The sequence below is a fragment of the Maylandia zebra genome, linkage group LG5 (genome assembly GCF_041146795.1).
Source record: "Maylandia zebra isolate NMK-2024a linkage group LG5, Mzebra_GT3a, whole genome shotgun sequence".
In the NCBI taxonomy this organism is placed as follows: domain Eukaryota; kingdom Metazoa; phylum Chordata; class Actinopteri; order Cichliformes; family Cichlidae; genus Maylandia; species Maylandia zebra.
Genome location: NC_135171.1, coordinates 9,500,927 through 9,572,112, shown reverse-complemented (window position 1 = coordinate 9,572,112; position 71,186 = coordinate 9,500,927). Strand labels below are relative to the sequence as shown.

The 71,186-nt window shown below is 42.7% G+C and overlaps 3 protein-coding genes and 1 non-coding gene across 8 annotated transcripts; 2 read left to right on the top strand and 2 right to left on the bottom strand.

The window, feature by feature from the left end:
* The first annotated feature begins 18,837 nt into the window (after positions 1-18,837).
* LOC112434864 (bactericidal permeability-increasing protein) lies at positions 18,838-21,609 on the top strand. 2 transcript variants are annotated; one of them, XM_024802601.2, is made up of 6 exons: positions 18,840-19,421; positions 19,514-19,628; positions 19,723-19,854; positions 19,928-20,083; positions 20,175-20,238; positions 20,918-21,609. In XM_024802601.2, exons 1-6 carry the CDS (start codon positions 19,331-19,333, stop codon positions 20,942-20,944), a joined length of 585 nt encoding a protein of 194 aa, XP_024658369.2. In that variant the 5' UTR covers positions 18,840-19,330; the 3' UTR covers positions 20,945-21,609. The 2 variants fall into 2 exon arrangements, with proteins under 2 accessions (XP_076739822.1, XP_024658369.2); XM_076883707.1 differs by having other exon boundaries at positions 18,838-19,421; positions 20,175-21,609.
* Positions 21,610-21,676: 67 nt separating this feature from the next.
* LOC112434865 (uncharacterized) lies at positions 21,677-23,016 on the bottom strand. The gene is made up of 2 exons (XR_013098583.1): positions 22,365-23,016; positions 21,677-21,994 (listed from the first exon to the last, which is right to left on the bottom strand). It is a non-coding gene; the product is annotated as an uncharacterized LOC112434865 (transcript).
* Positions 23,017-28,497: 5,481 nt separating this feature from the next.
* On the top strand, positions 28,498-67,570 carry LOC143418580 (bactericidal permeability-increasing protein-like). 4 transcript variants are annotated; one of them, XR_013098582.1, is made up of 19 exons: positions 61,457-61,577; positions 61,651-61,740; positions 61,819-61,907; positions 62,967-63,077; positions 63,171-63,285; positions 63,387-63,518; positions 63,592-63,747; positions 63,861-63,924; positions 64,254-64,314; positions 64,393-64,484; positions 64,590-64,766; positions 64,847-64,906; positions 64,979-65,146; positions 65,231-65,298; positions 65,383-65,425; positions 65,500-65,563; positions 66,684-66,760; positions 66,921-67,034; positions 67,189-67,570. XR_013098582.1 is itself a non-coding variant. In XM_076883704.1 (18 exons), exons 4-18 carry the CDS (start codon positions 62,975-62,977, stop codon positions 66,957-66,959), a joined length of 1,419 nt encoding a protein of 472 aa, XP_076739819.1. In that variant the 5' UTR covers positions 61,457-61,577; positions 61,651-61,740; positions 61,819-61,907; positions 62,967-62,974; the 3' UTR covers positions 66,960-67,570. The 4 variants fall into 4 exon arrangements, 3 of the variants coding, with proteins under 3 accessions (XP_076739821.1, XP_076739819.1, XP_076739820.1); XM_076883704.1 differs by having other exon boundaries at positions 66,921-67,570; XM_076883705.1 differs by lacking the exon at positions 61,819-61,907 and having other exon boundaries at positions 66,921-67,570.
* LOC143418706 (paraneoplastic antigen Ma2-like) lies at positions 34,397-35,197 on the bottom strand. Its single transcript, XM_076884425.1, has one exon. It carries the CDS (start codon positions 35,195-35,197, stop codon positions 34,397-34,399), a length of 801 nt encoding a protein of 266 aa, XP_076740540.1.
* Positions 67,571-71,186: the final 3,616 nt, after the last annotated feature.

Genomic DNA, 71,186 nt, shown 5'->3' with positions numbered 1-71,186 from the left:
AGTACTTTTTCCTTTGGGAAGGTACCATCTGTGCAGTCTGCAATTCTGTAGAAGAAAGATGTTGAATCTATTTAATATTTCAAGCATCCCCGCACTAATATTTAAGGTTGATTACGTTGATTAAGCATCATGAGGTGGAGCGTGAGGGCTGGTTCCCTATTTTTTATTTATTTATTTTTGTTGTTGCTGGGAGTTGGAACCCTATTAGTTAGGTTGCTTAATATTTACGTTAAGTACTCTTTAAAATACCAGAATAGGGAGGATGGTGTAGGTTTAAGTTTATTAGATTGATCAGTATTGCTGAACTATGAAATTTTTTTTTTGCATACAGGTATAACAGAATAGCTTTAGTGTAGTTGTTGTTTTAAACTTGAGTATGAACTTATACAAAATGCAGCAAGTTGTTTAAAAAAACAGTTTTGTTGATTAAAAAACACTATATCGGGTTCATATCGGTATCGGCAGATATCCAAATTTATGATATCGGTATCGGACATAAAAAAGTGGTATCGTGCCATCTCTAGCAGCTGCTATCACATCCAAGAATGCTTGCAATGATTGATGAGAGGCCAAAGCCATGCAAGGATGGCTTTCTTCATGATTTCATTGATGGAGACATTTTTAAGTGGCACCCACTGTTTATTAAAGTCCCTACAGCATTACAGTTGATTTTATATACAGGTGAAATTGAACTATGCAATCCTCTTGGATCTCGGGCAAACAAGAACAAGCTGTTATTGATTTATTACACCTTAGGTAACATCAGCCCTAAGTACAGATCAAGACTTCCTGCTATTCGTCTGCTTGCCATGGTAAAATCAAAAGATCTTTCCCGTTGTGGTATAGATGAGATATTTGAGAGGATTAATCGTGACTTAATTGAGCTGTGTGATGGTGTCCAAGTTGTCACTGCAAGTGGTGAGAGGACAATTCATGGGGCACTCATATCTGTGTGTGGAGACACTCTAGCTCAGCATGAAGTGGCTGGATTTCAGGAAGGAGTGGGTTTTGCCTACAGTAAATGCAGGCACTGCGAATGCCACTTTGAAGACATGCAGGAAAAATTTAATGAAGATTTTTTAGTTAAAAGGACCATGGCCAGTCATAACAGGCAATGTAATGACATTGAGAAGTACGGACTTTCTGAAAGACAAACTAAAAATAACGTATGGTATAAACAGGAGAAGCAAGTTAACAGAATCTCCTCACGTTGATATAATCAATCAAACCCCACAAGACATCATGCATGTTATTCTTGAAGGCGTTGCCCCATATGAAATCAAATGTGTTTTAAAGAATCTTGTGCTTTCAGTGCAAATGAACTTAGATTCATTCAATAGTGCAATTTTGTGTTTCCCTTATTCTCCTGTTGATGTGAGGGATAAGCCTTGCCCCTATCTGTCAGTACACTGTCATCAAATGACAATAAATTGAAACAGTCAGCTGGGCAGATGCTGGTTTTGTTGAAGATTCTTCCATTTCTTGTGGACAAAATTGGAGAAAATCATTACACACAAATGCTACGTAACATGTTAGAGATCATAAAAATTCTGTTTTCACCTATTATTGCTGTCTCAACTCTCTCCAGATTGAAGCTTTTAATAGAGCAGCATTTAAAACATTTCAAACAACTGTTTCCAGATGAAAATATACCTAAACAGCATTATTTACTGCATCTTCCTTCTCAGATTAAGGCTCTTGGTCCTACAGTGAGGCATATGTGTATGCGTTTTGAGTCAAAACATTGTTTCTTCAAGCAGTGGGCTCTGAAAAGTAGTTTTAAGAATATTTGTAAATCTCTTGTGAAGCACAACCAACTTTATGAATGTAGTCAGAACGTGCATGAGAAACATCCCATTTTTTTCAAGTGAAGTCGACATGGGTCCAGCCAAAGAGGTGAAAAATGTTCATTATGTAGAAGGCAAGATTAAAGACTTCATTGAGCAAGTTGAACATGTAGTTTCTGTACAGTGGATTATGCTACATGGAAATATACATTCATGTGAAAAATCTTTGGTTATTTCTGATGTCATAAATGATGCTCCAGAGTTTGCACTTGTTAAAAACATCTATATTGTAAATGCATCTGTGTATTGTTTTGAATGCCAGCCTCTCTCTACAGTTGGGTGGAATGATCAATATTTAGCTTATGAGGTAGAAGTTCCCTGTCTAGCTCAGGCAAATATTTTTGTGGATGCTGGAAATCTTGTTGATTATACAGCATACCACTATGTAAACTTTAATAACAGCAAGTACATTCCAGTGAAGTATGATCTAACTGACATCATCAAACATTATTCTTGAGTCTTTTGTGAATATGTGGGCTGAAATAAGGTTTTTAAAGACTGGCAAAAAAATTGTTCTATTTACTTTTTATTTTACTTTTGGCGCAATCTGTTCGGTGCAACACAACTGAGAGGGAAACAATTTCAGTGTTTTGCCTCTTTGTCAATGTCACATTGATATGGTTTGACTGGTATGTAAGAAAAATAAATACACTGTGCTTAAGATACTAAGACTCATAATAATGCAATGTTGGGCATGATATTAACCTGCAGTTCTCAATAAAGTAGATTTGATGTCCTGATTCAAGTTAGGTCTATTTCTTGAAACAAGATGATACATCTTTTACAAATAACACAGCAGCTTAAAACGTTTATGAAATGCCAAAAAAGCTTGTTTCGTGTGAGATATGACTCAAAACAATATGTTTTCAAGAGTTTTTCACTTAACAAGATATCCAAGATGCACTGTCTAAAAACAAGTTCCTATATCTCACTGAAATGTTACTCTTTAGCTGATTATGGCTTATTTTAAGTGTGATTAGATATTTTGACTTGAAATAAGACAAATATACTTGGTAAGATTTTGAGTTTTTGCAGTGTGAGAGTGAGGGGCTTGTCGGAGGGATTCACCACTTTAACAGGGACCCAACCATCCCCAAACGAGGAAGTGACAACTCGCCCCACTAGGATCTGTGCAGGTTTGGATCGAGACTGAGTGGGTTCAATAATGACAGCACTTCCCACCGCTGAGGCATCAGGAGCAGGGAGCTTAGCCCACACAAAATGTTCAGACAAGGGCTGCAAGGTGACGCGTCTCTTAAGCTTTGCAGTGCCAAAACTTGGAGGCATTGCTCTGCCATCACAGTCATTAGAATAGGACAGCAAAGTTGCCAAATGAGGAAAAGCATCGTCCTGGGTACCAACAGTCATTTTTAACTGTGAAATAAGCTACTTTATCGCATTGCTGGCCAGAATCATGTCCCCTACTCTGACTGCTGTGTCAGCATCCACTCTTGGTGGTGCTGTCACTTGGTGTTCGCTCGCTCTGCGGTAGAGTATCACTTCCTGTTCCTGCTGAAACACAGTGGTGTTTCTGAGTAGCTTATTTGCTTAGCAATTTAATTAACAACTTTTAAATACATTCTTCTTTCATAGTATAATCTTCACGTGCTTCTTCCGAAGCACACTTTCTGAGTACTCACTACCTAATTTATAGCCAAAGTATTCACTCACTGTCTCTGTACTGTTTCGCTAGCTTAGCTTAGCTCGTAGCCGACTCGTTAGCACCATGGCTACTTCACCTGTCCGTCCTGCACTTTGTTGCTCATTGTGTCAGATGTTTAGTTACTCCTCGGCCTCCTTTAGCAGCAGAGGCGGAGCCAGACATTTGAAACACCCGGGGCTTAGCCCTAAAGTGCAGTATGCATGTGGGATTTTTTCTTTTGGGGGGGGGGGGTTAGAAATGACTGAAAGATTAATTGGCTCTGTTTGGAGTTTTGTTCAAAAAAGAATGACTTCATATAGGGAAAAATATATATCACATGTGCAGGACACCTTAAACTAGTTTTTTCATTAAGACCCGACCCGAAACTGATCCGGAATTAAAACAGGACTACAACAGTTCCAAATCAGGACTACTGAGGACTTCACCAAGACAGACCCAGAATCAGAACTAGATGATAGTAGCACTAAAAATCATCATAGACCTGCACTACACTTATTTTTTTTAATTCTACCAAAGTACACTATTTAGATTTAGAAAAGTTTATATAATTATTTAGCCTTGTTGTGCAAACAAGCCTGCATAACTTAATAAATATAGAATTTGAAAAATAACAAACCTAAAAAGAAACACTAGGTACGAGATACATGAGGACCTGTGATACGGTGATACTTTTGGTAAACAACCATTTGACTAACATGTGTGTCTCACCTGCTCTTGTTCATCTCTGTTCTGTCCTCATTCTCCATCTCCCTTTCTGTTCCTCTTTGTGCTGACAATCATCAAATATACAGTTGAAACCAGATATTTACAAACTCTTTAGATCAAAACACAAACACTTTTTTAATTGTAACATCAAAGCAGACTAAATGTTTATTTTTTAAGTTGATAAATATAAAAAACATATTTGTTAACTTTAAGAGTAAAGAGAGAAACTATCTGTATTTCTTAATTGCAAATGGCACCAAATTGTATTCAAAATTGAGCCACACTTATGGAGCTCCACAGTTCTTTTCCTGGTGTTTTGGTTGACATCTCTTGATGTTCCCATGTCACAGAAACAGGCTCTGTGTTTTGCCTTATATGCATCCACAGGTGTGCCACCAATTTACTCACATGGACTCTACTAACCTATCAGAAGCTTCTTCAGCTCAGAATGGAATTGTCTGGAGTTTTCTTATTAATTAACAATAAACTTAGTGTATATGTACTCCTAAATTTGATGAAAGTGATAATAAATAGACAGCTCTGTCTCTCTTTATTCTGACATTTAACTAATTCAAAATATATTTCAATATTTATCTAAAACAAAAGTTTACTCTAAATTGATGTTGTACAGTGAAAATGTTTTATGTTTTCTCCCTGAAATGTATGTAAATATCTGGTTACAAATGTGAATATCCTGCTGTGTACTGAAATCCCTCTTGTTTTGCATAGAAATATACTGAACAACATACAAAGCATAATATATAAAATAACATTTACCTGAGTTTTTTCTTTGAAAGAAGCCTCTAATGTCCATTCTTATGTTTCAGTACATAACTGAAATCGATTTAGTTGGGGAGGGTAAGAGCTGAAAATATGAAATAAACACAGGTAAGCTAAGACTCTCTAAAAAAATAGCATTTGTTCGGCTTTTCAGTTCGCCATTTGTTGATTCACTTGAAGAGCAAGTAACGTAATATTGGTCAAGTGATCAGTTTGACATCAATCTTTCGTGATGCACCGTCATATTTACATTATTTGTACGGTACGAATGATTTTCTTTGGTACCTGGTCAAACTTCAGCTCTCCTTAGTATGGCTGGCTCCGTTTCTCCAACAGCGCACTCACAGGCAGCAGCTGCCCCGCCCCCTCGCTCAGTTGCCTAGTGCCTGAGCTCGGATCATACCAATATCAGGGGGGATTCACGCACAGTCGTAAATTCCCACAGTGTGCACTATGTGCTTCGAATATTGTGTGTACTTTTGTTTTATACAGTTGTCAGCCAGGCATCTAACTATGAAAAAATTACACTCCAAAAGACCCCGGGCTTCTGACAAAGCAACCCAGGCTTAAGCCCAGTAAGCCACCCCCACGCTCCGCCCCTGTTTAGCAGTAATGATATCTGTAACAAATGTAGCATATTTGTTACAGATTGTTATATTTGGAGGCCACGATTACTGAATTGGAGACTCGGCTTTGCACCGTTCATTCACCCGTAGCTAGCCAGGCCCCTGTAGCTGGTGCAGCCGAAGATAGCATAGGCCCCGCTAGCTGTTCCCCGGCAGACCCCAAGCAGCTGGGGAAAGAGGGCGGCTGGGTGACGGTGAGGAGGAAGCATAGTCCTAAACAGAAGCCCCAGGTACACCACCAACCCGTTCATGTGTCTAACCGTTTTTCCCCACTCGGCGACACACCCGCTGGGGGCCAAACTCTGGTAATTGGTGATTCTGTTCTCAGACAGACCCTGAATCCTCCCTTAGTTATGCTGCAATAGATGTAGGCTGCCGGGGGATTCCCATGATGCATTGAGTTTTTCCTTTCCAGTCACCTTTCTCACTCACTATGTGTTAATAGACCTCTCTGCATTGAATCATATCTGTTATTAACCTCTGTCTCTCTTCCACAGCATGTCTTTATCCTGTCTTCCTTCTCTCACCCCAACCAATCACAGCAGATGGCCCCGCCCCTCCCTGAGCCTGGTTCTGCCGGAGGTTTCTTCCTGTTAAAAGGGAGTTTTTCCTTCCCACTGTCGCCAAAGTGCTTGCTCATAGGGGGTCATATGATTGTTGGGTTTTTCTCTGTATCTATGAAGCGCCTTGAGGCGACTTTTGTTGTGATTTGGCGCTATATAAATAAAATTGAATTGAATTGAATTGAATCAGCCTGGCCTGGAACCACCAGAATAGGAATCACCACCTTAAAGCCATATATTGACACTGTAAGATCATACATAGCAGAAGGCGTAACGAGGTGACCCCCACAACCAACAATGACAACGTCTTCAGCTGAACGTCTCTCAATATCAGGTATCGATTGTGAAAGTTTGTCATCAACTGTCTCACTTATGGTGCATGCCATAGATCCACTGTCCACTAATGCTTTAAGAACTTGTCCACTACTAGTAGTCACTGCAGAGTAGAATAAGCTATCAGTGTTTGAGAGCCTATGCAAGCCCTGTGCAATCAGTGTTTTATTTGGCGGGACATTGCCACTGTAAGTGGAATACAAAGTGTTATAATCATTAATATCAGTCACGTCCAAGATGGGAGGCTTACTTGCTGGATCTGCGCTGTCCTCCCCTCCACGCAGATCGTTCAGTTTCCCTGATTACCACTGGAAGGAGTACACTTGCCCTCTGGGCAGTTACGTCTCGAATGACCAGGTAGGTGACACAGGAAGCAGAATCTGTTTTCCCGACAGTGTGTGAGTGTGGAGTGGGAGCTATCTCTGCAGATGGAACATGGTGTGTCATCTAAGCCTGGTATTCTCGGCAGTCGGGCACTCTGTCGCCTGGCATTAGCTCGAGCATAGCCTGAGCCTTGAAGCAGCACCTTCTCTAGCATGCTGATCAACCTCTCAATAGAAGAGCCATCCTGACTCACAGCTGGCCTCTGCTCATGGTCAGCCAAGCAAGGAGTAGCATTTGTGCTAACCCCTGCCTTATTCACATAGTAGTGATGGGATTTCCGGCTCTTTTTAGAGATCCGGCTCTTTCGGCTCGGCTCACTAAAAAGAGCCGGCTCTTTCGGCTCCGATCCGGCTCTTCAGGTTGTTTTGTTGCTTTAATTAATTTATTAATAATAATAATAATAATAATAATAATAATGGATTGGATTTATATAGTGCTTTTCTAGGCACCCAAAGCGCTTTACAATACCACTATTCATTCACTCTCACATTCATACACTGGTGGAGGCAAGCTACAGTTGTAGCCACAGCTGCCCTGGGGCAGACTGACAGAAGCGAGGCTGCCATATCGCGCCATCGGCCCCTCTGGCCAACACCAGTAGGCAAGTAGGGTAAAGTGTCTTGCCCAAGGACACAACGACCAGGACAGAGAGCCCAGGGATCGAACCGGCAACCTTCCGGTTACAGATGCGGTTCCCAACCCCCTGAGCCACGGTCGCCCCAATTATTATTCACAATAATATAAAATTATGCACAAAAGAATTACTAACGTAAAAAAAGTGGTTTTATTTATATATGTTTATATATAAATATATGCGGTGGCCCCTAGAGACAAAACACGTACAAACTCCAAAACACATTTCTAGCATGAACTGAACTTCCAAAACAGAACTACTAGATCACATAAATTACACAATTGAAAGCATGTGTGTATTGTTTGTGTATTTATACACAGGCACTCATATATATTCAAATAATTTAAAAAAAAGTTCATCTACCTGTTACTATCACACACCAAATCCAGTCGTTGGTACTTGCTGGCTTGTGTAGCCACAAGATAACAAAAGCTCAACACTGCGCCCAGCATCCTGGAGCACTTCTGTTGTCTTTTGTACGTGTTTTGAGTTTTTATGTGCTTCGGCTCGCGTCGTTCACTTCAAAGAGTCGGATCTAAGAGCCATTTCGTTCGCGAACGACCCATCACTACCAGGCATCCATGAAAACGGAATTTATGACATTTAACGGAGTTAGAAGTTAGCAGGGAGTTAGCTCGCTAGCTTCTATCTAAATACAATATAGCATGTCCTGACTGCAGGGTTTTGGAAACAAATTAAAACATACTGCTCTGTTATCACTTCCAGCATAAATGAAGACAGAAAACTAAACAGCAGTGACGTTTGTAGGGTTACTGAAGTTGGGCTAGCTGGTATATAATGACATGCTGCGTGACCGCTAGCGATACAGCTATGTTAGCATAATATAAACAAGCTAACTTTTTTCCACTCGATAAAAGTTAACGTGAGTGTTCTCAGTGGTCAGGAACAAATGTAATCGCATGGCAGGATGCTGTAAAAGGACCAAACTTCAGCCAGGAGAACAACTGAGATAATCCATCCACAATACGAGGTTAGTCATTCATATTAGTGATGGGTCGTTCGCGAACGAAATGGCTCTTAGAGCCGGCTCTTTGACGTGAACGACGCGAGCCGGCTCCTTATCGCGAGCCGTCACGTGGGTTTTTTTTTCTTTTTCTCACCCTCTCTCTCGCACTTTTTTTCCACTTCACTTCGCACCTGAGCCTTGTACTTTATGCTGGGCAGAGGGGGAAGGGGCGGTAGTTACACTCAGTAGCACAGGAACAGAGCCAGAGGGAGAGAGAGAGAGAAAGAGAGCCAGGGACAACAACGTGACATTAGAAAGGTATAGTAATCATCCACAACTATTTTCGGTTGCAGATGATAAAGGATTCAGAAAGTTTATTCATGCAGGCCCATATGACAGAGAATGTGCATGTTTTTTTTGTTTTCATATTATAATTTATATTTAATTGTGTTGTGGTTTGCAGCGTTTTGTGTTGTTTCACTTTAAATTTGTAAAAGGAAAAAGCTGAAAATTTAAATAGTTAAAAGTTGAAATGTGAATAGTTGATTTTTGTATTATATGATTTATTTATTACATTTTATGTGGCGTGAAAAAATAAAAGTATATTTACAGTGGCCCCTACAGACAAAGCACATACAAACTTCAAATCACGTACGAACTCTGAAGCATGTACAAACTCTAAAACACGTAAAAACTCCGAAGCACGTAAAAACTCCAAAACACGTAAAAACTCCAAAACACGTACAAACTCCGAAGCACATAAAAACTCAGAAGCACATAAAAACTCAAAACACGTACAAAAGACAACAGAAGTGCTCCAGGATGCTGGGCACAGTGTGGAGTTTTTGTTGTCTTGTGGCTACACAAGCCAGCAAGTACCAACGACTGGATTTGGTGTGTGGTAATAACAGGTAAATGAACTTTTTTTTAAATTATTTGAATATATATGAGTGCCTGTGTTTAAATACACAAACAATACACACATGCTTTCAATTGTGTAATTTAAGTGATCTAGTAGCTCTGCTTTGGAAGTTCAGTTCATGCTAGAAATGTGTTTTATATTTATATATAAACATATATAAATAAAACCACTTTTTTTACGTTAGTAATTCCTTTTGTGCAACAATTTTATAGTATTGTTAATAATAAATTAATTAAAGCAACAAAACAACCTGAAGAGCCGATTCGGAGCCGAAAGAGCCGGCTCTTTTTAGTGAGCCGAACCGAAAGAGCCGGATCTCTAAAAAGAGCCGGAAATCCCATCACTAATGCCTGGATGATGCCGCCGGTCATAGTGGCAGAGGAACTGAACTTCAGGTAAGAAGTTATGACCTGCTGTCTATCTGTATCAGATATAAACCAAGTTTAGTTGTAGTTTGTTTTCGTTGTGCTGACTTTTTACAGTCACTTAGAATAACTGGTACTGCGTACTAGCTAGCATGACAGAGTTTATATACTGCTAGGCGGGTGCTATGAAGTTACTGATAGTAAATTTTATTTTATGCTTAAGGTTAGTTTCTCAAACTCCTCAAAATCTTAACAAATTGTGCCAATCCTTACATGTTGCACCAGGCTGATTTATCATCAAAAGTGGAGAAGTCTGTGACAGAGGAGACAGAAGAGCAAGAGAGAGAAATAAAAGAGCAGGAGAGAGAGATGGAGAGATGACTTTATGTCATCCATGAGGGATGCATTTGACATATGTTTCACATATTATAGCCCAACAAGTTACTTATAGCAATTTAAATACGAGCAATCAGTTTTTGGAAAATACCGGAAATCACTTTTTGGCAGACAATCACTTTTTGGCACAACACCGGCTATTGCAGTAATAATACAACAGCTTCTTGCCATTTTTTGTGTTTCTTTTTATCGCTGTGTAACTGAGTTCAATTGAAAGCCTGCATGCGCTAGTTCCTCTTGCCACAAGTTCCCAGAATCCTTTGCGGTTTTACCCCTGAATGACGTCACATTTTTGGTGGGCCGTCAAAATGCCCGGGCCGATTTTTTGTCCCAGTCCAGCCCTGTCCCCTTCCCTCATCCACCTGTTGCCTCTGTGGAAGCTCCGCCATAGCCACCACCAAACAACTGAGTTATTTTTACACATCGGCCAGTATCTGGCCAATCCACGACCTCTCATTGTTCATGCTGTTACAAAAAAAATAAAGAAATAAGTCATCAGCCCACCGTGACATGTCCGATGGCTAGTCCAGCTATGTTAACTTGTTAATCTTTCGCCCAAAAAATGTTTTCCACAGTGCTTCATGCTTGGCTCTCCTACCTAACATGATGCTCATAGTGCAGAAGCCGGTGCTGCATTCACTTACCCTCGAATATCTGAGCTTCACTGTGAGACCATAATCGTACATTTGATATTTCATTAAATTTTATTTTTTTTAGCTTCGGGGTGGCACCTGGGGTGGCCAGTCTGGTTGGGGGGGTGGCCTGTGCCCCCCCCCCAGGCCACCCCGCTGGACACGCCACTGCCAGGGATCCCAGGGGCTGTGTTGTCCGGGGTGCTTTGGTACCCTGGCAGGGTCTCCCATGGCCAATTTGTCCTAGGTGAGGAACCACACAAAGGTTCAGAAGACCCCTATGAATACAATATCAAGGGAACAGTTCACCCTGCCCAGGATAGTGTTACCGGGGCTCTGCCCTGGAGCCAGGCCCAGGGAGGGTGGGTGAGGGCGAGTGTCTAGTGCCCGGGCCTTAGTCCTTGGGACCCGGCCGGGCACAGCCTGAAAAAGGGACATGGGCCTATCCTCCTGCAGGAGGCGCCATAGGGGTCAGGTGCAATGTGTACCGGGCGGCGGCATTTTCTACTTTGTACATTTGTCAATGAATGACACCATTGTGAGAGCGAGAGAAAAATGAACTAGCAATACAACAAAACTCATCAATAAACCAGGGCAGATAATGGTTTGAGCATGAGCTTTCTTTCATTAGTGGCAGTTTGCAGATTGATAAAGAAGTGAAACCATATTCTCAAAATCCAAACAATGAATTACTTTAATGCAAACAATGTTAAGGCTTTACTGAATCTTTTAGCAAATTTTTATTAACCTTAAAAAACATAAAATAAATGAAAACATAAAACAAAACATTAAAAGATAGATAGGTGCGACCCTTTGGAAACATCTCATCAAATCAATAAAAATCTAAAACTGGTCCATTAGATTAGTTGGTTTTTATTTTGTTTGTTTTATGTCATAACATGAAAAGTCAAAAATTTATTGTAAATGAAGGATTATAACAGAATTGACAGAACATCTAAATCTAAACTTATCACTACTGTATCTTAAACACTAAAAACTTTTTTTAAAGTTAAAAAAAAAAGATGGTGAGATATTCTGAACGTACTATTAGTACATTTCGAATAACTTATCATTACTATTCTATATCTTAAACTTAGCAGTAACTATGTAGGTAGGAAGGAAAAGAAATGTGTAAAGAAATGTGTGGCTGATGGATTTGCCACTTAAGCATTGCCCGCAGCATCCTTTCTTCTCCCTGCATCTGTTGGAGTTGGTACTGTGTGTCTTTCTGCTTCCTTTCCAGCTGTTTTTTGTCTTGGATGATTTCTTCATTTTTTTGCAGCGCTTCGTCAAGCTTTCCTTGCAAGTCTTGGTGTTTTTTCTTGGTGGTCTGAAGCTTGAAATCCATTTCTTGTTGTTGGATCTCATGTTGCCTTTTCTCTTGCAGCAACTCCTCATAGTTGTGCAGTGTCTTATCAAGCCTTGCCTGCAGCATCCTGTCTTTTTCCTGTATTTGTTGGAGTTGGCACTCCATGTCTTTCTGCTTGCAAGCCATTTCTTTTTGCTTGATCTCATGTTGCCTCTTCTCTTGACGAAGATCTTCATTTGCTTTCAGTTGGTAATCAAGCCTTGCTTTTAGCACTCTGTGTTGTATCTCCGTGTTTTGGAGTTGAAACTTCATGTCTTTCTGCTTTCTGTCCTCTTGTTTCTTCTGTTGGAGGATTTCTGTATTTTTTTGCAGAGCTTCATCAAGCTTTGCTTGGAGCTCTTGGATCTTTTTGTCCTTATCTAGGAGTTCCCATTGTTTCTCATCAATAACAGCTTCCTTATCTTGAAGCTGGTAGGACAGCTTTTTAAATTCGGCGCTCTTTTTCTCATTTTCTTGTGTCAATAACACAATCTTCTCTCTGCTGACGAGATTTTCATTCTCTAATTCTTCCAAGCGCTTGTCCTCTACTTCTACCTGTTCACACCAAGGAAGAGAGGAGAGGTAAGAGTCTAGTGGTTGATCCCAGGGAAGAGCGTAGGGGTCAACTTCTTGTCCGTTTGGATCTTCTCTTTGAGACATGTTGAGGTCTGGATGCACTGACTTTGCAAAGGATCCAAAAGTTTTTGACCAAAAGCTCCTTTGACCAAAAGTTTTGAAATGCTTCTCTGGCGAAGATTCGAATGCTGCGAACTTAAATGCTGCCAATAACGGACTAAAAGTGGTTGCTTTTCACCCCTATTTATGGGTTTTAAGGATCAGATTGGTGGTATGATTCTAAATGTGTGTGACATCATCATTCTTTTAGCCAATGAGTGTGTCACAGGACATTTGTGGAAGAGGGCATTTTTTAAATTGGACAAATTATCAGTAAAGTTTCAATCTCTGTTATTTACCATAGAGTCTGCACAGTATGGTCACATATTAAAACTGAAGAATATGTTGTACTTGTTGTAGTGTTTCATCATGGGTCCAGTTTTTACCCAGGTGCTTAAAGCCCTTCTTTACCCTCATGTAACACAACAGTCATTTCCAGCCACTGTTTCCTGTTCCTGTCACTCAAACAAACAGGCGACAAACATCTTCTCTAAACTGGAATCATTTCAGTTTATCGGATTAGAAAACATCTAATCTAGCGTTGATATTACACTGCTGTTTAGTGTCTCGCTAATCTCAGTGTCACCAAAATATCCACCCTACATGTCAAACAATGAGAGAACTTGAAACAGTACCATCACCTAGGAGCTTATGTTAATTAGTGCTAACGTTTTGTTTGCTGGCTAACATTGCTATTATTGTAGTCACAGTTAAATGACTTTGAATAGCTTTATTTCAAAAGGAACTTTGCAATTTCTCGGCCATTTAGCTGTGTTAACTGTACATGCTGTGTAGGTTATAAGGCGTGCATGGATCATTTTTATAATCAGCCTCTTATGTCATTGGGTGGAATTCATTTCTGTTCTGGGATTGAATAATTGGTTGATCACACCAGTACTTAACCACCAGATGACAACCCCCTGGTCCCCTCTCTCCTAGCCTCCACCACCCAACAAACAGCCTGTCCTTCCAAGTGTTACTTAGTGTCTTTGTCTGAAAACTTGCATGTATAACCCGATGTGTGTGTCTGGCGCTTGAGCATTTCCGTCGTAAATATTTGTGAGTAGCTTTGTAAAGTAGCATTTTCGTGCCTTTCTCACTGTGTATGTATTGTCCACTGCAGCAGCCTAGTAGTGGTATGAAGCCCTTTCTGCTGACTCAGTTTTCTCTTTTGGTTGGATTTTTGTTTTTAATCGGGAAGCTTGAGTACCTTTAGGGATTTTCTTTGTTTGTTATTTTTGCATTGCTCACTGGCGATGTAAATAAATGGCTGCATAGCACTTTTAAAAGTACATTGTTTTTGCTCTTTCTTGGGTGGTGGGTTTGGGGGGGGCATAACAAAAGCAAACGACATTATCAAGCTTGCAGATGACACCACAGTGGTGGTACTCATCAGGGATGATGATGATGATGCGGCATACAGGGAGGAGGTGCAGCGGCTGGCTCTTTGGTGGCAGGACAAGAATCTATGTCTCAATGTTGACAAGACAAAAGAGCTGATTGTTGACTTTAGGAAAACCGAGGCTGTCCATCTCTCGCTCAGCATTGCTGGTGTCACTGTAGACGGAGTGAAGAGCACCAGATTCCTCAGTGTTCACTTCATAGAGGACCTGTCCTGGACCAGTAACACCAAATCAGTGACAAAAAGAGCTCGGCAGTGACTGCATTTCAAGAGACGACTGAAGAAGGTGCGCCTCCCCAAACCCATCCTTAACACCTTCTACAGGGGTACCATACAGTCTCCTCCTGATGTACGGTCTGCCACATATTTCTGCAGAGCAGTTAAGCTCTGCAGCGCTTCATAGATGTCTCCTCCAGTCGTGTAGCCACCTGGAATAACGTGCAACGTGTCTCTCCAATCAGCTTACAGACTCCTCCTTGTGATGCTGTTATGAAGTCCAGGGTCAGCCAAACACAAAATACAGACGAGTCCTTGACCGTGACAAAGACAGTTCATTCTTGAATGAAGACACTAGTCAGACAGTTGTAAAATGTAGCCAATTGTGTTTATTAAAATATGGAGGGGGGGGGGGGTGTTGTAGAGAAGAGGGTAATGGAAAGGGATAGAAAGGAGCAAAGAGAAAGAGGAGAGAAAACCCCAACAATCCCCTCTGAGCAAGCACTATGCGGAGAGGAGAGGGGAAAATTAAGCTGGAGCAGAGGTGGAGGAAGACGAGGTTTCATCAGCAGTAGTAAAAGCAGGAGTGTCCCTCCTCCGGAAGAAGCAGAAGCGTTTTTTCTTCTTTTGCAGCAGCTTTTCGACGAGCACTCTTTTTTCTAGGATCAGGGTACTCAGCTCATCGATTGTTTCTCTATTTTGCTGCTCAAGTGTCTTGCACGTTTTCTCCACTGCTTCTAATTTGGCGTCTTTTTCATCCAACCTTTCTTTCAGTTGTTTAGATGTTGCCTCCTCTTTTTCATTTTCTGCTGCCAGTTCTGTTGTTTTGTTTTTCATTTTGTTATAAAGTTCTTGCAGGCTTTTGTTTTTCCTCTCAAAGTCCTGGAGAAGAAGTTTCTCTTCTTTCTGCTTTATGACCAGCTGTTCTTTCTCTTCAAAGATTTCTTGATATTTTTGCAGAGCTTCGTCAAGCTTTCCTTGCAAGCCTTCGCTGTGTTTCTTAGCGCTCTGAAGCTTGCAGTCCATTGCTTTTTCTTTGATCTCCTGTTGCTTTTTTGCTTGAAGCAACTCCTCAGACTTTTGGAGTGTGTTATTAAAGACTCTCTAATGGAGACTGCCCTTGAGTGAGTGAGAAAAACTCCATCTGTGGTGTAAATGAAGACCTGTTCCACCACTCCGACACCATACCCAGTACATACAATATTAACATTAACAATTTTTGGTAGAAAACAATAAGGGAAGCGCACGGTGGGGCGGGACCCATCGGTGTCAGTCTGGACTCTGTAGTACCCGCTCAGGAATCTTTGGCGTTCCTGCTGCAGTAACGAAAAGGAACAAACAGGTTAAAAATGCACCAGTCATTAGAGATCAGAGGACAAACATTTAAAGCTGAAGTGAATACAGTGAATACATGACAGTATTTTTTTTTTTTCTTGAAATATCCACCACTGATGCTTACAGCATTGTGATTACTCACCTCTTCCTGGTCAGCCTCCTCTCTTCCAGGGTTGTAAAAAGAGGTAGAAGACTGGTTGGACCACATGATCTTCGTTTATCTGTGTTATGTGACGGCTGTGTGCAAGCAGGAGTGGTAGGCCACCCAGGCCACCCTGCTGGACACGCCACTGCAACCATGGAAAAATTCAGGGAAGGAAAGTATTCACAATTTGAATCAGGTGAAGGAACGAAAATGAACCCTACAAGATCAATCAGCTAAGCACTGTGGATGAGGCAGCATTCTGAAATTGATGTTGTGAAACCAACTATAACTCATTTCATATCTCTACTTTTAAGATTAGGCTTAAAACTTTCCTTTTTGCTAAAGCATATAGTTAGGGCTGGACCAGGTGACCCTGAATCCTCCCTTAGTTATGCTGCAATAGAGATTGACAGACCACGTGACTTTCGCGCATTGCATGCCGGGAACTCGTGGCAAAACAATCCAAGTACCGCATCAAATGCAAGCATTTGCAGCACCGCAAAACGTTCATTCTTCGGTTCCAATAAATTCTTGCTTTTTCTTTGCCCCCCCAAAAAGGAATGTACAAAACGAAGGAGAACAATGCCGGTCCGTACAAAGACAGACTTGATGAAAAGTCAAAGAAAAGATACGAGGAAAAAAATCAAAGGAGTGAAAAGGTCAGACCCTTACGAGCACACAGAGGGACAAAATACGTTAGCGTGCTGCCCAACTTTCACCACGCTCAGATTTATAATTATACGGTTCTTGGAGTGAGTGCATACACTCGTGAAGTTTAGTAACTTCAGGTCACTGCAACAAGCCCAGGTACAGTTTACCAACGGATGGGTACAGGACCTTGAAATGCACCGTGTAGAACGAAAGACCATCATACATATCATAAGTTTACCAGTCTCACAAATCGTCTTCATAAATACACATTCGTTAACCGTTTATTAATAGGACCTTTGAGCGCAATGGTAATTAATTAGTAGTGGAAATTATTTCTGGTTCGTGTTACAGAAATGTAGCAGTGACAATAATATTGTATGCTGTAATCGTACTGGGCAATAGGTGATACAAAACAACTGTTTTATCCTGTGAATAAAAGTATATGTTTTTGTCAATGTACCATGGTAATAACAGAAGCGAAACGCAATATTGTGTCAGGACAATTTACTATTTATGCACAATAAACAAAGGAGCATAGCGCGACAATTTCTGTTCAGCGCCAGACTTGCTTACCTATATCAACAATTATGTTAAGAAAAATGACGCATTAACTACAACAGCAGACTGACCTTTGTGGAAATGCTTGGAGCAGACTAACCTGTGAGCTGGAGTGTTCTGGGACGTTATATTTTGTCTTTGAATGGTTGCAATCCAGTCGCCTTTGTTACTTCGGAAACATGGCTCGAACAATTTCTCTTCAACGACGTAATCCGATAACAACCGATCTCTTTACCCGTCGGCTTTCCGTGGCTGTCATGCGACCGGCTATTGCAGTTAAGAATACAACAGCTTCTTGCCATTTTTTGTGTTTCTTTTTATCGCTGTATAACTGATTTCAATTGAAAGCCTGCGTGCGCTAGTACCTCTTGCCACGAGTTCCCAGAATTCTTTGCGGTTTTACCCCTGAGTGACGTCACATTTTCAATCTCTATAGACGTAGGCTGCCGGGGGATTCCCTTGATGCATTGAGTTTTTTCTTTCCAGTCACCTTTCTCACTCACTATTAATAGACCTCTCTGCATTGAATCATATCTGTTATTAACCTCTGTCTCTCTTCCACAGCATGTCTTTATCCTGTCTTCCTTCTCTCACCCCAACCGGTCGCAGCAGATGGCCCCGCCCCTCCCTGAGCCTGGTTCTGCCTGAGGTTTCTTCCTGTTAAAAGGGAGTTTTTCCTTCCCACTGTCGCCAAAGTGCTTGCTCATAGGGGGTCATATGATTGTTGGGTTTTTCTCTGTATCTATGAAGCGCCTTGAGGCGACTTTTGTTGTGATTTGGCGCTATATAAATAAAATTGAATTGAATTGAATTGTGGTGATCAAATGTGTAATCACGAGCCTCACTCTATATCGACCTGCCACGGTGCTGCCAGCTAGTGCTGTGAGCAAGGCTTAGAGAACAACGAATCATTTCTATTAATGGGATTACTTTTGACCAGGAACACCAAGAGTGTAAAAATGCTCAATAAAAGACATAAAATGTTATGCAAATTAATCAAATTTAGGTTGTGGGTTGACATCCTCTTTGTGGAGAAAGTCACAGAATCTTAAGTCTGTCTGATCAAATTAACAACACTTTTCAGACATAAAACTATTAACTAAGTCAAATTTGACCAGAACACAACACAAGGGGGGCTAGTACAGGAGTAACGGCTCCCACCAGTGACACGCTCTTTGCAAATTTCTCGTCATTGTTTTGCCAGACAGTCTTTCCCTGTTAACAGAAATTGTGTGAGCCTCCGATGTGTGATGAAAACAGGATGTCAGAGCAAACCAGCCAGTTCTGGTATTCTCTGGGGAATTCCAATGGATACATGGTGCTGGGCTGCAAGCACAAGTCCCACTGCACGACTGACAGCGTTTGTTCTGTTCCTCATTGCACAAAGCAGCCGTCACTAGTCCTGCTCTCCTTGTTTAACAGCATATCTCCTGGTATCTCTGTCACACTCTTGCACTGTGTCTTGCAGTAACAATGACACTAGCAAAAAGCAAAAGTAGAAAAAAATAGGATGGATTTGGAGAGAGCAATGGTGTTTGGGCACCTTTCCTAGAAGATGGGCAACCGTTTCATTCAGGTTCACAGTCGCACCTGTACCTGTCGCCAAATGCACCTACAAACATCTTCAGCTGTCTATAGCACCAGGATAACTTTTGATGTTCAGTGTGACTCTAAATTTAAGGTGCTCTCGATTTCATAGCTAGATGTCTTTAACTTTTTCTAAGACTTAATGTTAGAGGTTTTTTGTATAGCTCTGATTACAAATTGTTAGTAGTTTTCTGTTGTGGTTTATTTGTTAACAAAATTAAATGGTGAGACACATGAACTAAGTGTGTGATAACTGTGTTGTCATTGTATAACTAAATTTCATCATTATGTAATTTGTCATTCAATCTTGTCTCATGTGGAGCAATGGCCGTTAGCTCTTTCATAGGCTTTCACTCTAAGCAACCCTAGGAAGTGGTGAAATAAACTGCTTTGCATTGCTGCTCCACTAAGCTCTGTATGTCAGGACTGTTGAATTGGTACATGTTCTTGTAAACTGTCACTAAAAGAAGAAGCTGGATTTTATTGCTCTCCAATTTTTCCCCATAGATTTCGTAAGCAGAAGCTTAGCTTCTTCTGCTTTTGTGCTTGTATAAATATTCCTTGGTCTTCTTATTCTTCATGGCTCAGCTCTGAAGATGTTCCTGTGCTGTTGGCTGGTTCTGGGGGCTCTCTTAAGCATCAATCCTGGAGTAAAGGTCAGGTTGACAGAAAAAGGCATTGAATATGGTAAGGTTTGTGTAAAAGCTGTCCTCTTGCTCAAAAAGGACTGATTTCTCCAGTGTTTGCTCAGTAAATTATTTTTCTTTACATTTTGTTAGGCAGGCAACTGGGCATGGCTGACATGCAGCAGAAACTCAATTCTATCCAAGTTCCAGACTTTTCAGGGGAACAGAGGGTGTCTCCGATTGGAAAAGTCCAGTACAATTTGTCAAAGTAAGGCTCCAGTTTGTTCAACATGTCTCTAAATTCTGTTACAAAGTATTTTGTCCTGTTTCCGCTTAAACAAACAAAACACGAATTCTTCCAGTATACGTGTATTGAAGGTGGGAATACCAAAGTCTTCAGTGGACCTGGTGCCAGGGACTGGAGTCAGAATGTCTATAGGTGATGCCTTCATCAGTCTGAATGGAAACTGGAGGGTCAAGTACCTGCGAATAATGTGAGTGAGGTAACATCTCTTCTTTAGAGAAGTAATTTATCTGCTTAAAAAGATATTTTTTCTCTTTTACCAGAAAGCACAGCGGGTCTTTTGAATTGAATGTGAATGGTCTCAGTATCGCTACAACCATCTCCATCAAGACTGATGAGACAGGCCGACCAGCGGTCAGCAGTGACAGCTGCTCAGCTGCTGTTGGAAGTGCAAAGGTCAAGTTTCATGGTGGAGCGAGGTGAGAAACCCAGCTGTGAGGGAGAAGGGTTTTACTATTTTACTTCATCTGCAGAATTCTTCTAATTCCTGCTGGTTTTGTTTTTTGATAGCTGGCTGTACAATCTCTTCACAAGGTTTATTGATAAGGCTCTGCGCAATGCAATTCAGAAACAGGTGAGGGCTAATCTGCTACATGCAGCAGAAATCCAGCTTACACACTTTACCTGCTAGGTAAGGTGTCTGCTAGTTCACAGTGTCTCACATTATCTTCCTTCATTTGTTACTCTGAAGTAACCGGATAATGATGAAAATAAAGAAGTAAAGATTTATTGGTTCGGGCTTAGCCCGCAGTGTTTCAAGATACTTTGATTTACCTCCAAAATATGGAAACCTTAGGAGCCTTAGATATGCACTGAAAGCCAGAAGCAGGGAGGAAGGGAGGCAACAAACACAAACCAAACTACACTAACAATGTAGCCTAATTGAAATCATGAAACAAGCTGTATGTGGAATGAAACGTTCAACTGCAGCAGCATTAAGTTTATCATTAAACAAACACATCATCATCTCTTTGCTTTCCCAGTTAGAAGGATTTTGTTTGTTCTCAGAAAAACTTGTGTATGTTTTTTCATTAGGTTATTTTAAGCTGCTACATGGAGAACTGTGAGCTTCTCTTAATGGATATCCATGTTGCTCATGGATATCCATTAAGAGAAGCGATTAAGTGATTATTTAACATCTGCTCTTTTGTTCACCAATGTTTAATTTTGAAATGTCTTTGTGAGCCTTTAATGATGACTTTCTCCAATACAAATCAAAGTCTAACACCAGATTTCTTCCTTCCGCTTTGCAGATCTGCCCTCGGGCCAGAAAAAGCTAAATAAGTATTACTTCTGACAGCAGTCAGAATATTGTGTTTTCTATGTATTGGTTCTCCTCTGAAGTTAACCATTTCTATATTTAGTGCGTATGGACTTTTTTAATATGAGTGAAATGAGTTGCCAAGGACATCGATCAGCACACTCATCAGCAAAATGTCTTCTGAGCTCCAGTCTATAGACCACTTTAGGACTGCTAGTCTTTTTGCAACTGCATGCATCCCTCTGTGGTGGGTAGAGATTAAAAGAATATAAATATAAGCTACTTCCACATGGTTTTATGGGTGAAGCTACATGACATTAATCTTAGCAAGCAGCATACAGTTGCCAGGCTAGCTGTAACCAGGCTAGCTGTAACCAAGCTAGCTGCACAAATATGACATGATTCATTTGTAACAATAAGTATTTTGGCAAAAGAAAGCTAAGCTACTACTTCAGCCCTGCAATTAACCTTTTTCTCTCAAGACTACATTTTGACATATAAGTCAGGTTGGAATTTACCTTAGTTGGGATTAGAATTGGACTGTAGAATTTACCTTAGGGTGTCGTCCGGCTAATATTAGCTAACGCTTGCTTCCCCGTTTGCTTTTTGTAAGTTACCTTACAGCATGTTCAGACATTGGCAATTTAGAGTGCTTAATAAATGACAAAGTCACATAAAAGACAATGTGTCTCCTTATGATTCAATGATCTTAAAAAATGCCACTTTATGTATCACACAGAACACCGTCAGGCATCGTTCAAACAGCTTTTAATAAACTTCCATAGTTTGTTTACAAGTGAAACTTTCACAGCTTGTTGCAACAGTCCACCTGAAAGCATCCTCCATTTGTCAAAAACGTCAAACAAGTGATGAAGGAAATGTAGCAGTCTGTTCGATGTGGTATCATCCGAGTCCATCAATCAGTGACATGTTTAAGTCACGGTTGAGTGTGAGCTACATGTTCATCACGCTGGTCCTCAGGTGGAGTCCTACAGTGCACTTCTCTGGCTCTCAGGGAGGTGAGACTGAGAGCTCGACCTCTCAGGCTCTGGGAGTTGGCAGACAAGATCTAAAACAAGACAAAAGAAGACGCCAGAGAATAAAAGACTGAATACAAGAACCGTATTTATACATTCAAGATAATCAATATTCCTGAAACACTTTTCCAGTCACTTTCCTGACTGGTGACAGTGTACCCAGCATTTAAAGTTGGATCAACCAATGCTTACAGCAGAAACATTAAACTGCTGACATGATGATACATCATAAACACATGATATATTCACTAAAGGATCCCTTAAAACTTGGCTTTGACTATTTCAGGTAGTGGCCTAACACTCATTCAATCTGCCAAACATCTTGCTCATATAAATTGTGTTTTTTTAGAAGACAACAGATATTCTTTAAAGTTGCATCCGTCTATATCAATTATATCCTACCTTCACCAGCACATAGTCTCCAACACTGATGGGTACAGTGCTGAATGCTGTAGGCTGAACATGAACGTCCTCTTTGGGGAAAATCACTTTCATATTGCCATCAGTTCTTCCACACAGGTCCTCAGCAGATCTTTTACTTTCCTGAATAAAAATCAAAAGCAGCCAATTCAGTTTCTTTCGACTCAAAGCAATTTAAGTTCCAGTCAAGAAGCAACATCCAGGCCTTAAGCCCACAATGAAGTGCCAAAAAACTTAGTTACTCAGCAAGTAAACCACCACAAACCTTAACAAATGTCAAAATATCTAACTAAACAGCACTGAAAAGCATGAGTACAGTCTATTACTTTGTTTTACTATTTCATTGTGGTGGGACGTGGTCTCGCCGGCTTAAAACATTAACTATGTCCTGTTGTTGTTGTGTGTAGGCTGTAGCTGAAAAGCTGCAGCCGAGTATGTAAATCGACAGCCGCAATAAAGAGGTGTAGCGACAAGTGCAAATATGTGGTCGGGTCTGTCATGCATCGTTTACAGACGTACATTTGGACACTGGCAAGGCTTGAAGTTAGGGGGGCTAATACAACTCAATGAACTGGACCTCTCGACGATGTGCTGTTGGTGCCTCTTTAATGGAATAGCCATATAATGGGGCTGTTACCAGGTACAAAATGTGCTTCAGTTTGTGCAGTAATTGTGCACATTTGTGTTTGTGTTTTACTCATATAGCTCTGTCAGGGACCAAGCAGTAAAGCATAAAGGACACCGGTGGTTTTAATTCAAAAAACGGGTTTTATTGACCCAAAAATATGAAAATAGATTTAACAAAGCCAAAACTTAAACAGGCAGACCAATAAAAGAGGTCAACTCAACAGACTAAACTCAAGATAATAATTAACAAAACCTCAAACAAACATATGGTAAACTGACCTGCTGAAATGACACACAGGGGGACTTAAATACTGGTTTAGCTAAACCAAATGACACACGGGGGAAAACAAGATGGCTGCCATATAACCAACTAATACAAAACATTTAAACAAACATGAAACACCCCCCAGGCAATGAAGCATGTGGTGCAATCCAATTAGGCTGTCAGTGGTACTTCAGGTCTCCCAGCCCTTTGCCACACCTTTTGCCAGACAAGAGGAGACACCAACCCCCAGGTAACATGTGTGGCATGCCATCACACACCTCCCCTCTTCAGAGCTCTCGCTGGAACAGCGAGAGAGATAGTCAGCAGTAAGGTTCTCCTTGCCTGGTACGTGGTGGACAGTGAATCGGAATGGCTGTAAGGCCAGGTACCAGCGGGTAATTCGCCCATTTGTGTCCTTCATCTGCTCAAGCCACTGTAGTGCTTTGTGATCAGTTTCCAAGGTGAAGTCTCTTCCCAGTAGATAGTAGCGGAAGGAGTCCAGGGCCCACTTGATCGCTAAGGTCTCCTTCTCTACTGTGGAATACCGAACTTCCCGTGGAAACAGTTTCCGGCTGATGTAAGCCACTGGATGGCGGCCTTCCATGGTTTCCTGAAGGAGGACAGCTCCCAGGCCCCGATCTGAAGCATCAGTCTGTAATATGAATGGTTCATCAAAGTTGGGACTGTACAAAACCGGTTGCTTACTTAGTGACTGTTGTATGTCATGAAACGCTGCCACTGCCTCCTCTGTCCACTGGATGTAATTGGGGGAACGTGATCCCGTCAGGTCTGTGAGCAGAGCTGCCCTGTTGGAGAACTGAGGGATGAAACGACGGTAGAAACCTGCCATGCCCAAAAAGGATCTCAGCTGCTTCCTTGTTTGGGGCAGGGGGGATGATTCCATGGCCTCGATTTTGCTGACTTGTGGCCTGATAACCCCCTTGCCGATGACATGGCCCAGGTATTCTGTCTCAGCAGTGGCGAAAACACACTTTGACGGATTCACCGTCAACCCAGCTGAGTGCAGGTGGTCCAGAACAGTTCGCAGGTGTTCCACATGCTCCTCCCAGGTGTTGCTGTGGATAACAATATCATCCAAGTAAGCAGCAGCAAAGTCAGAGCAGTCATGTAATACCTGATCCATCAGCCGTTGGAAAGTTGCTGGAGCTCCATGTAGTCCAAATGGCAAGACTGTAAATTGGAAAAGCCCCCATGGTGTTCTGAATGCTGTGAACTCTCTGGACCGTTGAGTGAGTGGGACCTGCCAGTAACCCTTACACAGATCTATTGTGGTCAGGTACCTTGCTTTTCCCAGACGTTCAAGTAGATCATCAATTCTTGGTGTCGGGTAGGAGTCAAACATGGATATGGAGTTCAGGTACCTGAAATCAATGCAGAACCTCATACTCTCATCCTTTTTGGGTACCAAGACCACAGGGTTGCACCATTCACTCTTAGATCTTTCAATGATCCCTAGAGATAGCATCAAATCGATTTCCTTCTTCAATGAAGGCAGCAGACGTTCTGGGATCCTGTAACTTAATCGTCTCACAGAGGCACCTTCTCGTACCACAATATCATGTTCGACAATGTCAGTTCTCCCTGGATTCTCTTGAAAGACTGCTGATTTACACATTTCTCTCACCTGCTGCTGCTTGTCCTCTGGGAGATGGCTGAGATCATAATCTAGAGAGCCAGCAGGTGGTAGATATTGCTCATCTGCTTCATCTTCTTCAGGCACTCGCCGTATGAGCATTGCATCCGCCTTGTGTTCAATACGCTCCACCCACTCCTTCAGAAGGTTTATATGCAAGACCTTGCTGGAGCGCAACTGCCCTGGGGTGGACACCTCATATGTGGTGGGTCCCAGCTTCCTCATGACTTCAAATGGCCCCTGCCACTTTGCCAACAATTTGTTGTTGTCACTGGGGAGGAGCACGAGCACCTTTTGTCCTGGCTCAAACGCACGCTGACGAGCAGATTTATCATACCAAGACTTCTGCTGCTGCTGGGCCTCCACCATATGTGATTGAGCAAGTTCACCCATTTTCTCCAACCGTTCTCTCATCTGAATGACATAAGACAAAATGTTCTTGGATCCCCCCTCCACCTTGTCTCCCTCCCAAATCTCCTTTAACAGAGTTAGAGGGCCACGAACCTCATAACCATACAACAGCTCAAAAGGTGAAAAACCTGTGGAGGCTTGGGGGACTTCTCTATAAGCAAAGAGTAGATATGGCAGCCATTGATCCCAATCGTTACCACTGTCGTTGACAAACTTCCTGAGCATCTGTTTCAATGTCTGGTTAAACCGTTCTGTCAGCCCATCAGTTTGAGGGTGGTATGGTGAAGTTCTCAGACTCCGGATGCCCAACAACTGATAAACTTGCTTTAACAGAGTAGACATGAAGTTAGTGCCTTGATCAGTTAGTATTTCTCGTGGAAACCCAACTCTTGCAAAGAACTGCACTAAACAAAATGCAATGGGCTTGGCCTTTATAGATTTTAAAGGGAACACCTCAGGATATTTTGTGGCATAATCTGTTACAACAAGCATGTGACAATTTCCTGCTTTGCTCCTCTCAACAGGCCCTACAATATCCATTCCAAGACGCTCAAAAGGAGTGCCGATGACAGGGAGAGGTTGGAATGGAGCTCTATGGGGGATTTTAGCAGATGTTATCTGACACTGTGGGCAACTTTTACAAAACTGAGCCACATCTTTGCTAAGACCAGGCCAGTAGAAATTATGTTTGATGCGAGCTGTGGTCTTGTGTTTACCAAGGTGGCCAGCCCACGGAATAGAATGCCCTAAGGTGAGAATGGCGTTTCTAACCTTCTGGGGAACCACCAGCTGCAGCACCGACCCCTGCTGACGATAGAGAATGTCATTTTGCAAGATGTACTCACTGTTAACCTGCTCCACTCCAGGTTCCTTTTCTTTGGCCTTCCGGAAAAGAGATATTAAAGATTGATCAGATTTTTGGAGTTCAGCAATTTCAGTTGGAATATTAAACCCTAGGGGTGACGGTGTTGGCTCAGCGTCTGTTAGTGTATCCACAGGTGAAAATTTGAATTTCTCCTGCCTTCTTTGTCTGCGGGTCTTCCGTGGCTTCGCCACAGTTGTCTCAAACTCCTCATTAAAAAAAGGCAGGGCACTCAGGGTCTCAGAGTGGGTACTGACTTGCTTAGCCTGAGCTCTGGTAACAGCTACATTGCACTCCTCAGTCTGCTCAGACTCCAACAAATCAAAAAGCACAGGAAGGTCACGCCCTAACACGGCAGAGTAAGGCAAACTGTTCACAACACCCACATTCAGCAGATACATCTGGTCCTGAACTTTAATGTAGATGTCAGCTGTCGGATATCTTTTCTCATCTCCATGGACACAACAGATTGAAATTGTATCACTGGTGCGAACAATATTAGGTGGGGCAAAATCTGAGTGAATAAGAGACCGAGAACTGCCAGAGTCAAGAAGGGCATTGAGTAGAACCCCATTCACTTCAATCTGGCTCATTTTGATGGATTTGTCACTCTCCTGCTCAGGATCAGCATTAGAACGAGGAGCAAAACACATTTGCACCATTTTAGCAGAATTTCTTGGGCACATAGGTTTTGTATGGCCCTCTAATCCACAAAGATAACAAATGAGCTTCTTACCAGAGGCCTTTGGTGGTCTAGTGGTAGACTGAGAGCTCTTACTGGTGCTTGTATTTGCTGAATCCAGATGGTTTTGCTGAGGTATCTTCCGGGTGTCCCTCGATGCCTTCCATGCATTATGGCTCCATGCTTGCCCCTTCTTTCTGGCAGCAACAAAAACATGAGCTAACCGAGCCGCTTCCATTGCTGAACCATGGTTGTGTTCTCTGATCCAAACCTGAAGCTCAGGAGATAACATTCTGAGAAACTGCTCCAAGATTATAGTTTCACCAATGTCATGAATAGTTTTACCCTTTGGCTGGATCCATTTCCCATAAAGCTCCTTCAGTCTCACATATAGCTCACGAGGGCTTTCATCTGGTTGAACGTCCAGGGATCTGAATCTTTGCCTATATGTTTCAGGGTTAATGTCATATTTTGACAGAATAGCTGATTTCACTTTATCATAGTCTAATGAATCATCAATGTCCATGTGAACATAGGCACCTCTAGCTTTACCAGTAAGCAAGGGTATCAAATGAAAAACCCAATCTGATTTCTGCCATCAATAAGCTGTAGCCATACGTTCAAATGTGATCAGGAAATGTCCAATATCATCAGCTTCAGTTAATCTTTCCAATCTGCCCTCTATTTGTAGGGGAAACTGAAATGCTGGTGAAATGGCTGGATTGGAATTAGTCATAACTGGTTCACCCTGGGCCTGCTGAACAGAGGAAGAAGGATGAATATCAAACTCTAATGATTCAGAGCGAGCTTCTGCAGAATCTGATGATGATGTTCTGACTTGGATTTCTGACTGCAGAAGTCTAAACTGATGTTGAAAGGCTTTAAATCGCTGTTCTTGTCGTGCATTTAACTCACTCTGTTTTGCATCCCAGATGTCCTGTTGTTCCATGTGAGCATGTAGCATATTGACTAGATCAGACAAAGTAGGCTCCTTTTCCACTCTCTCCACAACTTTGGTGACTCCTGAGGTTCCATTTTCCTCCTCTACGCAGGTTTGCTGAGCAGATCCCTTTTTCTTTTCATTCTTGCCACCACAATGCATTCTTCTTCCTCATGGGGAAAAACAGAAAAAAGAAAAAAAAAGAAAAAAAGGACCTGTGTCCAATACTGGATGATCCCACTGCTGCCACCAATTGTCAGGGACCAAGCAGTAAAGCATAAAGGACACAGGTGGTTTTAATTCAAAAAAGGGGTTTTATTGACCCAAAAATATGAAAACATATTTAACAAAGCCAAAACTTAAACAGGCAGACCAATAAAAGAGGTCAACTCAATAGACTAAACTCAAGATAATAATTAACAAAACCTCAAACAAACATATGATAAACTGACCTCCTGAAATGACACACAGGGGAACTTAAATACTGGTTTAGCTAAACCAAATGATACACACGGGGGAAACAAGATGGCTGCCATATAACCAACTAATAAAAAACAATTAAACAAACATGAAACACCCCCCAGGCAATGAAGCATGTGGTGCAATCCAATTAGGCTGTCAGTGGTACTTCAGGTCTCCCAGCCCTTTGCCATACCTTTTGCCAGACAGGAGGAGACACCAACCCCCAGGTAACTCAAACAAAGAAAGATGTATTAATATAACATAAAACAGAACTTTGACCATGCAAGGTTAATATGTGTGCACGCCATATAAACATTGGAAGGTGTGATGGAAAAATAAATACATTTAATAAAGAAACAATATTGAACAATAAATAGAATATTTTAAAGTAGTGACTGTAAATTAAACAAAAGTGAATCAACGGGTGGTGAGGTGTGGAGCTTACCATGTGTGGCATGCCATCACAGGGTGGTAGGGTGACGTTCGGGACTTACGAATGCCCAGCAGGGTCAATAGCTCCTTAATGAGCTTGCTCTCAAAATCTCTACCCTGGTCTGAGTGAATGCGAGCAGGCAATCCATAACGCATTAAGAACTTTTCAAAAAGGACTTTGGCAACAGTCAGTGCTTTCTGATCTTTTGTGGGAAATGCTTGAGCATACCTGGTGTAATGTTCAGTGACAACCAGCACATTAGCTATGCCTTTAGAGTCTAGCTCAATAGAAAGAAAGTCTATGCAGACCAGGTCTAGAGGGCCATTACTGGTAATGTGCTGTAAAGGGGCAGCTTTCTGTGGGATGGACTTCCTAGCTACACACCTTCCACAGTTCTGTATGTATGTTGCAACTTCAGATGCCACTCTGGGCCAGTAAAACCGGTCTTTAATGAGCTCTGTAGTTCGTTCGGTGCCCAGGTGACCAGCATCATCATGCACTGATTTTAGTACCATTGGCCGATACTTAGCAGGCAAGACGATCTGACTCACTTCTCGACCAGAGGGTCTTGTGGTGACTCTGTACAGAAGGCCACGCTTAACCTTTAACTTGGATCTTTCTCGCATCAGCAACACAACATCTGGGTTTGCATGCGTGGAAGCTGAAACCCTTTGGTTTCTCTCAACCTGAGGTTTCACCACACCTATAACTGGATCAGAGTCTTGGGCTTCTGACAGTTCTTTCAGGCTTAGCTGTTCCAGCGGGCCCACTTCTATCTGAGTGAAATTTGCATATAAAGCTGGAATGGCGTCTGGCGAAGCACCCAGCTGGTCGACAAATCTGGTGGTGTGTTCTTGAAAACCATCTGTAGTGATCCGACGACACAAAGCTTTTACCCCAGAAGGTGGGATATCCACCCATCCATCTGTTGTCTCTTGCGGACTCCTGGACAGTGAGTCAGCATCCACATTTTCACGGCCGGGCTTATATTGAATGCTGAAATCATAGGTGGAGAGTGCTGCTAGCCACCGATGACCTGTCGCGTTCAACCTGGCAGTGGTCAGGACGTAGGTGAGTGGGTTATTATCAATTCTCACTGTGAACTTAGCCCCATAAAGGTAGTCATGGAACTTCTCCACTACTGCCCATTTCAGAGCCAAAAACTCCAGTTGCAGGGCTCTAGAGCAACCAAATTTTTCAGTGGTGCGACTAAAAATAAATATTTGGTCGCACAGGTGCGACCAACTGTTCTGGTAACGAAAAAAAAATCTCTGCAACTCTCCGTGTGGTCAACAACAGACACACATTATGCCCCTATCGTGGACTAAACCAATCAGAGATAGTCAGGGGTGGGACCTCTCTGATTGGCCGTGGTCCAATTGAAAGTGCAGGTGGAAGAGAGAGGTGAGTAGCTTGAATAAAGCGATATCAATTCATTAACGGATTCCACACAAAGACCTAAACACAGAGCGAACCTGACACATCAGAATCAGCTTCGTCTTTCTCGGCTTTCTCACCCGACGGCCCGAACACGGACACGCTGTTGGAGCTTAGCGATTCTTCGGGTCCGCGCTGTGTTTACGTCTTTTTGCGCTGATTCTGAGCTGCAGGTTTTGTCTCTCTCCAACCAAAATTCACCGAGCCAGCAGCAAAAGAAGCAGCAAACTGCGCTTCACATTTGATCAATGTCGTCATGAATTCCCTCTGACTTTTGCTGTTTTGCTTCCACCACGATAAAAATCACACTTCCTGCACAGCTCTCTCTCTCTCTCTCTCTCTCTCTCTCTGTACTTCAGGAACAATTTCCCGTCTCAAATCTGTTTTCTGCATTATTCATTCACTTATTACCCACCAGTCTACCGTTGTTTACAGCGCTTTTTCTTTTTTCACTTAAATGACCTCGGACAAGAAAGCCTAATTTCTGCTGTTCAATACTGAAGAAATTTAAATTTCTTAAAATTATGCAAAATTGCAGAATATTGCAGAATATTTTTAAGGTTATCTGCTATAAAAAGCCAGACCAGGAAAATCTCCTTCATGTTTTCCTGTGTTTTATTCTCAGTTACTTTCACACAAAGGCATCTGCTGTGATTTTCACAATTCTGATGAAGTCTCATGTGTATCAGTACTGATAAATGATCAGAATTATAATATTTCTGACTGTCTGAGGCTAAATTGAATCAAATCAGGACTTTGAGAACCGGAATTGAATGGATTATAGAAATCAGTGATGATACCCAGCCCTAGTGAGCAGCCTAGGCCTGAGAGAAGTGGATGTAGCTGTGGGTAATAAGAAAAGATGAAAAGAACTATTGATAACTTTTTTGTTAAGTTAAGGCCTGATCTGTCTGAAATTCATAGCCAGTGCTCTGACACGGTGCCATCAATATTTGAATGCTGAAAAAGCACAGTGTATCCAGAAAACACATTATATGCTGCAATAAATGCACTGCCCAAGTGTCCCCTCTCCCCACGGCCTTTCAGCAGCAGACAGCAGCAAACAGGTCGTCAGAGGAGGCCAAGATGATGATTAAGTTTAACATTTTCTACAATATTGACAAAGCACTTTAAGCACAAGCTTGTTAGTTAATAATTTAGAAATTAATATTGTCTGTGTGGACTCCCCCCCCCCCCCCAAAGAAAGTGCACATGTAAAACTGCGGTGTTAAGCGATGCGGTTGAAAAATTTGAGTGCGCCTAACTTTTGTGCCGGTACGCCTAAATTTTTAAAGTTAGGCGTACCGGTGCGCCCATGTAAAAAAGTTAGTCTAGAGCCCTGAGTTGGTGAACTGGGTAGTTCCGCTCTGCATGACTCAACTTGCGGCTGGCAAACGCTACCGGGCGGAGTCCTTCTGGGTACTCTTGGTTCAGGACTGCTCCTAGCCCGTCCAAACTTGCATCAACATGTAGGATGTATGGTTTGGCTGGATCAGCAAATGCCAAGACTGGAGCATGTGTGAGCTTGTAAACAATGCTCTGAAAGGCGTCATCACAAGCTGGGGTCCACTGATCACCAAAAGGCTCGGCAACTCGAAAGTAGCTATTTTGCTTTCCTTTAGTGACACCCTTTTTGCTACCCTGTGCAGGAGGACATCCCTTGGTCAGTTCTGTCAAAGGGCGGACTATGGCGGAGTAGTTCTTGATGAACCGCCGGTAGTATCCACAAAATCCGAGAAAAGATCTTAGGGATTTCAGATCAGTGGGCTTCTTCCAGTGGGTCACCGCACTCACTTTCTCAGGATCAGTGGCAACTCCAGAGGCAGAGACAATGTGTCCCAAGAACTTCACCTGGGGTTGGCAAAATTGGCACTTGTCCTGCCAAACACAATAAGGTCATCCAGATACACAAGGACTTGAATCAGGTTCATGTCTCCAACAGCTCTCTCCATTAACCTTTGAAAGGTTGCGGGTGCGCCAGTGATGCCTTGAGGCATCCTCTCAAACTGGAAAAACCCAAGAGGACAGATAAAAGCTGTTTTCTCTTTATCAGCCTCAGACATCTCCACTTGGTAATATCCACTTCTCAGGTCCAGTACAGAAAACCACTTGCTTCCTGTCAGACAATCCAGTGCATCATCTATGCGTGGCATAGTGTACTGGTCTGGGATGGTTCTGGAGTTCAGTAGACGGTAATCAATACATCTGTGAAGGTTCTTAGTCATCCAGGTCATCGTAGTCAAAGGAGCTTGCAAAGAAAAGCGTCTGGACTTCTTTAAGTTGCTTAAGTCCAGACGCTTTTCTTTGCAAGCTCCTTTGACGGTAATCAATACACATCCGCACCTTGCCATTCTTCTTCCTGACTATGACAATTGGGGAAGCATACGGACTGCGTGACTCTTTGATTATGCCGGCTGCCAGCAGTTCTTGTAGATGGCGTCGGACATCTTCAATATCAGCGGGTGCGATTCTGCGGGATCTCTCCCTGAATGGTCGAGGGTCTCTCAGCCTTATGTGGTGAGTGACAACTTTGGCTAAGCCAACGTCCCACTCCTCCAGGGAATAAACATCTGCTCTTTTTGATAACTTTGCTGCTAACCTGGCTTTCCACTCTTCAGGGATAGGAGAATCTCCAAAGTCAAACAGTTCAGGGTCAATAGACCTTTCTTGGGCGGAGGTCTTTGTTAACTCAGTGACAGTGTCCACCAAGTACACCTGAGCTAGCACTGTACCGGTGGGGACAATAGTCTCTCTTTGGGACTCATTTCTTAGCAGAAGTGTGAAACTGTTAGTGTCCATCTCAGAAGATGGTAGTACCACAGGTGGAACCAACACTCCAGCTGGGAGGTTTGTAGATTCGCCCACCTCCACCATTAGAATACTTTTGTCTAATGGCTGCTGTTGTTCCACCTTGCAAACTGCATACTGTACTGCACAAAGAGGGATAGTGATTGGCCCGGGGCCTTGCCACTTCACATGACCCACCACGCCTGTTTGTTGGGTAATATGTGATGAGGGTTGTTCTGAGGAGAGGGTATTTATTTATCCTCAGTGAGTGAACCTCATCTTTCCCTCCTACCTCTTCACAATCTCTCAGCAGAGAATGCAGTTTCTGGGAGTTAGTGCCAATGATGACAGGAACCGGGTCTGGGCTCTTTGGATCTGGACACACCAAGGCCAAGACAGTGACTGTCTCTACAGCTTCCTTCGAGTTGGGGGGGGAAACCCACCTCAACTGCCACATACCCCTTGTATGAGTAGTTGGAATCACTCAGTCCCCATATGGCGAGATCTTTTAAAGGAAGAATGGGCACATTGGGGATGAAACGGGAATACCAGCTCTCGAATATAATGGTGACTCGAGAGCCGCTGCCAAGGAGAGCTCTACATGGTTGTCCTTCTATGGTCACATCGGTCATCATGGATGGGCCAACCAATCCTTCTGGGAGTCCACACTGTGAGGATGTGTGCACGGAACTTTTCCTAATGGAACCGACCTGTGTGGGCTCAGAAGCGCCACCTGTAGCTCCTTTTCCCTCTTTGCTCCTACGAAGGGCTCCGAGTAGCCTCTGGATTACTTTGGCAGTGTTTTCAGGAGCCATGCAGCGGGTGGCAATATGGCCATTCTCCCCACACCGGTAACAGAAGTAACTTTCTGAATCTTTTGCAGCATATGGTCTGTTTACCTTGCTTCGTCTGGCTCTCCCATCTCTCTTTGTTGAGTCAGTTTGGGTTGAACCCTGTGACACTGCCATAACAGTCAGCTGGTGTTGTAACTGTTGAACTTGCTGCTTTAACTGTTGGACTTCATTCTCCGCCCCAGCCTCAGGAACTTTCTTGGTTTGTTTCAACATTAGCTCAGCATCTGAGCGCTTGCTTGTTAACTCTTTAAGCTCAGAGCGTAACTCTTTGATCTCGGCTTTGAGCTCTTGAACCTCTGTCGATTTGGCTTTTGTCTCTTCGCCAACTTTCACTTGTCTAACTGTGGTGTTTGACTCATGCCTCACTCTTGCATGGTCTTCTTCTTCTCGAATCTCACTGAGCAGCTTCAGGAAAGCGGGTGGCTCTTCCTTTCTTTCTCTGAGTCTTAGCTGCAGTAACATTATCTCTGACTGAGTTGCACCCCGTATAAGCTGGTCAATACGTGCACGGTCGACTCGATGGCTAGGGAGACCCCCTCTCTGCACTACTTTGGTCAGAGAGCGTTCCAATCTTCTCAGGAAGTCTGACAGCTTTTCTCCTCACTGTTGACCCAGGCTCCTGAAGGCGAGGTACAAGTCTTCACCTGACTCCAGGGATCCAAATGCACTTTCTAGAGCCTCTACATAGCTCTCCGGGCTAGCATCAGGGTTGTCTCGCCATACAGCTTGGATGATCTCCAACGCCGGTCCCTTTAGGCTCTCAACTACTCTCCTTCGCTTCTCTCTCTCAGAGCAGTCACACTCTTCAATCATCAGGCGAGCCTGCTCAACCCAGCTATCAAGGCTCTCTTCACCTGCTGGAGTGGGAGAGTGGCCAGAGAATATCCGCAGACGTCGAGATGCAGTATTCTCACTGGTAGGTCGCATAGTTTTTGCTAACAGGTCTCCGACTGCCCGAAGGATGGATTCAGGGGAGTTTTCCTGCGGGGTTTCAGTAGACAGCAAGGCACTAACATCATAAATTGTTTTGCCTTCTTCTACCATTAGTTTCTTAAGCTTGGCTGAGAAGTCATCAGCTGACCTCACAGATTCAGTGAGGAGGGAAATCTTCCAGACAGGACCTCCGTTCAATGGCTGTACATGTGGTGGTATGCGGTCTGGCTGAATATCTTGACGGCATTCACACAGCACAAGGTTATTGCCTGTCTGGGCGTCTCTTAGTCTATCTCTCACTTTTACTCTTCCAAAAGCTTTCACTGACTGAGCTGTCTCTTCAATGTCTGATAAGTCAAAATCAGAAGGAACATCATGCAGTACAAAAGCCCGGTTTGGGTCTATACCTGCTTTACTGCACCAGCTACTAAGCTCAGGTGCAATTTGAGACTCTTTTCGAGTAGTCATCATACAAACCCTAATGCTGGTGTGCTAATCTGTAAACAAAATACTCCTTTAAAGAACAAACTAGAAAAGTTAAGCACGGGAGTATCCCAGCGGTGCCTCCATAATTGTGTAACACCCGTCCCACGTTCTATTGAGAGGGGCCCTGGGTTCCTGTTGTTACTTTCCTATTGATACTCCCTTTTTAATGCTTATGGTATTAAATATGCAATAAATCTACACTATATGGAAATAAATCACACACAAGCAGGTTAATTATAAAGTTAACTCCACTTTAGTGAATGCTTAATTAACAACACAAAAGAAAATAAGTAAAATCAATAAAGTTTGTTAAACAATGGTAAGGTATCTACCTCAACAGAAACAAAATAATCAAATAATATCCCAGGATTCTTTTCTGCATTCTGGCGTCCTTCCATGAAGACACAATTACAGTCAGAGTACGATAATCTAACAGATATTTGACAAAAAAAACCAAACAAAAAGAATGAGAATGAGTTTTACTTCTGTCTGATGACTGTTTGGACATCATTTGATTTTTAAAATATATATTATATATTTTCTATGTATTGATTTTGTGAACTTTTGTGATAGGTATATAAACAGTTGATGCCGACCTAATCTTTTCTTCATTATGACCTGAAACCAGTGGCTCAGCCCATAAACTCATCAGGAAGGTTTGTACTGATGTCAAGGGTATGATTCAGTGGTCCATTTTGTTTAGGAAGATCCTGAGTGAGTGAAGCAACCTGGAAGTCTCTACATGATGGCCATAGCTTCAGAAGGGTTCAGAACATTGTAACAGTTACAAAATAATCGAACACACTAACACAGTCCTGTTAATAGCAACATTTGGACAGGCATTTCACTTTTATTGTTACAGATTCAATAAAATCTGTGATAAAAAATTAACTTCCTGTATGCAGATTACTGAGATCACTTTATTTCTGCTCTGTTTCATTAAAATAAGAGTGTTATTGAGGTGTGTGTGGTTCATCTCTAAATACTGATCATAGAAAGTTAGTGTTTAAAAAAAAAAAAAGAGTCAAGTTTGGGGGGTTTAGGTTTGAGCTAAAGCACACATCCATTCTAATAACATCTCCACCTCTCACGCCAAATAAATCAACTCATAGGAATAACTTTCACAGCCACAATACACATGGCATAAGGCCAGCCCCCCACTTCTATCCACAACTTTAAAAACTGTCACAATGGTAAACTCAGATGTGTGAATATGGACAGAAAGACAGAGACAAACCTCAGTTTTTCACTAATTAGCAGTTAATAAATTCACTGATCTACAATAGTTTTTATACCACTGTGTTAGCAAGCCTTACCTCCCTTTCTGACATATTTAATCTAAGTAATCGATAATGAGTCAGAGTCACATAATGAATCAAATATATTTACATATTCAGCACCAAACAGTTTATAATAATTATAATAATTATATATAAAAAATATAAAAACTCAAAACAAATACATGTTTATTATGTAGTTCACAGAGGCAGGTAGTTCTGTCCTTCTCTTGAAGAAATTTGCTATTACACTAGAGCGCATTAGCAGGTTTCAAACTGCATTAACACACATATTACTGTGCATAGTGTTTTACCAGACATGTTTTAACAGGCTTTCTATACTGTAAACAAAATCTGTAATTTACCAGAACTTTGTTATATATTTTTTTTCAGAAATTTCCTGTTATTTTTAAATACATGAAATATCATTGAATTACAAAAAAGACGTGAATTAACATGTCGAATGTACAATAACGTGAAAAATTGCACCTGTAAATAAAGATGATTTATTTGCAGATGTTTTTGTAATTTTACATAGATTTGCTTGTTAATCAACTTCTATGTTATGTAATTTTGTGTTGTTATGGCTATGTAACATCAGAAAGTATTAATAGACTGTCAGTTGGTAGGTATATTTACAGTAATTTGCAGTAATTTCACAGTCTGTTTTATAATAGTCATGTATCTTTTGTCATTATTTCCCCTAAATTGGTCAAATTATAGAAAAGTAATAATAACAGAAATACATATTTTATATTATTCTTAAAATAGTCACAAAATAAAGTGAAGTGAGACAAATACAATCAATAGCATTTTAACCCTTTCACTCATTGTGGTCACTACAGTGGACAGCTATTCAAAGGCTGTTTTTTTGTATTTGTATCAGTGTTGATGGTATACTTGCACATAAACCACTACATAAGACACTGATGTGCACTCGTTTGTCAATTTCATAAATTAAAACACATGTTGTCCACCTAAGTGGACATGTAAAAAACTCTTTGAAAAGTACGTTTTAAATTTTTTTGTCTTTTTTTCATGCCTAAAGATGAATAAAAATACTTAAGAAAAAAATCTTGATTGAGGTTGTCATAAAAATATCAAAATATATTTGAGTTTTTTCAAATATAAAAATATCAGAAAGAAGTAAAGGTTGAAGTCAGGAACCATTCTGCAAACAATCCGCTTTTGGATTCTGCTTTTGAACAGGATCAAAGAGTGTAGGGCAATCACTCTGCACTGCAACGTGAAGACCAGTTAACTTTCAAATCCGCAAAGATGCAGGGGGGAAATGGTCTTTACATGGAGAGGTCATTCTGGATTCTGGAACACTCACAGAGGCACAGTGTGGAACATTTCAACTTATTCAACATTTTTATCTTTTTTCAAATAACAAACAACCATGGAAAAATTCAGGGAAGCTAAGTATTCACAATTTGAATCAGGTGAAGGAACAAAAATGAACCCTACAAGATCAATCAGCTAAGCACTGTGGATGAGGCAGCATTCTGAAATTGTTGTTGTGAAACCAACTATAACTCATTTCAAAGGAGGACTAAAGTTCCATCATGAATCTGTAAGAAAAGTAAACCAGACTGTACCATTAGGCTGCTTACTTGTGACATTTTCAGCTAAAAGCCCACCTTGATTCTCAGGTGGGGATTAAGTCCAAGTCTTTGACTTGAATGTGACATCAGCATCAGCATAGCCATTATCTACATCAGTGGATTCGCCCTCATTAGTCATTTCTTGGTCTGGATTATATTCAACTTCTGACACTTCCCCCTCTAATCCATCTTCAGTGTCAGTTTCCTGGCTTCTCTTTCTCCTCACCAGTGTGGTGATCAAATGTGTAATCACGAGCCTCACTCTATATTGACCTGCCACAGTGCTGCCAGACAGTGCTCTGTGAGCAAGGCTTAGAAAACAACGAATCATTTCTATTAATGGGATTACGTTTGACCAGGAACACCAAGAGTGTAAAAATGCTCAATAAAATACACAAAATGTTATGCAAATTAATCAAATTTAGGTTGTGCGTTGACATCCTCTTTGTGGAGAAAATCACAGAATCTTAAGTCTGTGTGATCAAATTAACAACACTTTTCAGACATAAAACTATTAAATTGGTCAAATTTGACCACAACACAACACAAGGGGGGCTAGTACAGGAGTAATGGCTCCCACCACTGACACGCTCTTTGCAAATTTCTCGTCACTGTTTTGCCAGAAAGTCTTTCCCTGTTAACAGAAATTGTGTGAGCCTCCGATGTGTGATGAAAACAGGATGTCAGAGCAAACCAGCCAGTTCTGGTATTCTATGGGGAATTCCAATGGATACATGGTGCTGGGCAAGTCCCGCTGCATGACTGACAGCGTTTGTTCTGTTCCTCATTGCACAAAGCAGCCATCACTAGTCCTGCTCTCCTTGTTTAACAGCATATCTCCTGGTATCTCTGTCACACTCTTGCACTGTGTCTTGCAGTAACAATGACACTACCAAAAAGCAAAAGTAGAAAAAAATAGGATGGATTAGGAGAGAGCAATGGTGTTTGGGCACCTTTCCTAGAAGATGGGCAACCGTTTCATTCAGGTTCACAGTCACACCTGTACCTGCTGCCAAATACACCTAAAACATCTTCAGGTGTCTATAGCATGTTAAGATTCGTTCGTTTTGGGTAAGAGAAGAAAGCAGGCTGAGTCCAGGGAGGCGTCAAAATAGTGATCTTTAATTACACACTCTGCGCAGAAGTGTGGGAAGAAAACTTGCAACAGATTCTCCAAAGAGTGGACCGTTCCCCATCCTTATATTACCCCTGATGACATCACACAGTTAGACCTTACTGGACATGATAACAGTCTCCCCATAGTCCAAAGTTCTCCTTATACAAACATCAGATGATACTTTAGAGAAAAACAAGTGTGTGACATGTCATGTTGTGCAGTTCTGTGAGCCTGTGTGTCCAACTAGAGAATGTCCTGACATGACCTCCCTGTGTAAATAAGGGTGAACGTGCGTGTTTACATAACTCTCTATGTGCATGTTCTGATGTAGGCCTGCAAATGAATTAGAACAAGGTCCTGCTGGACCCTCCAGTTATGGACGGTGAATACAATGCTGTGGATACCATTTGAGACTTGATTACAATGATGATAATATGCATACATTAATCTTTACTCAGATTACCATAGATATAAAACAAAGATTATACTGTCATCAGATTCCACAATGGTAAATGATTAATCAATGATAACTGAATATGAGAATACAAAATAAAATATCTCCTGATCACACTCCTCCTCTTTGGCCTTTAGAAAAAAGGCCAACATTTAGAGATATTGTGTCACTCCTCCGTCCAAGCGGCTTCTCACAACGGCATCATATGTTCCGGACCAGCTGACCCAGCTGGACCAGAGTCTAGGGCCCTGCTTACCAATTTTACCAAGACACGCCTTAGCAGAGGAATGAAACAACACCCGATCATCAACATTCCTAGAAAAACCATAAAAGAAAACATGGCAGACATAAACACTCCCTTTTCATTGCCCAAAAACAGACGTCATCCGATCCTCCAGCGCCGTGTTCACACTTGGATGTACATACATTGTTAAAGTGTTTTTCACCACGTCCGTCGCAAATTCAAGACATGTGTAAATATTTCGTTTAGGCGTGGATCGACGTGTTTGCGTACGTTTGTCAATTCGCGGATATAAACCTGATAAGGTGGTGCAGTTACCTGTGTCCACAGCCTCTCTAGTTAATTTCAAAATACACTGATAACCCCAGTCATCCTCTGGATACAGAGGAGCGGGCTCAGTAAACTGTGTCAATCATCTACTTGCTGTTCTTTAGCAATTTGAGCCATCCCATCCGGCGACTCAATCAATTTGGACTCTCGAGCGGGTAGACCTCTGCGTCTGGGCAATTCACCCGTCTGTCAAAAAACAAACAAACATGTAGCAACACTCATACATGTCAACTCCCCCTTTATTTTCCAATTTCCCCACAACCCAGCTGAGCTTTTAGCTTCAGACTCGAGTCTCAGCCTGTCACGCTTCAGGCCTCTTCGCCACCTCCTCTTGGAGTGAAGAAACACCCTCGGATTCTTCTTTCTTCAGCTCCCCAGGTAGACTACTGAGTGAGCTAGCCACGTTGCAGAGGATTATTCTGCCTCTGTTTTACCACCCGTGTTGTGACTTGGAATGAGCTTTTCCCTGAGCTCCCCTCTGCTCATTCACCTTGAGACCACTAGAAGCAGAACTATTACTTCCGGAGCTTGGCACGTTCCCTCCATCTCCTGGAAGCTCAGTAGCCCAGCTCTCTGTGCCATTTCCGCTGTTCTGCTCAAGATGATCCCTGACGCCTCTCCCGCTTACGTCTCTTCCAAGCATTCCCCGAGACCTCATTGTTCTGGTGTCTACTCCTTTCTCTGCAAGAGACAGAAAGCCAACACATCTCCCTCGCTGGCTCTCCTAACCTAATGTTGTTGACTTTGTTCATTCCAATCCTATGCTATGCCTATGTGACTGATTTATCTGATTCTGATTCTGATTCCGATTCTATGTGTGTAAGCGTGCATGCATTTAACCCTCTTCACTTGAAGTCAATACCTCCAATATATCAATCCGATCCTTCGTCAACTGGACCATCCCGTCTCCTTATAAGCACATTTGCAATGTGTGTATAAAAGTGAACAACAGACCTCAAACAAATTGGGCATTCTTAATTCTAACTTAAGTTTAAGTCTAGTACTCAGTTTCTGATCATCTAATTATGCTTCTCACTGGTTCCCTAAATTGACTAGAAACCTTTAATTTTGCCATACCTAAATCATTAAAACACAAACGAAATCATAGACCCCTGCTATAGCTTTTTGCCTTATGAAGCTGAGCACAAATTCTATAATGAGCAACAACCTGCAATATGTACCAAAAATCTTCATGGTTACACCTGCAATTAAAGATCAGATGCATTTTATATCTGTTTTAATTCTTCCTTATATAGAACCTCCTCAGTGTCAGGTTAGTTTTAATTAGTCTCAACTAATAGTTCTAGTTGTATTTGCAATCTCCCCACTGCAAACTGCACAAGAACGTTACACATTCTCTCTAAAACACTCTCCCGCCAACCTGTAACCCTGTGTAAAAACATTAGTCAGCAGTTACATGTTAACCTCCTTTAACTCCCAATTCACCTAAAAAGCAAATCTGTTAAATCAAACAGCTTATTTACAACCACCTGTAAATCATAAGAGTAATAAAAGATTCAACACAACAGACAAGTATCATGTTCAGGTTTTCTCTGATCCTTAAATCACTATTATTGCCACAATTTGTTTTATTCACACTTGGCCAATGTTTCTCCACTTGTTTATCACTAAGAGCCCCCTAATGGCCAGTTAGTGAGCTCTACGTCAAACTGTCCCCAAATTTGTTATTTGTTATTATTACTTGTTTTATTATTATTCTTTGTTTTCATGTCACTTGTCTGTTTTCTACTGCATCCTCCTCACGCATTCTTAACAAAGCGAAGCAAACATTAGCAGCACATCCACATTCCAGAGGTGCTATAAAAAGATTTCCTGTAAAAAGAATCACACATAAATTCATCCACCCTCTTGTTCTATCTCGGTGGAGGTTAACCTTAAGTCGTAGTCAAGTCTCGTCAGCTTTTACCAGTCAGTCCGTTTGTTTTATTTCCAGTCTTTCATCCATTCATTCATTCATCCATTCTTTCTTTCTTTGCTGATAGTGGAAACCATCGCCGCATTTAGATTTCCGCCCTCAGCAAAATGACGTCATTTCAAAAAGAAAAACAAGAACTTGAGATCGGATTACCTCGCTGAATCCTTTTTTTTGGGCCGGGACTCTCATTTTCTAATTGCCCCCATAAGTGGTTTCCTCCAGAGCCCATTTCAATGCGGAGAAACTCACTTACAACAATTTTCTCGCCGACGTGTAACACTTGTAATTTCCGATGTGCAGATCTGCTTAAAGAAAAGATTCACAAACAAAAATCAGTGCACTGTTCAAAATATAAAACAAAATAAAATGAAAGATAACAAAAACAAAAATGCAGACGCCCGGGTCTTAGGACTTGTCACTGAATATTCCTCCTATCAGTAAAAATGCCAAACCTAAACCTAAACAGAGTCAAATCAACACCACCTCAACCTTTTTATATTCATAAACCTATATATTTTTGTGTTCGTGAAACAAAATTGAACCGTTTCCATATTAAGTAATTTGAGCTCTTGAAATGTTTTAGTTCTCTTAATTCTGCCAGTTTACCTCAACACTTATTCAATAACTTTTATTCAACTGCTACTTGGTCACTCAAATCTTACCTGTTCAAATTGCCTAGGGTTCAACAAAGTCTACATCCTAGTTATCATGAAACTTGAACGGGTCTACAATGATTTACTTACACTAATTTAGAATCATCACTCAACCTAGCTCTAATACTGGCACTGCGTGGCTTTTCTCCCACTGGAAACCAGAATTTAGTACAGATCTTTAATACCTCAGGCAATCGTGTTCAAGGGCTGCCCCCCCCTTTCTCTTCTTCTTTGTCCGTGTGTTCCTCCTTTTATTAAATCTCCATCACAATGATGTGGCGCTCTGAAATAAGACTCACACTGTTAATTCATCTTTTTTCACTCTGCACCACTGCTCAGGCTGTTTTCTTTTCTTCTTTTTTTAGTGTACAGTAAACAATTGAGTCGAGGCCTTAAGCCCCAGATATCTCGCACGGGCATCGTTTTCATAACCAAACTGCTCTGGACCCTGCTCCCCAAACCACACAAATGCCCTCTGGGCTTATTATTGTAGCAGATTCTGTATTTGGATTTGTTGTGTGCAGCATTGAGCCTTTGTTAATAAAGCATTCTTCATTGCAGCAGCTGGAGCATTGTGTGTCACTTCTTAGTGAATTGAATCAACATTTTGATTTTGGTGCATGGGTGTGTATCAGTTTTCACTCACTCAACGAGTGCATAAGTGTTCATGTGTGTGTTTCTCTTTTTGTGTGTTGGGGTGTGTTTGTGTTCATCACCTTCCTGCTCTGTTGTTTGGGTAAACCAGCGGCCTGAAGCATGCCCTGAGGTCCTGCCCTCCTCTTTGGGTCTGTTTGCATCCGTTGTTGCAGCTGCCTGCATCTTCTCCTTGTAACTTGACCCTTTTGCTTCTGTAGCTCCTTCAGGTTGGAGCTGGTCCTCTGTAAGCTGTAGTGTTGCCACACTAATTATAGCCACTCCATTTAAATGCAGATGTCTTCATAAAACATTGCACGAGAAACACAATACGGGTCTAACACAGAGTTTGCCCAGCAATTTAGATCTGAATTAAATTCATATTCATTATCTAATCATCCAAGTATTTGCTGATGACAAAGTTTCAGGTTGGAATAAAGGAAATGTTTTTGTCTACAAGCAGCAGTTTAAAATCAATTCAATTCAGTTTTGTTCATACAGGGCCAAATCACAAATCACAGTCACCTCTAGGCGCTTTATATTGTAAGCTAGAACTTACAGTAGTGCATACAGAGAAAACCCCCAAAATCATGTGACCCCCTGTGAGCAAGTGTTTTGGTGACAGTGGGAAGGAAAAACTCCCTTTTGACAGGAAGAAACCTCCTGCAGAATCAGGCTCAGGGAGGGGAGGCCGTCTGCTATCCAGCTGTAGGTGGTGAACTTTAAGAAAAATGACAACAATTCCTTCAGAATGTGTGTCACAAGCTCTTCATGTGACTGTATTTCCTTCTACGTCTTTACTTCGTGTGTTGCAGTTGTAGGCACTTTAGGAGGAATGCTGTAAACTAATAATCCACCCAACATGCTTTTTCTCCTGTCAGCACAATAATTAGATTCTCTCAGACTTTAGCCCCATGGCCCGCTGCCATTTTTTACCTCTTCATGCTGCCTCACATTTCTCACTGTGTAAAAGTTCAGTACTGTTCAGATTGTAAGCGATGTCCACGTTGCTTTGATGCTCAGCAGTAAACACCGAATAGTGTACGAATCATCGTGTCTAATTCTAGCCGCTGGTTTGTGTGGACCAAAACAGGTCTGACTGGATGCCACCTTGCTTTTTTGTACCTCCACCAATCAGCACCAAGCAGAGTGTTTTCTTCCCACTGTAAAGGTTTTACACAATTGTGTCAGTTTTCAGTGAAAGGCTTCCTGTTTTCAGACAATAACCGCAGTTACTGACCAGCTGATGTGTGATGACTTTGTATTTTAAACATAAACAGCAATTCAAAAAGCAGGAAGCAATTTCAGTGGTTTTTAAATCACAAAGAAAATATTGATGCACATCATGACCAAGCAATCTGATATAGTAAACTTGGTTTTGGTTGTGATGTTGTCACACTGGATTTTCACTGAGGAACCATTTCCTGGTCTCTTCTTCTGTTTTTTTTAAGAAAGTCTAAATGTGCATTTACAGTAAAAGTACAGTAAAAACACATGTGGTTATCTACTCAGAGCAGCAATTTGAAGAGTATTTTTTGATAGCATTTAATAACAGTGTAACACCCGACCCACGTTCTATTGAGAGGGGCCCTGGGTTCCTGTTGTTACTTTCCTATTGATACTCCCTTTTTAATGCTTATGGTATTAAATATGCAATAAATCTACACTATATGGAAATAAATCACACACAAGCAGGTTAATTATAAAGTTAACTCCACTTTAGTGAATGCTTAATTAACAACACAAAAGAAAATAAGTAAAATCAATAAAGTTTGTTAAACAATGGTAAGGTATCTACCTCAACAGAAACAAAATAATCAAATAATATTGTGGGCCCACACGCACTCTCACCAACACACACACACCCCAAGTGATACAGTCTTTCTGCTAGCAAACCCCTCGTTGCAGGCCTGAGTCGTGGCTCGGGTGCGTTGGGACCTAAAACAATATGGTCGCTTCACTTGTTGCCAAGCAGTAAAAAAAAAAAAAAGCACGTGCAACAACAGTACTCACACCTCCAGGCAGTTCAAGGGGATAGCGGGGAAACTGGGTCACGGCTACCAGCAGGCCGCGGCAGCAGCACTCACAGTCGTCCTTTCCACGTGCTCCCACGTGAACACATAACTTCAGCACACCAGCAGAAGGGACCTCTCTGACACGCCAGCAAGACGTCCGTCTCCTCCTACTGAATCACACAACCCCGCTAAATGCCAGTTCACATGCGATAACATTCAATCTTAGCATTAGCTTAATAAATAAAAACAGAGCAGAACAAGAGCTTAGCGAATATGCTAGACTACGCTAGCGGCTATGTTAGCGGTTGTGCTAGTGGCTAATCGCGGTTAGCAGTTAGCCCGTTTTACACAATAACATTGGGTACAAGTGTCAGACAAAATTCACAATTACCTCACAGTAGGGTACAACAGTTCTCGACTCCAGTTAACTATCCGTCAACCCGAAAATACGTCGGTCGCCCTTCTATGAACTCTCCGTTCACTCGACACTGTTCAGCTCTCGTCTCTCTCGCTTCCTACAGAGTGCACAGGGCTCCCCACTTACTCCCACCCCTCTACCTGAGACTACTTCAGGGTTCACTGGAGCTGTAGTACATATCAATACCATATCAAAAATAATGACATAAACCTCAAAATACAAATAAGAAGGTTGTGCATTTAACTGTCAATATTAATGAACAAATTTAAATAATGAGCTACTTATATAGCCAGGGCTACACCCTCCCCCTTCTGAATGTCTGAATGTCCCCATCAGACCTATTTTCATTAGGCCAGTTAAAATCTCACTAAAGAGTACTGGCTAGTGCATTAACATTTAGGAGTCAGGGTCGTAGCAAATCTGAATTATCATACCTCGGTAACTAATAGTCCCAGGTCTGTCAGTGGGCCTTCCAAGTTCATCATAACTGAGGCGCAAAACAGGTCTCACTCTCCTTTTTGTTTGGAGGTCATAGGGTGAGTCAGCACCCCCAACTGAGACACTAGGTGTAGGAACATCTCTCTCCTCCAGCTCTTCAGCCACCACCGAGTCTTGGTGTTGCTGTGAACTTTCCTCCGTCTGATCTACTACTACTGGGAGTTCTTCCCCCTGTTCCTCCACCTCGGACAATTCATGAACACTGGGATGATCACTTTCCACCTGGTCAGGAAGGCTCACAACTTCCTCATGTCGAGGCTCAACACTGTCACGAAAGGCTAAAGGAGGTTCATAGTAGACACACTGTTCTTCAGACTCTGAGGACCAATCATCTTCACTCAGATGCTCCAAATTTTGTATCTGACTTTCATCTTCACACCTTACTTGCTGTGCCCTGGTCCTTGGTCTCTCTGGTCGCGCTGTCTTTTCTGATGGAGCAGACATCCTGACCATGCAACCAATCGGCAGCAGGTGATCCCTATGCACGGTCCTCACAATACCAGTTCCTCTCTCTGGTTTTACACGATACACAGGGAGATTGGGTAACTTGGCAATCACTATGTAAGGTAGTGAGTTCCATCTGTCTTCTAGTTTGTGCTTTCCTGTGAGGTCCAGATTCCGAACCAGCACCCGATCACCTTCCTCAAGTGTCTGATTCCGAACTCTCGCATCATACAGTCTCTTGTTTCGTTCATTGTTCCTGGAAGCTGCATCAGCAGCTAGCTGGTAAGCTTTTTGAAGTTCTTTTCTCATGTTAGCCACATACTGGTGGTGCTTTAAGTCATTTTCTTCATCTGACCCCACACCAAAACACAGGTCAATGGGTAGTCGCGCCTCTCTTCCAAACATGAGGAAGTAGGGCGAGTATCCTGTGGCATCATTTCTAGTGGTGTTGTAAGCATGTACTAGCTGGCTTATATGCTGGCTCCACTTAGGCTTTTTAGCTGGATCAAGGGTGCCCAACATTGCCAGCAAAGTACGGTTGAAACGTTCAGGCTGCGGGTCGCCCTGAGGGTGTGTCAGGGACCAAGCAGTAAAGCATAAAGGACACAGGTGGTTTTAATTCAAAAAAGGGGTTTTATTGACCCAAAAATATGAAAACATATTTAACAAAGCCAAAACTTAAACAGGCAGACCAATAAAAGAGGTCAACTCAATAGACTAAACTCAAGATAATAATTAACAAAATCTCAAACAAACATATGATAAACTGACCTCCTGAAATGACACACAGGGGAACTTAAATACTGGTTTAGCTAAACCAAATGATACACACGGGGGAAACAAGATGGCTGCCATATAACCAACTAATCCAAAACAATTAAACAAACATGAAACACCCCCCAGGCAATGAAGCATGTGGTGCAATCCAATTAGGTGTCACGGTCCTGGGTCTTATGACCCAGTGTTTTGAGTTTCAGTTCTTTTGATGCTGTTAGTGTATGTTCTAGCTTATTATGTTTCCTATGTGCATCTGTTTATCAGTTCCCCCCTTGTATTGTCATACCCTGTGAAGTCTCCCTTCGCTTCGTGTGTTTCTTATCTATGTGTGTTATGTTGTCAGGTCTGCGTTTCATTAGATTTCCTGTTTTATTTTGAAGGGTTCCTGTGTCCCTAGGTTCAATGTTGTTAATGTTACGCTCCCCTTGTCACGTCGTTATGTTCATGTGTGTCAGCTGTTTCCCCATGTGTTCCCACTTTCCTCATTATCCTCCTGTGTGTATTTAGTCCGCGTGCTTTCAGTCATTCCTTGTCAGGTCGTCTGCTCATCCATGTCTCATCTCCAGGTATCTCTGTCAGTTCACTATGCTTAAGGTTTTTTCATGTTTAGTTTTAGTTCACCCAGTTTAGGTTAGTGTTTTGTGTTCACCTATGCCCTATTGTTTGTACCCTCGTTTCTAGCCTAAATAAACGGTTTGTTTGGTTAATCCACATCACGTTTTGGTCTGCGTTTGAGTCCTCTTCTGCAACACATACAGTCTGCCTCAGCCAGACCGTGACAGTACGACCTGACCAGTCGCTCGCTCTGCCAGCTTCCTCTGTTCGCAGGAAGCGGCGCGCCCGCCGCCATAAACTGGACATCGCTGAGCAACTCACGGTGGTGAGTGACAATGACTCCTATTCTCACGTTCCGTCTGACAGTAAAAGTAACAGCCTCACCTCTGATCCGTGGGGAACTTCCCTTATGGATGATGACATGGATTGGGAAAAGTTATTTTGCCTTGCTCCCTCTGAACAGGGTGAGATCAAATACAATACCCGCTCGCCTAAGTCTGCACATGCGGTTAAAGGAAAAACTGTGAACACTTCTACCAGGTCTACAACACTCAGTTCAGGTTCTGTCAGTTCAGGTTTTGTTAAGTCTGGTTCAGTCATCCCCAAGTCAGCTCACTCTAAGACCGTTAACCCAAGGACTTCAAAGACTGTTAATACCAAGACTGTGAAACATGGTGGGGGGGATGGCGGATTCATTTTTGCTAGGTCTGTTTTTGTCGACCAAGTACATGTTGACCCTGAGCCTGCCAATTCTAAGACTGGTTTTTCTGAGCCTGCTCCTTTGCCTGTTCGTGTTTCTGCTGCCAGGGCAGCTCGGGCCCAGCGTACCCCTGCACCCGTAACAGTTTCTCGGGTGGGGGAGGCTGAGGCCCAGTTGGTCCCTGCTCTGGTTTCCAGGCCAGCTGAGGCTCTGTCCATTTCTGCACCCGTATCAGCTCCTCGGGTGGGAAGGGCAGTTGCCCAGCCGTTGCCGGTGCCTGTCCCAGCTTCCGGGTGAGGGGGGCTGTGAACCAGTCCACCCCTGCACCCATGCTGGTCCCCAGGGTGAGGTCACCCAGGATACAGCCCGTCTCCGCACCCGTGCCTACTCCTCGGGTGGGAGTGGTTAGTGTCCAGCAGGTGCCTGCACCCGTTCCTGTTTCTACTGAAGGCTCAGGAGAATTCAGTCCGCAACCAACACCACCATCACTACTGCAGGCCTTTCAGTCTTTAGCTCAGTCATTAGCGCTGTTAGCAGCCCAGTCCGTAGTACACTTTCCTGTGCTTCCGTTAACTCAGCCCTTAGCCCACTGTGCAGCTCAGCCAGCTCCCCATTGTTCAGCTCAGTCATTTGTTCCATCACCCACTCAGCCTTCTGTTCAGCCAGTGGTCTCTGCACCTACTGGTCCTGCCGCTGCTTCAGCTGGAGGGCCCGAGGAGCCCGTCCAGCCTCACGCCACGTCAGCTGGGGGTTCAGGAGAACCGCACCAGCCTCATGCCTCGTCAGCTGGAGGGCCCGAGGAGCCCGTTCAGCCTCCTGTCTCCGCTGGAGGGTCCGAGGGGCCCGTCCAGCCTCACGCCACGTCAGCTGGAGGGCCCGAGGAGCCCGTCCAGCCTCATGCCACGTCAGCTGGAGGGCCCGAGGGGCCCGTTCAGCTTCCTGTCTCCGCTGGAGGGTCCGAGGGGCCCGTTCAGTCACCAGCTGCTCCACCAGCATCCTCATCCACGTTTGCAGCAGCCATGTCTTCATCCACGCCAGCTGCGGCCTCCGTGTCTCCGCCCACGCCGTTGCCTGGTCCGGCTCCTGCCTGTGCTATACCTGGTCCGGCCTCAGCTTCTGCTTCGCCTGGTCCAGCTTCAGCTTCTGCTTCTGCTTCGCCTGGTCCGGCCTCTGCTTCAGCTTCGCCTGGTCCGGCCTCTGCTTCAGCTTCGCCTGGTCCAGCTTCAGCCTCAGCTCCTGCTTCGCCTGGTCCAGCCTTTGCCTCGCCTGGTCTAGCCTCTGCTTCTGCTACGCCTGGTCCGGCCTCTGCTTCTCCTACGCCTGGTCCGGCCTCTGCTTCTGCTATGCCTGGTCCGGCCTCTGCTTCAGCTTCGCCTGGTCCGGCCTCTGCTTCAGCTTCGCCTGGTCTGGCCTCTGCTTCAGCTTCGCCTGGTCCAGCTTCAGCCTCAGCTCCTGCTTCGCCTGGTCCGGTCTGTGCCTCGCCTGGTCCGGCCTCTGCTTCTGCTACGCCTGGTCCGGCCTCCTCTTCTGCTACGCCTGGTCCGGCCTCCTCTTCTGCTACGCCTGGTCCGGCCTCTGCTTCAGCTTCAGCTTCGCCTGGTCCTGCGGCTGTGTTGCCGCCGCCCAAACCGCGTTCTGCCCCTCGGAATCGCCGGCCGCTCTCCAGGCCGCCAGCTGGGCGTCACCGCCGTCGAGGTCGGCCCCCTGAACTGTTTCTACGCCATTGCCGTCCGCACGGACAGCCCCCGGAACTGTCTGACCATGAACTCCTGTGCCGTCGGCCTCCGGGCCGGCCCCCTGATCAAGTGAACTGTGGATTTCTGGACCGTCAACCTCCGGGTCGGCCCCCTGAGGGCTTGTGAACTGCTCCTGTGCTTTTGCTGGACATTTTGTTTTTTGTGGCCTTCTTTCTTAATGAGCTTGCTCTCAAAATCTCTACCCTGGTCTGAGTGAATGCGAGCAGGCAATCCATGATGCACAAAGAACTTTTCAAAAAGGACTTTGGCAACAGTCAGTGCTTTCTGATCTTTTGTGGGAAATGCTTGAGCATACCTGGTGTAATGATCAGTGACAACCAGCACATTAGCTATGCCTTTAGAGTCTGGCTCAATAGAAAGAAAGTCTATGCAGACCAGGTCTAGAGGGCCATTACTGGTAATGTGCTGTAAAGGGGCAGCTTTCTGTGGGATGGAGTTCCTAGCTACACACCTTCCACAGTTCTGTATGTATGTTGCAACTTCAGATGCCACTCTGGGCCAGTAAAACCGGTCTTTAATGAGCTCTGTAGTTCGTTCGGTGCCCAGGTGACCAGCATCATCATGCACTGATTTTAGTACCATTGGCCGATACTTAGCAGGCAAGACGATCTGACTCACTTCTCGACCAGAGGGTCTTGTGGTGACTCTGTACAGAAGGCCACGCTTAACCTTTAACTTGGATCTTTCTCGCATCAGCAACACAACATCTGGGTTTGCATGCGTGGAAGCTGAAACCCTTTGGTTTCTCTCAACCTGAGGTTTCACCACACCTATAACTGGATCAGAGTCTTGGGCTTCTGACAGTTCTTTCAGGCTTAGCTGTTCCAGCGGGCCCACTTCTATCTGAGTGAAATTTGCATATAAAGCTGGAATGGCGTCTGGCGAAGCACCCAGCTGGTCGACAAATCTGGTGGTGTGTTCTTGAAAACCATCTGTAGTGATCCGACGACACAAAGCTTTTACCCCAGAAGGTGGGATATCCACCCATCCATCTGTTGTCTCTTGCGGACTCCTGGACAGTGAGTCAGCATCCACATTTTCACGGCCGGGCTTATATTGAATGCTGAAATCATAGGTGGAGAGTGCTGCTAGCCACCGATGACCTGTCGCGTTCAACCTGGCAGTGGTCAGGACGTAGGTGAGTGGGTTATTATCAATTCTCACTGTGAACTTAGCCCTATAAAGGTAGTCATGGAACTCCAGTTGGTGAACTGGGTAGTTCCGCTCTGCATGACTCAACTTGCGGCTGGCAAAGGCTACCGGGCGGAGTCCTTCTCTTCTGAGTACTCTTGGTTCAGGACTGCTCCTAGCCCGTCCAAACTTGCATCAACATGTAGGATGTATGGTTTGGCTGGATCAGCAAATGCAAAGACTGGAGCATGTGTGAGCTTGTAAACAATGCTATGAAAGGCGTCATCACAAGCTGGGGTCCACTGATCACCAAAGGCTCGGCAACTCGAAAGTAGCTATTTTGCTTTCCTTTAGTGACACCCTTTTTGCTACCCTGTGCAGGAGGATATCCCTTGGTCAGTTCTGTCAAAGGGCGGACTATGGCGGAGTAGTTCTTGATGAACCGCCGGTAGTATCCACAAAATCTGAGAAAAGATCTTAGGGATTTCAGATCAGTGGGTTTCTTCCAGTGGGTCACCGCACTCACTTTCTCAGGATCAGTGGCAACTCCAGAGGCAGAGACAATGTGTCCCAAGAACTTCACCTGGGGTTGGCAAAATTGGCACTTGTCAATGGAGACTTTGAGACCACATTCCTCCAGCCGGTCCAGGACTTTAAGTAACCGTTCCTCATGCTCCTCCAGTGTCCTGCCAAACACAATAAGGTCATCCAGATACACAAGGACTTGAATCAGGTTCATGTCTCCAACAGCTCTCTCCATTAACCTTTGAAAGGTTGCGGGTGCGCCAGTGATGCCTTGAGGCATCCTCTCAAACTGGAAAAACCCAAGAGGACCGATAAAAGCTGTTTTCTCTTTATCGGCCTCAGACATCTCCACTTGGTAATATCCACTTCTCAGGTCCAGTACAGAAAACCACTTGCTTCCTGTCGGACAATCCAGCGCATCATCTATGCGTGGCATAGTGTACTGGTCTGGGATGGTTCTGGAGTTCAGTAGACGGCAATCAATACACACCCGCACCTTGCCATTCTTCTTCCTGACTATGACAATCGGGGAAGCATATGGACTGCGTGACTCTTTGATTATGCCGGCTGCCAGCAGTTCTTGTAGATGGCGTCGGACATCTTCAATATCAGCGGGTGCGATTCTGCGGGATCTCTCCCTGAATGGTCGAGGGTCTCTCAGCCTTATGTAGTGAGTGACACCTTTGGCTAAGCCAACGTCCCACTCCTCCAGGGAATAAACATCTGCTCTTTTTGATAACTTTGCTGCTAACCTGGCTTTCCACTCTTCAGGGATAGGAGAATCTCCAAAGTCAAACAGTTCAGGGTCAATAGACCTTTCTTGGGCGGAGGTCTTTGTTAACTCAGTGACAGTGTCCACCAAGTACACCTGAGCTAGCACTGTACCGGTGGGGACAATAGTCTCTCTTTGGGACTCATTTCTTAGCAGAAGTGTGAAACTGTTAGTGTCCATCTCAGAAGATGGTAGTACCACAGGTGGAACCAACACTCCAGCTGGGAGGTTTGTAGATTCGCCCACCTCCACCATTAGAATACTTTTGTCTAATGGCTGCTGTTGTTCCACCTTGCAAACTGCATACTGTACTGCACAAAGAGGGATAGTGATTGGCCCGGGGCCTTGCCACTTCACATGACCCACCACGCCTGTTTGTTGGGTAATATGTGATGAGGGTTGTTCTGAGGAGAGGGTATTTATTTATCCTCAGTGAGTGAACCTCATCTTTCCCTCCTACCTCTTCACAATCTCTCAGCAGAGAATGCAGTTTCTGCGAGTTAGTGCCAATGATGACAGGAACCGGGTCTGGGCTCTTTGGATCTGGACACACCAAGGCCAAGACAGTGACTGTCTCTACAGCTTCCTTCGAGTTGGGGGGGGAAACCCACCTCAACTGCCACATATCCCTTGTATGGGTAGTTGGAATCACTCAGTCCCCATATGGCGAGATCTTTTAAAGGAAGAATGGGCACATTGGGGATGAAACGGGAATACCAGCTCTCGAATATAATGGTGACTCGAGAGCCGCTGTCAAGGAGAGCTCTACATGGTTGTCCTTCTATGGTCACATCGGTCATCATGGATGGGCCAACCAATCCTTCTGGGAGTCCACACTGTGAGGATGTGTGCACGGAACTTTTCCTAATGGAACCGACCTGTGTGGGCTCAGAAGCGCCACCTGTAGCTCCTTTTCCCTCTTTGCTCCTACGAAGGGCTCCGAGTAGTCTCTGGATTACTTTGTGTTGGAGGAAACAATTCGTTAAACAAGTACTTGGAGCAATAAAACACGGAGACCTTAGATTTGTCTTTCAAACGTGCACGGGTGAGGCCCAAATGAGACTCACCCCAAGTCGCAGGCGTTTCCTTTATTTATATGAGCAAAGTAGAAGGGTAAAACAAGCATAACAGTTCCTGTTTTTTCATGTTCATGTGTGGGTGCAGTGGGTGTGCATGTTGTGAGTCGACTTCTGCAAAACTCAGCTTTGTGTGTTAATCTCTTGTGGTCTTATCATGTGGCTTACAGTTTACTGTTTATCAAGCTGGACCGCAAGCTCTCTGCAAGGACATTGGTGAAGTTAGTACATTCTGTTCTTTTCTCACAGTGTAAAATATGAACACTATTATTATGAAGCAAAGCATAAAAACATTTTCCCATAACATTCCCTCCTGTTGTTAATATTTTATACTTGTCACAATACATCTTGTCATCAGCTAGCGACCACTTGTTGAAAACATTTTCGATCGTAACATCATGGTGTATGTGAACTTTAATGCGTTAGCCATTTTAAACATTACTTTCATAGTCTTCTTGAGGGATTCCAACATATGCAGTTATTGATGTGGTTACCATTTTTAAGATCATTGATCTTATACACGGCAGGATACAGGTGGAGAACATACACAGTAACAAAAGCAATACTCCTATGATAACCAGTCCTTTTATTAATTGAGTCTTCCAGCTGCCACTCAGTAGCCATGTTAGCCAGTCTTCAGAGCTAGGCATGTAGTCCTCAAACTGGGCCTTTTGAAAGTGTTCAAAGCATCCGTCATGTTCTGAGAGTGCACGTTGTCTGGTATGTAGGTGCAGCAGGTGGTGTTGAATAGGACACAGAGCCCTCCTCTCACTGCGAGTATCATGTCCAGGGCAACTCTGTGTTGCATGACCACAATTCATATTGCGTCAATTTCCACGTTTTGTGCCTTGTTGATTTTTGTTGAGCTGTTCAGAAATAGTCCGAATCTGTAGTCCAAAGTCTCAATCCTCAGCATGTTTTTGCCGGTTCCAATCCATGGAAACAGGGAATGCAGGAATTTCTGTCCTGTGTTCCATAACTTGAACTCCTGTGGGACGTCGCTGCCCCATATTGAGTCGTGGGGTCGTACGTCGCTTGCGTCTCGCTTGCATCTCGCTTGCATCTCGCTTGTGTCGTGTAGTTGATGAAGTTGATCCAGGGTTAATTTTGAATGTGTGGTCTGACACCAGAACTGGGGCACAAAGTCCGGTACTATTTGGTGGCAGCATGAAGTAGGTTTTTGGGCCACACGCCCAGGCTGCACCCTGTACCCAATAGGTGCCTTTTGATGAGCCATTGCCATGCCAGTCTGGTGCTGTCAGGATGATGGAGCAGTTCCTATTTTTTCCCAGCTTCTTCAGGTTCGTCCTTGCACCTCCCGGACCAGTTTCTCCTGTGAAATTGAAACATACTGGGTGTTGTACATCTGGTGGAAGGGAGACTGAGAATGATTTCATCGTCCTGTGGTTGACGTTCAGGTGCACCCAATATCTCTCATTACATGTGTAGTTGAAGTTCGGGTAGTAATGGGTGCAGTTGGTGAAGTTGTATATGTAGTACTTCAGTTGTTGTGGGACTATGTATCGTGTTCCATTCTGGCAGGTTTCCATGCTTTGGTCCTTGATTGAGCCACCTATAACCATTACAGGTTGGCCGGGGAGAGAGCAGTTCCCAGTGATGGCTTTGTCATATATGCACAAAGCTTCTGACTTTGTTGGAGGCTTCCCGTATATGGTGGCATGGATTGCTGTTGTTGGCATATGTGAACATACATAACAGTCTGTGTAGTTGTCTTCTGCATGGACTCGATCATAGACATATCTGTACCATACGTTATTCATCCAGGGGTGGTTGTGGTCTTTGTCCAGGTCACGGAGACGTATGACCATCGTTTCTTTCTGTTTGGATGGTCCCTTCTCCACTGCCACAGTGTTAGCAGGCAGGCCAGGAGTGCCAAACTGGTAATTAAGAGGATTAGCGTCTTCATGTCGACCAAGTACACCTAATTTTCCGGTGAGTAGACGGTCGGCGAGAAGTGAAAGGTGGGTTATACCCAATCAGCCCTTCCTTCACCGACGGGTCACTCGGAAAGTAGGGGGACTGGCGTCTATGGGTCCGTTGGGTCACTCACTTTTTTGCAGTGGCTTTGGTGGATCCAAGAGGGTCTTTCTGCAATCTTACAGGCAGTTGGTGTGGTCAGTAGGACCTGGTACGGGCCCTCCCACCTTGGCGAACTCCAACTTTTCCTTTGGAGTACTTTTATCAGGATCCAATCACCTGGTTTCAACCTGCAAGACACTGGAGAAACATCATTTGGCAGTTGATTGTTAAGCACAATTTCTTTGTTTTCAAACAGTTTGGTCATCCACTCCGCTAGAGTGGTTTCTCGAATGGACTTGTTAATGGGCTCACTTGTTATTGGTAGTGGAAATGGTCTACCATGAACAATTTCAAAAGGTGTGAGTTTCTGTGCGCCTTGAGTTAACCTCATCCACATTTTCACTAGACCTATGCATTCAGGCCATGGTCTTCCTGTTTCTTCCATGCATTTCCTCAGTCTTTGCTTTATCGTGCCATTAGTTCTTTCCACTAATCCGGCACTTTGTGGATGATATGCGCAGTGGTGCTTGATGCTAAATCCTAAAGCTTCAGAAACTTTGCTGATTATGTCATTAACAAAATGTGTTCCATTATCTGACCTTATTAGGCTGGGAATGCCATATGTAGGAATAAAATGATTGCATAAACATTTTGCTACTGAGATGGCATCTGCCGTTTTTACTGGGTATATTTCTGGCCATTTTGAAAACACATCTATAATGACTAAAGCATACTTGGATGACTGACATTCGTTTAGTTCAATGAAGTCCATGTGGATTGTGTGGAATGGATTTGGTGGTGTGGGGAAATGGCCTCTTTTCGGCCTAAGATTCCCCTGTGCATTGTGTCTTTGGCAGATCATACATGTTCTGATGAATTCTTTCGCTGAATTTTCGAAATTTTGAGTATAGAAGTATTTAGAGAGGATATCCAACATTCCCCCCTTCGACACATGTGTCAAACCATGTGTCACTAATGCTGCTGTCTTGTGTAGAGATTTTGGCAGTATTGGTTTGCCATTACAGGTCATTAAGTCATTTTGTAGTTGTGCTCCACACTTTAGCCATTTCTTTTGTTCTGCGACAGGCTCACCGAGTCCCTTGTATACATTAATCTGTGACTCAGCAGGGACGTGCTGTTCGGCCAGCATTAACTTTGCATACATGCCTTCTGGTCCTGGTAGTACTCCTATTTTTAACCTTTCCAAAGCATCTCTTCCCAGGAGATTAACTGGACAGGATGGGTCATATATGCATTTATTTTTACAGCTGCGGCCGCTGTCTTGATGAAGGAGAAACACAGGCTCTGTCAGATTTTTTGTGCTCATGTGACCTGATGCGGTTTTGACTAACAGACTGTCGTTGGAGAACTTCAGATTTGGTGGCTTTTGCATTAACACTGTTTTGCATGCTCCGGTGTCACAGAGCACGATCATGGGTTGACCATTTACATGTAATGTCACTTCTGGCTTAAATTCGGAACCTAAAAGGAGCTGCTCTATGTTATAAACTTCAGCTTCGTCCGACTCTCCTGGGCCTAGTCATAACTGACGATGGTGTTCGTTTTCACTATCGCTGTTGTCTTTTTTGCAGTCTCGAGCGAAGTGACCTTCTTTTCCGCAGTTGTAACATTTATTATTTCTGCGCCTCTTATCTGGTTTATGGTAATGCTGTTTGTGGTGTTTATTTCTATTGTGTGGCCTGTATCCTCCCGAAAAAGCAACAAAACCGGTGGCTGGGTCTACAGTGAAAACGCCACCTTTTTCTTTTTGCTTTTGCACTCTTACTGCATGTTCAGCGTATTGCAGCATGTCTGGCAGACTTCCTGTATTTTGTGTGACCCAGTGTTTTTCTACGTGGGCCCTCACTTTTGGGAGGAGGCCATTCAGGAATGCATTCTTTAACTGTTGCTGTTGCTATGAACACTATTATTATGAAGCAAAGCATAAAAACATTTTCCCATAACACTTTGGCAGTGTTTTCAGGAGCCATGCAGCGGGTGGCAATATGGCCATTCTCCCCACACCGGTAACAGAAGTAACTTTCTGAATCTTTTGCAGCATATGGTCTGTTTACCTTGCTTCGTCTGGCTCTCCCATCTCTCTTTGTTGAGTCAGTTTGGGTTGAACCCTGTGACACTGCCATAACAGTCAGCTGGTGTTGTAACTGTTGAACTTGCTGCTTTAACTGTTGGACTTCATTCTCCGCCCCAGCCTCAGCAACTTTCTTGGTTTGTTTCAACATTAGCTCAGCATCTGAGCGCTTGCTTGTTAACTCTTTAAGCTCAGAGCGTAACTCTTTGATCTCGGCTTTGAGCTCTTGAACCTCTGTCGATTTGGCTTTTGTCTCTTCGCCAACTTTCACTTGTCTAACTGTGGTGTTTGACTCATGCCTCACTCTTGCATGGTCTTCTTCTTCTCGAATCTCACTGAGCAGCTTCAGGAAAGCGGGTGGCTCTTCCTTTCTTTCTCTGAGTCTTAGCTGCAGTAACATTATCTCTGACTGAGTTGCACCCCGTATAAGCTGGTCAATACGTGCACGGTCGACTCGATGGCTAGGGAGACCCCCTCTCTGCACTACTTTGGTCAGAGAGCGTTCCAATCTTCTCAGGAAGTCTGACAGCTTTTCTCCTCGCTGTTGACCCAGGCTCCTGAAGGCGAGGTACAAGTCTTCACCTGACTCCAGGGATCCAAATGCACTTTCTAGAGCCTCTACATAGCTCTCCGGGCTAGCATCAGGGTTATCTCGCCATACAGCTTGGATGATCTCCAACGCCGGTCCCTTTAGGCTCTCAACTACTCTCCTTCGCTTCTCTCTCTCGGAGCAGTCACACTCTTCAATCATCAGGCGAGCCTGCTCAACCCAGCTATCAAGGCTCTCTTCACCTGCTGGAGTGGGAGAGTGGCCAGAGAATATCCGCAGACGTCGAGATGCAGTATTCTCACTGGTAGGTCGCATAGTTTTCGCTAACAGGTCTCCGACTGCCCGAAGGATGGATTCAGGGGAGTTTTCCTGCGGGGTTTCAGTAGACAGCAAGGCACTAACATCATAAATTGTTTTGCCTTCTTCTACCATTAGTTTCTTAAGCTTGGCTGAGAAGTCATCAGCTGACCTCACAGATTCAGTGAGGAGGGAAATCTTCCAGACAGGACCTCCGTTCAATGGCTGTACATGTGGTGGTATGCGGTCTGGCTGAATATCTTGACGGCATTCACACAGCACAAGGTTATTGCCTGTCTGGGCGTCTCTTAGTCTATCTCTCACTTTTACTCTTCCAAAAGCTTTCACTGACTGAGCTGTCTCTTCAATGTCTGATAAGTCAAAATCAGAAGGAACATCATGCAGTACAAAAGCCCGGTTTGGGTCTATACCTGCTTTACTGCACCAGCTACTAAGCTCAGGTGCAATTTGAGACTCTTTTCGAGTAGTCATCATACAAACCCTAATGCTGGTGTGCTAAGCTGTGCAAATCTGTAAACAAAATACTCCTTTAAAGAACAAACTAGAAAAGTTAAGCACGGGAGTATCCCAGCGGTGCCTCCATAATTGTGTAACACCCGTCCCACGTTCTATTGAGAGGGGCCCTGGGTTCCTGTTGTTACTTTCCTATTGATACTCCCTTTTTAATGCTTATGGTATTAAATGTGCAATAAATCTACACTATATGGAAATAAATCACACACAAGCAGGTTAATTATAAAGTTAACTCCACTTTAGTGAATGCTTAATTAACAACACAAAAGAAAATAAGTAAAATCAATAAAGTTTGTTAAACAATGGTAAGGTATCTACCTCAACAGAAACAAAATAATCAAATAATATTGTGGGCCCACATGCACTCTCACCAACACAAACACCCCAAGTGATACAGTCTTTCTGCTAGCAAACCCCTCGTTGCAGGCCTGAGTCGTGGCTCGGGTGCGTTGGGACCTAAAACAATATGGTCGCTTCACTTGTTGCCAAGCAGTAAAAATAAAAAGAACGTGCAACAACAGTACTCACACCTCCAGGCAGTTCAAGGGGATAGCGGGGAAACTGGGTCACGGCTACCAGCAGGCCGCGGCAGCAGCACTCACAGTCGTCCTTTCCACGTGCTCCCACGTGAACACATAACTTCAGCACACCAGCAGAAGGGACCTCTCTGACACGCCAGCAAGACGTCCGTCTCCTCCTACTGAATCACACAACCCCGCTAAATGCCAGTTCACATGCGATAACATTCAATCTTAGCATTAGCTTAATAAATAAAAACAGAGCAGAACAAGAGCGAATATGCTAGGCTACGCTAGCGGCTATGTTAGCGGTTGTGCTAGCGGCTAATCGCGGTTAGCAGTTAGCCCGTTTTACACAATAACATTGGGTACAAGTGTCAGACAAAATTCACAATTACCTCACAGTAGGGTACAACAGTTCTCGACTCCAGTTAACTATCCGTCAACCCGAAAATACATCGGTCGCCCTTCTATGAACTCTGCGTTCACTCGACACTGTTCAGCTCTCGTCTCTCTCGCTTCCTGCAGAGTGCACGCGGCTCCCCACTTACTCCCACCCCTCTACCTGAGACTACTTCAGGGTTCACTGGAGCTGTAGTACATATCAATACCATATCAAAAATAATGACATAAACCTCAAAATACAAATAAGAAGGTTGTGCATTTAACTGACACACATCACATACTTTGCAGGCATTTGTATACATTCTTGAACACATTAAACATTTGCAATTAACTATCAATATTAATGAACAAATTTAAATAATGAGCTACTTATATAGCCAGGGCTACACCAGTTAAAAGGTTATGGCAGTCACAATAAGCACATTAATACTTTAGTTATAGCCAAAATTGTGTTGTGTGAGATCCCAGTGACTTTAATAAAGAGACCAAAATCCACCAAGTTCATCTTTGAGTCCATTTGAATGCTTGAAATTCACTCAAGGGACTGATAACTGATACTGAGTCCACAAGGATGGAGTGGAAAGCAGCCTTTGTCTCTTTAAAACGCCGGCCTGGCAGCTGAACACATTCAATAATTCTTTGAAAAACTGAGATGAGGAAGTGGGAAGTTGAGTTGTGCCTGGTTCTTGTGTAGTACTTACTGTAAATTCATACAAGGAACTAAAACACAGACATACCTGCAAAACAAGAGGACAAACTTTCAAGGACATAAAGTTCTTCAAATAATACCAAGCTTTACAGTATGTGACAGGTGAGACCTGAGTCTGGGAACCGCCCCTGGTGGGCGGAGCTGGTCTTTGCTCCTTTCATAAGCGCAGGTGTGGGCAATTGGGTATTCCTCTGCAAACCTGAAGCTGCGACTGCTTGGTCCAAGTTGGGCAAGTTGGTGTTTCTTAACTTCTGTCTATGAAAGTCTGATACGGGTCCTCCCCTAAACTTCTGTTAGAACGGTAGGTTACACAAAAATGTACCACTTGAGCTCTGGCTGTTGGCAGAGGTTTACAGTTATTTGCACCCTCATAGGTGGGAAACATTGCTCCCGTGAGAACGGTATAGTGGACTTCATCGCCACTGACCATCATTTATTAGGGTGTGACACGAACTTGTGGACAGGTAACAAAACCAATTCAGTTGAGGAATATTCCTGTGTTTTACTGTCCAGCTAAGTGATCTCCTGCCTTTTATTCACAGAGTACTGAGCTGCTGCTTTGCCAGGTGGATTTCTGGCCGCGGGCAAAGGACCCGACACATCAGTGTGCTTTAATTTGTTTTAAACTGGTGTAAGTCGATAGACTGACTGCTGCGGCTGTCGATTGTTTTGGGGTTTTTTGTTTTGATTTTTTTCTGTATCAGTAGGCACCACAGATATTGATTCTTTTAGTATTTTAACCCTGTGTGTGTGTGTGTGTGTGTGTGTGTGTGTGTGTGTGTGTGTGTGTGTGTGTGTGTGAAATCTGAAAGGGTACGTGGCTACTCTACTGCAAAATAAGTTATATTTAGTCTCTCTGTGTGCTTTGGTTGTTGTTATAAGGTTTGACTTGTAAAGACTTGTTATCAGTTGAGCAAACTAGTGTTGCAACTCAGGTTAAGACAGATGTGGTTTGTATTGAGTGCACCATCTCTGAGTGTTGAAAACACTGAGATCTGGATTCAGATGAAACATGAAACATTCTTGAGCCAAACTGACAACATTGAGGATGCTTTTTTTTCACTGGGTATAAAGAACTGTTTTGGTTTCTAGTGTGGGCTGTAAAAACCAAATGATCTTCAATAAAACAACAAAAACAACCCACATTCTTCAGACAGTCACACTTTACATCACATTATCATATTTTAGACTTGCACAGAGTCCAGATCTGCCATCCACACATGCAGTGTACTAAAGTTCAAGCAAAGTCAGCAGCAAGAGTGAAGTATGAGTTAGAAACGGTCAGCTTTATTTTGGTTTAGTGGGGAGAATGACACGCTGTAGACAAAAAGCATGTAACTGCTCTGGTTTAAAGCTGTATGCACATCTAGCTTGAAACACGCAGTGCTGGTAAAGATGGTGGACCATCTTTATGCCCTGACAATCAGCCTAGTTTGATATAGCTCAAGCTCACCCTGCTGACCTCTCAGGGGACATGTGGTTTCATGTGAAGCAATGACTGTTAGCTCTTTCAATGAAGCATGAAATAAACCGCTTTATACTTCTCCTCCACTGCATAGTATTTCAGTAATGTTGTATTTGTACATCTTCTTTAATTTCTTTCTTTCCAATCTTTCTTCACAGTACTGCTGTCTTCTGTTGCTCTTACATAAACAGGAATTTTGCTGATGTTCTTGTCCTTCTTTTCCAGCTGCTGAGATGTTCCTGTGCTGTTGGCTGGTTCTGGTGGCTCTCATCCCCACAACCTTAAGCACCAATCCTGGAGTAAAGGTCAGGCTGACAGAAAAGGGCATTGAATATGGTAAGTCTTGTGTAAAAATGCTTCATTTTTAGAAAAGCACTGATTTCTCCAGGATTTGTTCATCAGATTCTTTTTTTCTTTGGTTTTTCTTAGGTAGGCAACTGGGCATGGCTGTCATCCAGCAGAAACTCGGATCAATCAAAATTCCAGACTTTTCTGGGACAGAGAAGGTGTTTCTGATTGGAAAGGTTCAGTATAGTTTGTCAAAGTAAGCCACCAGATTTTTTTCTTTTACATGTGTTTAGATTCTGTAGCAAACTGTTATTTTGTCCTTTTCCTTCTTTAACAAAAACACATTAATTCCTCCAGTATCCACATAGTTAATGTGGGCTTACCAAAGTCTTCAGTGGACCTGGTGCCAGGGACTGGAGTCACACTGTCTATAGGTGATGCCTTCATCAGTCTGAATGGAAACTGGAGGGTCAAGTACCTGCGAATAATGTGAGTGAGGTAACATCTCTTCTTTAGAGAAGTAATTTATCTGCTTAAAAAGATATTTTTTCTCTTTTACCAGAAAGCACAGCGGGTCCTTTGACTTGAATGTGAACGGTCTCAGTATCGCTACAACCATCTCCATCAAGAGTGACGAGACAGGCCGACCAGTGGTCAGCAGTGACAGCTGCTCAGCCACTGTTGGAAGTGCAAAGGTCAAGTTTCATGGTGGAGCGAGGTGAGAAACCCAGCTGTGAGGGAGAAGGATTTTACTATTTTACTTCATTTTCTTGACAAATGGCAGAATTTCTCTAAATCCTGCTGTTACTGTTTTTGTTTGTATTTTGTTAGCTGGCTGTACAATCTCTTCACAACATTTATTGATAAGGCTCTGCGCAATGCACTCCAGAAACAGGTGAGAGCAAATCGGCTACATGCAGCAGAAATCCAGCTCATGCAACTGACCAGAAGTGTCTGCTAGTGCAGTGTCTCACATTATCTTTTACTCTGAAGTAGAATGAATATATAATATAAAAGGTACATCTACAGATGTGCCAAGCTTCACTGTTGCTCATGTGCATTGATTAATTTTTTCCACAACTGCTCTTGTTTGAAACATTCACCAAATGTTTAATTTTGAAATACCGCTGTGAGCCTTTAATGATGACTTTCTTCGATACAAACCACTGTCTCCAGATTTCTTCCTGAAAATAAGGTTCTTCTTTTCATTACTTGCTGTTGCAGATCTGCCCCCTGGTGGCTGATGCAGTATCTGATTTAAACCCTCAGCTGAAAACTCTCAATGGTAAAGTATCCTGTTTAGTTAGTCAATCAGCTGTTTCACTGGTGATGAACACATGAGTGAGCTTCTGTCTCTATGCAGTCTTAGACCAGGTGGACAAGTATGCAGAGATTGAATATTCCATGGTATCGTCACCGACTGTTTTAAAGTCCTCGATAGATCTGAGCTTGAAGGTAAAGAATTATGCAACACTACATTTTTACAGGAATCTAAAGATATCATTTTATTATTTAAAAAAAAAAAATCTGGAGCATTGTTTTCTGGGTCTTCTTTCTCAGGGGGAATTTTACAACATCGGGAAGCATCAGGAGCCTCCGTTCTCACCAGCGGCCTTTAACCTGCCACCCCAGAACAACAACATGTTGTACATCGGCATGTCTGCCTTTACTGTCAACTCTGCAGCCTTCGTCTACAACAATGCTGGAGTCCTCAGCCTGTCCATCACTGACGACATGGTAAACTGCTGCCTCCTGAGTCTCATACCTTCTTTTCAGGACATCAAACTGATCTAACCTTTCTCACTTTGTCGTGCCAGATACCAAAAAGCTTTCCAATCCGACTCAACACCAAAACGTTTGGAGTCATTATCCCAGAGGTGACAACACATCCCAGTCATTTTATGCGACTCATTCTTGGCAGTTTTTCACATGAAATTCTTTTTTTCTAGATTGCTAAGCAGTTCCCAGGTCTGATGATAAAGCTACTGGTGAAGATGGAGAAAATCCCCACACTGACCTTTGAGCCCAACAACGCAACAGTCCAGGCCACCACCACAGTGACGGCCTTTGCCATCCAGCCCAACTCTATTCTGTCGCCTCTTTTTGTCCTGAACTTGGTAAGTTACCCAGCTGATATGATTTTTAAATTGTCTTTGTGGTTTTAGAAAACTATCTGAAATGAACCACCATTGCCTTGACAGGAGGTCAGCGTGAGTGCCCGTATTTTTGTGAGTGAAATGAAATTGGCTGCAGCTGTCACCCTCAACAAGTGAGTTAACTGGCAAAGAAAAATGGGGGCGAGAGGTCTTTGTTAAGATGAACATCACGTTCTAATTTAGTCTAATTTGCACAGAATGGATCTGACCCTGGACAAAAGTAATGTGGGAGACTTTCAGGTAAGAAGTGCGTTTCTATACAATAACAGTCTGAACCATCAGCAACTCAAACTAACCCTACATCTAACCTACAGGTCAGCGCCCTCAATAGCATCTTACAAGGGGTCTTCCAATTGGTGGTGATACCCACAGTTAATGGTGAGTTCATCCTCACTTTGAACTCTAAAGAGTTTTTTTATTTTTATTTTTTTTCACCAAAATCTCCAAAGAAGATTTCCATTTGTATTTTCACAGCAGCTCCAAAGTTCCAGGGAATATTAGACAAACAACACGAGGGACCAGCAGGATTATCATTTTTAGCTATTGTATTGTGTAAAACAGACCCCCAGCTCTTGCTTATATGGAGACTATTCTCATTCCATTTCTTTCTTTCTGTTGATTTAATTTACGCTACCAGCTCATATTTTATAAAGTCAATAAGTTTATGAAATCGGAAGAAGTTCATTATTTACCTCTCAGGTGTTGTTAAGAATTTAAAACATAAAAGATAAAGTTATTCAAGTAATTTACAAGAATCCAGAGTACTTCCACCACAGTACAGGAACTGTACCCACCTACCTTCACTCCTGCTTTTATTGGAGATAAAATATCGGGAATTTCAGGAGTGGGACCACGCCTCCAAATATGCTCCTCCGGGTTCTCATCTATGTAGTTCCTCCAGTTCTAACAGATGTTCGTTCTCATTTACGTGCCTCACCTTCCCTCCACTTTTCAATTCTTTAACTTCTTCACTTCTGTTTAGTGCATGGGGATCTGCCAGGTCCGCCACCAGCCCCCTTCGAGGCCTTCCCCAAACCGCAGCTCAATTCATGTCTAAGCCATTCACCTTTAACTACTAAAACGCTGTCAAACCTAAAATGGGCACGTGGGCCCAGCTAGTGAATAGAGCTTGTACTGGTCTTCTGAATATTTTACCATTTATTTTAAGATTCGACCCCATTTTCTTATTGGGGAAATCACAAAATGTTCCAAAAATATATACCTTTGAATCACCTTCAGGGTCATCTCCTTGTGCATCTCTTTACCACTTCTAATGAGTCTGCTGTTTTTAATTTGCACTGTGGGAGTCTATTTTCTAACAGTTTAAATGAATGAAGTTCATCAGAGACCTTACTTTAACACATTCCACTGTTTTCTCTTAAATTGTATTTTAATTTTATTGATGTCAGTATGTTATGTAATACATCTATAATATCATTATGACATTTTGCCACATTTGTGAAATTGTGATCTAAAATTATCAATCTCATTTTTGCAGTCCAACTTGCTAAGGGATACCCACTGCCCACAATTGGAAAGATGAAGCTTATGAACACCCAGCTTGATGTGCTGAAGGTCAGAGATACTGATAATATGTTGTTGTTTTTTTTAAATCGATTTCATGCATGTGAGCGTATTGCTTCTTGTATATGACATGAGATCTAATTAAGAAATCTTGACATTTCTAAGGAATGAGCAGATTTTCTAACTCAAAGCTGTGAACTGTTCCTTCTAGGACTACATCCTGATTGGGACAGATGTTCAGTTCAGCTGAACTGCACTCCTGAAAACTCTCAGGATTCTTTTCTGCATTCTGGCGTCCTTCCATGAAGACACAATTACAGTCAGAGTACGATAATCTAACAGATATTCGACAAAAAAACAAAACAAAAAAGAATGAGAATGAGTTTTACTTCTGTCTGATGACTGTTTGGACATCATTTGATTTTTAAAATATATATTATATATTTTCTATGCATTGATTTTGTGAACTTTTGTGATAGGTATATAAACAGTTGATGCCGACCTAATCTTTTCTTCATTATGACCTGAAACCAGTGGCTCAGCCCATAAACTCATCAGGAAGGTTTGTACTGATGTCAAGGGTATGATTCAGTGGTCCATTTTGTTTAGGAAGCTCCTGAGTGAGTGAAGCAACCTGGAAGTCTCTACATGATGGCCATAGCTTCAGAAGGGTTCAGAACATTGTAACAGTTACAAAATAATTGAACACAGTCCTGTTAATAGCAACATTTGGACAGGCATTTCACTTTTATTGTTACAGATTCAATAATATCTGTGATTTAAAAAAAGTAACTTCCTGTATGTAGATTACTGAGATCACTTTATTTCTGCTCTGTTTCATTAAAATAAGAGTGTTATTGAGGTGTGTGTGGTTCATCTCTAAATACTGATCATAGAAAGTTAGTGTTTTAAAAAAAAAAGAGTCAAGTTTGGGGGGTTTAGGTTTGAGCTAAAGCACACATCCATTCTAATAACATCTCCACCTCTCACGCCAAATAAATCAACTCATAGGAATAACTTTCACAGCCACAATACACATGGCATAAGGCCAGCCCCCCACTTCTATCCACAACTTTAAGAACGGTCACAATGGTAAACTAAGATGTGTGAATATGGACAGAAAGACAGAGACAAACCTCAGTTTTTCACTAATTAGCAGTTAATAAATTCACTGATCTACAATAGTTTTTATACCACTGTGTTAGCAAGCCTTACCTCCCTTTCTGACATATTTAATCTAAGTAATCGATAATGAGTCAGAGTCACAAAATGAATCAAATATATTTACATATTCAGCACCAAACAGTTTATAATAATTATATATAAAAATATAAAAACTCAAAACAAATACACGTTTATTATGTAGTTCACAGAGGCAGGAAGCTTTCTGTCCTTCTCTTGGAGAAATTTGCTATTACACTAGAGCGCATTAGCAGGTTTCAAACTGCATTAACACACATATTACTGTGCATAGTGTTTTACCAGACATGTTTTAGCAGGCTTTCTATACTGTAAACAAAATCTGTAATTCACCAGAACTTTGTTATATTTTTTTTTCCAGAAATTTCCTGTTATTTTTAAATACATGAAATATCATTGAATTACAAAAAAGATGTGAATTAACATGTCGAATGTACAATAACGTGAAAAATTGCACCTGTAAATAAAGATGATTTATTTGCAGATGTTTTTGTAATTTTACATAGATTTGCTTGTTAATCAACTTCTATGTTATGTAATTTTGTGTTGTTATGGCTATGTAACATCAGAAAGTATTAATAGACTGTCAGTTGGTAGGTATATTTACAGTAATTTGCAGTAATTTCACAGTCTGTTTTATAATAGTCATGTATCTTTTGTCATTATTTCCCCTAAATTGGTAAAATTATAGAAAAGTAATAATAACAGAAATACATATTTTATATTATTCTTAAAATAGTCACAAAATAAAGTGAAGTGAGATTAAAGGCTTGCAGCATTAAAATACAATCAGTAGCATTTTAACACTTTCACTCATTCTGGTCACTACAGTGGACAGCTATTCAAAGGCTGTTTTTTTGTATTTGTATCAGTGTTGATGGTATACTTACGATGGCCCTGAAGTGCAAATCACACCAACAAATTGCTAAACACAACAACAAAATTGAGAAGCACAAAAACAAAATTGAGAAGCACAAAAACAAAATTGAGAATCACAAAATCAAATTAAAAAGCACAAAAACAAAATTGAGAAGCACAAAAACAAAACAGAGAAGCACAAAAACAAAACTGAGAATCACAAAATCAAATTAAGAAGCACAAAAACAAAAGAAGAATCACAAAAACAAATTGAGAAGCACAATTACATTAAGAAAACCGGAAAGGGTAGGTACCAGTCGGCAACAGGAGACATCACTGATTGGACGTCCGCGCTGTTCATCTTTGGAACCGGAAGTTACTCTGCCTGTAGCGCATTTTTTTTCAAACATGAACATTAGCGGTGACCCAAACATAGCTGTCGCTATTCGAGAATATTTTGATTCGGGACATACATACGAGGTGATACTGGATATGCTCAAGTGTAATCGTGACATTTCAATTAGTATGCGTACACTGAAAACGCATTTAAAAGAATCTGGACTGTACAGACGAGGCAACTATTCTCCACTTCCTGAGGTGAGGCGTGCCATTTTGGCCGAGCTTCGAGGACCAGGACAATTGTTTGGATATCGGACCATGTGGCAAGTTCTCAAACAAAAACACAAGCTGCGTGTCAAGCATGATGTAGTTATGAGGCTGTTGAGACAACTAAATCCTCAAGGAATCGCTTTGAGAACTCGAAGGAGGTTCACAAGATGCACGTATCACTCCATGGGGCCCAATTACATATGGCATGTAGATGGCTATGATAAACTGTAACCCTTTGGCTTGGCCCTGTCAGGATGTATAGATGGCTTTTCAAGAAGACTGATGTGGCTTGTGTGTGGAGCAACAAACAACAACCCGGCTGTTATAGCTCACAATTATATAAACTGTGTAAAGAGTCTTGGTGTGATACCAATGAGATTACGAACAGACTTCGGGACTGCGAATGGGACTATGGCAGCAATACAGTGTACCCTCCGTCACGCGCACACGGACTATTATGCTGGATCGTCAAGCCACAGTTACGGATCATCTACGGGGAATCAGTGCATCGAGTCATGGTGGTCTTATTTCAGAAGAGGAAGGTGGGTACATTTGTGTCTGGTAGGTGTAAGCTACAGTGAAAGCTGATCAGATCGTTTTTTTTTTTTTACATGCATTTAAGAAAATAGAGTAGCGTCCTGCCGGACGTGTTGAAAAGTTGGATGAGATAGATGTTAACAGCCGTCACTTTATTGCAGGAACTCAAAATGGTCACCGTCAGCTGTTGTGCCGAAATGAGCATGCTTGCCTAGATTTAACGACGCCAATACAAAATGAAACTCAGACCAAACTCTCCACTCCTCACAATCAACACACAGAACAGAGTGAAAAGAATACAGCATTTTTAACAAGAACATTACTGCAGGGTCGCTACAATATTTATGGAAAACTAATATGCATTACTTTGTTTGACATCCATTTGTGGCATGTTTTAAATGGGACCAAAATGTAACAAACCCTATAAAATGACCAAGAACAAAGCTAAATTGATTCTTAAATATTAATTATATACCCAGGTCTCAGTTTTGGATGGACTTGTTTGGAGACCTAAGAGACTCTGGAAACTTAAATGGAAGCCACGAACACCAATGCTTGCTGAGATTCTGCTTCAGAGGGGTTCTACAGAAAGACCTGGATGAATGCAAAGACCTCTGGAACAAACACAGGATCCGGCCAAGCAGACTTGCATTGTGTCCAGGGGGGATTCCAAACGAACTCTATCTCTTGCCTCACAGGTATTTGAGTTCTTAACAAAATGAATTAACCTTTTGCATCAAACTAAATGCATGGTATTGCTTAAGTTTGTTAATATATATTCATAATTTTACACATAAGTATGATAGAGCAGTTTATAACATGTCACTGCATGCGTTGATTTATATAGTTCCATATTGTCAGCAAAAAATCCTTCACTGTTCTATTTTCATTTTGCAGATATGGTTCAAGAGACTGTGGATTTGCTGTTGAGGAGAGGGAACTGGATGTGTTTCCCGAGGAGGGGCTACCGGTTGGATTGTGTGGTGATCCAAACATTGAGGAATATTTACAACAGGCTGTACAACAAAACACACTGCAGCAGCCACAAGACTGGGAATCGGCCACAGAACTGTATTTGGCCCTGAAGGACATAGCTGGGTTTTAGATACCAACTGAACTTCAGTTTGTAATGACATTTGTCAGAGTTACTCTGACGAAGACACACACGGTGTCGAAACGTTAGTTTCTTTCCTTTTTTTGCACCTAATAAAACCTTTGGACTTACATGAGTGCTCCAGCCCTTCTGTTTTTCCTTCATTTTTTAATGTTAGTA

Coding starts and splice junctions, on each gene's coding strand:
- LOC112434864 (XM_076883707.1), top strand. CDS start 19,331: ATGTTCCTGTGCTGTTGGCTGGTTCTGGGGGCTCTCTTAAGCATCAAT. Junction 19,629..19,722: donor GTCCAGTACAATTTGTCAAA/GTAAGGCTCCAG, acceptor GAATTCTTCCAG/TATACGTGTATTGAAGGTGG. Junction 19,855..19,927: donor GTCAAGTACCTGCGAATAAT/GTGAGTGAGGTA, acceptor CTCTTTTACCAG/AAAGCACAGCGGGTCTTTTG.
- LOC143418706 (XM_076884425.1), bottom strand. CDS start 35,197: ATGACTACTCGAAAAGAGTCTCAAATTGCACCTGAGCTTAGTAGCTGG.
- LOC143418580 (XM_076883706.1), top strand. CDS start 62,975: ATGTTCCTGTGCTGTTGGCTGGTTCTGGTGGCTCTCATCCCCACAACC. Junction 63,519..63,591: donor GTCAAGTACCTGCGAATAAT/GTGAGTGAGGTA, acceptor CTCTTTTACCAG/AAAGCACAGCGGGTCCTTTG. Junction 63,925..64,253: donor GCAATGCACTCCAGAAACAG/GTGAGAGCAAAT, acceptor TTGCTGTTGCAG/ATCTGCCCCCTGGTGGCTGA.